Genomic DNA, 72,089 nt, shown 5'->3' with positions numbered 1-72,089 from the left:
TAGTTAATGCACTTTTCACATAGCTGTTCATTTCCATTTATATCTATATACGCTTCAGTACTGCTTGTGGTCTTAAACAATCTGTATGTAGAAAATCGATCACTGCTTTGCATATGGTCGTTCCAGTCTTGCCATCTGCAATCTATCAATCGCTGTCTGAAACATTTCAGAAAACCACCAATACTGTCCACCCCTTGGTTGTACCATACATCTGCAAACCCATGAGAGAACAAACACTTTCGAACATTCGTCGCCCATGTAATCTTGCCATTACAATCTAAATTATAGAGAACTTTGTATGCTTTACATGGGATCTTAGAATTTTCCATTCTTGTTCGTTTTAGCCAATATGTAATGCACTTTACATATGAGTTTAGATATATTGGGAATCTTCCCAATTCACCATACACAAGGTCGTTTGGTGTTCTCATGTCTACATGTAGGAATCGTTTCATGGCGAATAAGTGTAGTTTTTCTATTTCAGTACCTTTTTGGAAAGCCCAAATCTCAGCACCATATTGCACAATCGGTTGAACTTGAGAATCAAACAATTTTGTAAACAATTTGTAAGAACTACTCTCTAACTTGTGCAACACACGGAGTATACCAAACACTGCCCGTTTACCCCTACTCACCAAATCTTGACAGGAAACATTAAAACTGAGTCTCGTGGAAAAAAATATTCCTAAATACTTATAAGCGTTAACAACAACAACTCTATCTGCACCATAATTCCATTTTTCACAACTAGCTAAATATCCTCCTTTACGGAAAACAATAATATTAGTTTTGTTCATGTTAACTTTCAACTCCAATCGAGAAGCTGCATTGTACATATTATTCAGCTGTCTTTGCAGGCCAACAACAGAGTCCGAGAGAGAGAGAGAGAGAGAGAGAGAGAGAGAGAGAGAGAGAGAGTAATTCTGATGTATGTGTGTGTGTGTGTGTGTGTGTGTCTTGTCTGTCTGTCTGTCTGTGTGTCTGTGCGTGTGTATGTGTGTGTAGAGCAATTCAGAGTGAACTACTGGACCGATCTTTATGACATTTTTCATGAGAGTTCCTGGGTATGATATCCTCAGACGGTTTTTTTTCCATTTTTTTTTTGGATAAATGTTTTTGATGACGTCATATCCGGCTTTTTGTAAAACGGTTGAGGCGGCACTGTCACACCCGCATTTTTTCAATCAAATTGATTGACATTTTGGCCAAGCAATCTTCGACGAAGGTCGGACTTTGGTATTGCATTCAGCTTGGTGGCTTAAAAATGAATTAATGACTTTGGTCATTAAACATCTGAAAATTGTAATTAAATTTTTTTTTCCAAAAACATATAAATATGTTATATTCGGATTAAAAACAAGCTCTAAAAATATAAAATATAAAAATTATGATTAAAATTAAATTTCCGAAATCGATTTAAAAACAATTTCATCTTATTCCTTGTTGGTTCCTGATTCCAAAAACATATAGATATGATATGTTTGGATTAAAAACACGCTCCGAAAGTTAAAGCGAAGAGAGGTACAGTAAAGTGTGCTATGAAGCACAGCCCAACCGCTACCGCGCCAAACAGGCTCGTTAATTTCACTGCCTTTTGTACGAGCGGCGGACTACAATAACAACATTTAGTCAAGCTGTCGAACTCACAGAATGAAACTAAACGCACTGCATTTTTTTCACAATGACCGTATTTCGCCTTACGCGACTTCTTTGTTTTGCAGCCATTTTTGCTAGTGTACAAGGGGAAACTACTCGCATGAACAAGAGAAATTAAGTCGGGGAGATCTACGCACCACAAGACTACATGGTGTAGCTGTCAGAGGCCCGCGGCATTGTTAGACTGTAATGACTGTAATATTATTGTTATCAGAGACCTCCTGACTCGAAAGTTGATGCTGATCTGACCTCTCCCCTCCCTCAACTGATTGCGCTGACAGAGGCGTGTCATATCATTCGGCGCCCGCGCAGTCATTGTTCTTAAAAATAAAAAGTTAAACAAATCTTTGGAGCAAACATTTAATATAGCCAGGTAAAAACGTCCAGTGGGTTTAATTTTTGTTTCGATATAGCCGGGATTTCAATATAGCCGACTTCAATGTAGCCAACATTTTTTAACAAAGAAAAAGTAGAGCTTCAGCCCGGGACCTGAAACATTCTTCAATACAGCCGGGATTTCAATATAGCCTACTTCAATATAGCCGGGATTTCAATATAGCCTACTTCAATATAGCCGGGATTTCAATATAGCCTACTTCAATATAGCCGGGATTTCAATATAGCCTACTTCAATATAGCCGGGATTTCAATATAGCCTACTTCAATATAGCCGGGATTTCAATGTAGCCTACTTCAATATAGCCGGGATTTCAATATAGCCTACTTCAATATAGCCGGGATTTCAATATAGCCTACTTCAATATAGCCGGGATTTCAATATAGCCTACTTCAATATAGCCGGGATTTCAATATAGCCTACTTCAATATAGCCGGGATTTCAATATAGCCTACAACAATATAGCCGGGATTTCAATATAGCCGGGATTTCAATATAGCCGGGATTTCAATATAGCCGGGATTTCAATATAGCCTACTTCAATATAGTCGGGTTTCACTGTAGTAGCAACGCAGCTCTGCAAAACTGGAGTTCAATTGTACCTGCCTGTGAGCACTCATTCCAACTAACAACCGTCGATGCGATATACGATCCAATCTAAGAGCCTGTGTAGTTCCATGTTCTTGCATGTAGAGTACACAGTGACCCGTTTGGTGTGTGATCCTCAAAACAGACTTGACCTTTTAACCTCCTGGTGTACACCCCAATCGTTGTATCGTGTGCAAGATCCCGCGATTGACAAAGGGGCCTTTCCTAACAACCAAATATCCGTATGACTTGAAATAATAGGCCGTTAAAAAAAAGTAAATATTCGCCGTTATGACTGACTAGACAGATTTACTGGCCGGTGCGAATGCGTGATGTCTCGACTAATTTTTTCTTTATTTTTTTGTACAAATGCGTGTCTATATAAAAAAAAGGGATGGACGTATTTTGTGGGTTTTCTTATTTTGCTTAAGGTGTTACGAGTGTGTTCGGGTTGCGGTTCTTGCTCATGTTTATACTCACTGAGTTACTTCCCTTGGATCTGGATCTGGATCTGGATCTGGATAACCCGCCTGGGTTGGTGGTTTGCGGGTGCGAATGCGTATACGCACGGTTCAGTGTGCTTTCGCGAAAGGGTGTGTCATATGCACGGCTAGAACTAAGATACTTCTTGATTTCAGTAAATAGTTTCATTACATGTCAACTAGTTCGTTTTTAAATGATTTTTTAGAGATCGCCAAATGGTATTGTGTGAATAACATCATTCGATCGATTGTACGCACGGCGCCGTGCTTCTAGTAGCTCAGTCCATTCCTTCTTTCCGGTGTGGAAACAGACGTGTTTCTGGCGAAAGAATCGGCGTTTTCAACTCGCCATATCTTCATATTCATTCGGACTAGAACAACGAAATATAAATTTCTTGTAAAAAAAATCCCGAGCCTTGCGACTCTGGTAGTCATTTTCTTACGCGAAGCGGCCTTTGGTAGGTACGACAGTTTTAGTCACCCAAGTATATATCTTCTTCTTCTTCTTCTTCGTACGACGGTTGTGTCAGACTCGGAATCTGGAGGATGCCATGAACATGGACGTTCTTTCCAGGTCCTCCAGTGCTCCCCACATTCTAAAACGCACGTGGACGAGTTTTCAATGGCGTATTTGAAGTCTGTGAATGTTGTGATTACAAATCATTTCGGGGCACTCCTCAGTCTATACGTACAGACAAACAAATTGCATGGAACGAAAGTTGAGAGGCTGGAATGTAAGTTGTTGTTTTGACTTCTACAAATCTCGCAGGTCTTTTATGCAAAACAGACTCAAAATTGCATTGTTCACGCAAGTGTAGATGACGAGACTATCGAAGGAATGGAATACACTTGCCTACAGATATAATAGACAGACACTGTCTATTTATATCTATGACTTACCCTAGCCCATATGTTAGAATAAAGAACATACTTTGCTCTTTTGAATGATGTATGATTTGGCACTGTACACAGGATTTTAGACCTGCCCCCGAAGTGATTGGCTCACGAAGTGTAGCCTATGCGATCGTAACTTTGTCTGTCTGTGCGTTTGTGCGTTTGTGCGTGTGTGTGTGCGTGTGTGTGTGTGTTTGTGCGTGTGTATGTCTGTGGTAGAAACTTTAACATTTCCGAGTCTATGTGTGAGTGGTTATCCAAGACTATGGATAAAGCTCGCATAAGATTACGTCACGGTCAAAAGTGTTTGACGTCAATTAATGCATCATGACGGCATGCCTCCCTGTAGTCTTTCTCTCTCGCGTGGTGTGTGTGGTCTCGGTCATTGTTATTTTGAGCGGGCCGAGACTATTTGGCAGTCGTGTCCCTGTAAGTAGGCTACATGCAGACAGACAGATCTAGATCTAGTGTCTCTCTTTCTTGCACAGTGTCACCTAAGCTTACTGTGTGTGTGGGTGTGTATGTGTGACGGAGTGATTGAGTTTGTGTTACTGTTTGTTTATTTCTTACGTGAGCCTTGAAGGCTTCGCCTCTTGTTTTTCCATAAACCCGTCAAAAAGCTCACTCCGTTTTGGCCGTAAAAAGCGCCCAAATGAAGTCAATTTCTAACCTGTGTCGTGTGTTCGAAGGAGTACATCTCAGCGATGCCATTGCCTTGCAACCTCAAAGAAATATATTTTAATAACCCGCTAAATGAACGTTTTTTTAGTGTGAAATAAAAGCCGGAGATTTGCTTCGTTTCTTTGCTGCGACACAAAACCAAAACCAACTAGGCCTATAGATCTGCGGTGACATTATGAGTTCGTTTTCGACATTGCAGTGAAGTTGCGTGGATCTTCGACGATTCCCGTTCGGTTTAATGTAGATAGAGCTTTGATTGAATGTAACTGCTTTGAAAAGTTACAACATGAGTCCTTGGGATCGATGTTTTTCGGTAAACTTCTTCGTATCCTTGACTTTACTTTTGACTTGAAGAGATCCAGATCGGCGGGGGCTGTTGATCGCCTACACAGATCTATATGAAGTTGACTCGACACGGCGAACCGGCCGAATCCGTGCCCTCTCGTCGGTCCTACCCCCAAATCCCTTACCAGCCTCAGACCCCACCTCACCATTCTAACCTCACTGGCGTACTAAGTGTGATTATCCCTTCCTCATGAAAGAGAAAGTGGAGAAAGGGGAAAAATGAAGATTTTTTCTTACTACAATAAGTAACACAACAGTCAGGGATAGTCAGGGATTGTTGACATGTACATTGTCAAGAGGTCAAAACAAATTTTAAAAGCTGTTGGACACTGCACTAGTGTTGCTCTAATCAAGGCGAGTCTGGAACAATAGGTCCACCCCACCAAAAAGTCAACATGGAATTAGTTATGAGGGGGGGGGGGGGGGTGTATGCCCCTTGATCAGTCTCGGGCGCTCTGCGACCTCGATTTACACTCTTGAATTCTAAAAACACCCCCCTTACAAACTTATCTACCCTGGTTAATCTATATATATATATATACGACTTGTGTCTGTCTGTGTGTGTGTCTGTTCTTTGTGTTCGATGCGCGGCCAAAGTTCTCGATGGATCTGTTTCAAATTTGGTGGCCATATTCACGTTCACCCGGGACACAATCTGGTCGATGAGATATTTCAATACGTGCTCTCAGCGCGCAGCACAAACCGATTTTTTTTCTTTTTCGGGATCAACTACCAGTAACTTTTCCTTATCTTCTCCATGTTTTCAGCGTTTACCTCCCTTCCTTCGTATGATGCACTACGGTATGAGGGGCATCTTCGGATATTCCCGTTCTGTTACTATTTTTAGAAGGTCACCGCACTGTCCAGAACGCTTTCCTTGGACCCGTAAGTTGTCCTCACTGTAAAAGTGCAAAGGTCGAATCAATTTATAGACACGCGAAAAATACACTGTCATCTATCTCTATATATTTATACATATAGATATATATATATACGGCTTCTCTGTGTGTGTTGTGTGTTTGTGTGTGTCTGTAGAAAACACCTGTGGATTGTAGAGTTCTGTTTTTTTCTTTTTTTCATTTTTTTTTTCATTTTTCAATACTTAATTGTCCCATCGCTGGGAAATTCGGGTCGCTTCCTCCCAGTGGAAAGCTAGCAGCAACGGAGTCGCGCTACCCAGGTGTCTGCGTGTTTAGGTGTATTCAGCCACCTGCACTTATTATTATTATTATTGTGATCATTTTTATGCGCCTAATCTAGATATAGCCCTAGGCGCTTACATATTAATTTCTGCCGTTTGAAATGGAATTTTTTACAGACAGACAGACAAACAGACATTTTTTACACACAATATAATTATAACGCATTCACATCGGCCAGTAAAGCTCAGTAGCCTATTAGGCGAGCATTCACCTTTCACGGCCTTTATTCCAAGTCAAACGGGTATTTGGTGGACATTTTTATCTATGCCAATATAATTTTGCCAGGAAAGACCCTTTTGTCAATCGTGGGATCTTTAACGTGCACACCCCAATGTAGTGTACACGAAGGGACCTCGGTTTTTCGTCTCATCCGAAAGACTAGCACTTGAACCCACCACCTAGGTTAGGAAAGGGGGGGGAAAATTGCGGCCTGACCCAGGGTCGAACACACAACCTCTCGCTTCCGAGCGCAAGTGCGTTACCACTCGGCCACCCACTTATGGCAGGATGACCAAGGTCTTTTACGTGCCATTGTGATGACACGGGGGTGGGACATGGCTTCCGTCTCTGGGTCTGCACATAAAGTTGACCCGTGTCCGTCCCGGCCCGAATTCGAACCTGCGACCTTTCGATCACAAGTCCAGTGCTCTACCAACTGAGCTACCGTGATGTGGTATGGCTGCTTTTCTGAGTCTGTACGTTCTGGCCTTCCTCTGAGAAGCCATCACAGAATGAAAAGGGCTTAGAGATAAGCTCTAAATGTCTCAATCCTGTTTGAGTGGACTTCGTCTCCAAAGGTGATTGTGGTCTTTCGGTACTCGGTTACATTGGGCGGCGTCGACAAGTATGGGACTCGACATGATAATGGTCAGGAATGGCATTATGGCCACTGAATCATTTTCGTGCTGTTCCCATTCCACGAATCTGGGAGGGACCTAAGCTTGGCGTTCCCATTCCACGAATCTGGGAGGGACCTAAGCTTGGCGGGTCCATGGTTCGGACCCGGCGAAGCCGGCGTACGGTGCGCCACTCAAGCCGGGTATTCGGCTCTACTTGCTACCCGGCGAAGCGGGTATTCATCTAGTGTGTGTGTGGTGTGCGATTCATAGAAATTTACTGGACAGATCTTCATTTTTTTAAAATAAGTTTTTACTACTAAAGGGAGTGATAATTTTATGTGTACGCGCTCGAGAAACCTCTATCATTTTCTGAAAATGCACGTTGATAAGTACCGTTTTATGATAGTTATACTCTCCATTCATTTATATACAAAAACTAATGTTTCATTATATTTAGTCAAGTTTTGACTAAATATTTTAACATCGTTTATTATTTGTAGAGCTAAATATGTCAGTTGGGATCATGTTAAGAATCGCAGTGTTTTTCGCAAAATCGTACTTGACAACCCCCGGTAAAAAAATTCTAAAAAAAAAATTAATACGTCGACCACCTTTTTGTTTTGCACAGATGTGTCCATATTACTTAGAGGAACCTGTGCACAAAATGTGTAATGTTTCTGACGAGCGAATTTTTTTTAAATACGTTTTTACTACTAAAGGAGTGATAATTTTATGTGTACGCCCTCGAGAAACCTCGATCATTTTCTGAAAATGCACGTTGATAAGTACCGTTTTATGATAAAGTTATACTCTCCATTCATTTATATACACAAACTAATGTTTCATTTATTATTTGTAGAGCTAAATATGTCAGTTGGGATCATGTTAAGAATCGCAGTGTTTTTCGCAAAATCGTACTTGACAACCCCCAGTAAAAAAATTCTAAAAAAAAGTTAATACGTCAACCTCTTTTTTTCTTTGCACAGATGTGTCCATATTGCTTAGAGGAACCTGTGCACAAAATGTGTAATGTTTCTTTCACGCGATTTGAACACACAAGTAACCCCTTAAGAATCGCAAAGTTTTTCGCAAAATCGTACTTGACAACCCCCGGTAAAAAAATTCTAAAAAAAAAATTAATACGTCGACCCCCTTTTTTCTTTGCACAGATGTGTCCATATTGCTTAGAGGAACCTGTGCACAAAATGTGTAATGTTTCTCACACGCGAATTGTTTTTAAATACGTTTTTACTACTAAAGGAGTGATAATTTTATGTGTACGCCCTCGATAAACCTCCATCATTTTCTGAAAATGCACGTTGATAAGTACCGTTTTATGATAGTTATACTCTCCATTCATTTATATACACAAACTAATGTCTCATTTATTATTTGTAGAGCTAAATATGTCAGTTGGGATCATGTTAAAAATCGCAGTGTTTTTCGCAAAATCGTCCTTGACAACCCCCAGTAAAAAAATTCTAAAAAAAAAGTTAATACGTCGACCCCCTTTTTTCTTTGCACAGATGTGTCCATATTGCTTAGAGGAACCTGTGCACAAAATGTGTAATGTTTCTGACGAGCGATTTGAACACACAAGTAACCCCTTAAATGTGTGTGTGTGTGTGTGTGTGTGTGTGTATGTGTGGTGTGTAGTGTGTATGTGTGGTGTATGTGTGTGGTGTGTATGTGTAGTGTGTAGAGATTAGTGTGTAGTGTATGTGTGTGGTGTGTGGTATATGTGTGTGGTGTATATGTGTAGTGTATGTGTGGTGTATATGTGTGGTGTGTAGTGTGTAGTGCGTGTGTATGTGTGTGTACTGTCGATGCGGTACTATCCAAGTTTAACGTTTCTACATACAGTGACCTAACGTCTGTTAATGTCATCATCGCTCGCGATCTGATGTGGAAAGACAAACTCTCTGCCCGGAACCCCCCCCCCCCCCTCTCTCTCTCTCTCTCTCTCTTTCTCTCTCTCTCTCTCTCTCTCTCTCTCTCTCTCTCTCTCTCTCTCTCTCTCTCTCTCTCTCTCTCTCTCTCTCTCTCTCTCTCTCTCTCTCTCTCTCTCTCTCTCTCTCTCTCTCTCTCTCTCTCTCTCTCTCTCTCTCTCTCTCTCTCTCTCTCTCTCTCTCTCTCTCTCTCTGTCTCCCGTTCCCTGTACTGCGGCATTCCCCAAAATGAGAGACTGTTGTGACCAAGAAAAAAGCATACTTCACAAGACTTGTCCGATCTCTTTTTAAGGTGCATCACAAGTAAGTTTGACACCGATACAATCGACAATCTCAACTATGGCAAGCCATGAAGGGCCAGACTGTGACAACACTGACTTTGGGAGGTCACTACAGCTACCACAGGACTCCCCCGAGCTGTTTCTGACGCTTATATTGATCAGTTCTGTGGATACTACTGCGCCAAACGGCATGCTTTCCCTAATATCTGCAGCGTGAAATCCTTACAGCCCTAGCTCTCCCCGTATTTTCAAGGCTATACCGAGCGTACGCCGCCGTACCGCCAAGCGAGTGTTGGCTTGGGTGTGTTGATGCGGTGTGGTTTCCGACGCGTGGAGGCAATTTAATTCCGATCCAGACGCTGCGGCGGTGCGCTACCACACAGTTTGTACTGCTTCATTTTTTTCTGAATTGTTGCACAATACGACTGTTTTGAATGATGATATTTCACATATCAACGCAGGACATATCAATGAACATAATAGTTTGGCCTGTCAGTCCATTTATCGACAAAGAGGCGTGTAGGATGGGATGAAAGTGGGCGAATATACTTGAGTGAGCACATATCTACTGCAAATCGGTTCGTATGTTCGTTTACGTGTACATTTCTCGTTGAAAACCCCACATGTACTAAATACAAACCTTACTCATTCCCACAACCATACATTGAAGCTGTACGTGGTTTCAAAGAAACACATTTTGTTTCAATGGGGGACACTTGCCGTGAAGTTGGCGACAACGCATTGCAGTTTACACCTGGCGTCAGCGCGTTCTCGGTTTAGCCGAACATACGGCGTCTAGAAGCCGTGTGATTGGAGCTTCTAGTTTGAGTACAATGCCAAACATTCGTCATCAAAGGAAGCTAGTCAAAGCGAGAGTGTCACGTTTCAATATATCACTCAAGGTGATTATGAACCGGTTAATTACTACTAATTAACTAACCACACCACGATCCACTCTCGCAGGCATACAATTAAATAGAGTCAACAAAAGTATAAGTTTCAGACGCCTGTTTATGTATAAACTCTCCACCTCCCTCGAGCCTTCACTCAAAATATGTTCCTTTTACGTTCTCAACACGTAAAAAACCAGTGTTCACTGACAAAATGCCAGTACTATGTAGAAAATTATAGTAACACGCTGAACCCGTGTAAATACAGTCGAAATGAGAATGTTCTGTTCGAAAAGCTCTAGTTCGTGCAGGTGTCGCACACCCCACGTTGTCACTACTCCAATGAAATCATAGATACGAAAAGACAACGGTGGTCAACGGGGTGCGTACGACATGGTGCACTTAGCTTTATCTCTGCTGCTGCTGCTTAGCCGGTATGCTGGTTAGTCGGTTCGCTGGTTAGCCGGTCCGCTGGTTAGCCGGTTCGCTGGTTAGCCGGTCCGCTGGTTAGCCGGTCTCCTGGTTAGCCGGTCTCCTGGTTAGCGTAGCCTCAACAGTTCCCGCCAGAGTCAGCCGTGCCGATGTTACGGGAACGTAACGAACGAACGAAACGAACGAACGAAGGAAGGCTGCAAACAGAAAGCATCGGTGCACTAAACATGTCAGCTACCCCTCACCCACCACCTTAAAACATGTCATCTTTAAATATCTCATCGAGCACGTGGCCTGCACAAAACTGACTTTTTACAACAACAAAACAGCCATTTTCCGTCCTTCTCTCCCTATCTGCAAAAACCATATACAGATTAGTATTTTAGCGTCACAGAGAGTAAATTATGCGCTAACCTGGAAAGAACAACAGAGAGTATTTCATTCCACAACACAGACTCATCAACAGCGTTAAATAATGATTTATTACCTCAAAAGCCTATGATTGTAACTCTCAATGGAAGCAAAGTCCGCCTCCTCCCTGGAACAGTCTCTGTTCGTCAACAGTGACCCAAAACGTCCAGAACCCCTTGTCGAATCCTTATGCGAAAGCCATCGCCGACGAAGGAAATGTGACGACTTGTCCTCAGCAAAATACGTGGCAGAGGAAAGGAATAACTTGTGGAAGTTCCCCTAGAGTGCCGAATATGATACTCGGTGAAAAACCATCATACTCTAGTAACTGTGTGTTAGGTCCTTCCCCTTCTGCCGCTGGGTGTCAAGTGTGTCGTCCTTGAGTCTCTGACAGACCACCTAGCCAAATACACGTGACTGACCTTGTCACCAAACCAGTCCAGCTATACACAGTTTTGCCTCCCCAAGCAGGAAAAAGACACGAGAAACTCAATCCCTGAAAATCCCGTGCGCGCTGTCAGCGAAAAAAACCGTCAGCCCTATGACAGCAGAAACCTGCACTGTGAAGCTCGTGCGTTTCAAAACATCCGTGCTCGGGAGCACTGTCAGCAAAAACTCTGCTGTGTCCAATATCACGCACAGGCGCTTTCTATCATACATTGACCCAGAACAGGCACTCCACTGAGTGACGCTTTCTTGGTCTCTGTCACCCGATCGTGACACACCTCCCCTCTTCAAGACGAAACCTCGGTTTCGCTCACAGTCATGTTCTCCTCTACAGCCCGAGAGAGAAAGTCAGCTCCAACATTGTTGGCGCCCGGAATGACGCGTACCGTGAATTGGTACGGTTGGAGAATCAACGCCCAGCGCATAAGTCTGGCGTTTGCCAACCTTGCAACCTGAAGATATTGCAGAGGTTGATGGTCCGTCTCCAGACAGAAAGGTCGTCCGTACAGGTACGCTTCGAACTTCTGGATGCCCCAGACAATGGCGAGACACTCGCGTTCAACCGTTGCATACGCTGCCTCGGCCGAGGTCAGCTTACGGCTGGCGAAGCAAACAGGGTGCAAAAACCCCTCTGTCTCCTGAAGCAACACTGCCCCAAGTCCCTTCCCTGAAGCGTCTGTCCTCAGCACGAAGTCCTTGTTCAGGTCTGGTAGTCGGAGAATAGGCTGACTGGTGAGTCGCCTCTTCAGGGTGTTGAATGCGGAGCTACATTCCTCAGTCCACACTACAACGGTCGGTTGTAGTTTCTTGGTAAGGTTGGTCAGTGGTAGAGCGATTTCGGCAAAGTGCGGGATGAAGCGTCTATAGAAGCTGGCTAGGCCCAGGAAAGACCTGACTTCTTTCTTCGTGCGCGGTGGCTCCGCCTCCCGAATCTTCTGGATCTTGTCGTCCTCTGGAACGAGCAATCCCTCGCCGACAACATGACCCAGGAAAGACAATTCCCGGAATCCCAAGTAGCACTTGGACGGTTTAGCTCCCAGATTTCCGTCCTTCAACCTTCCGAACACGTCGCGCAGGGCGTCGAGATGTTCAGCCCATGTCTCTGTCGCGATCAGCACATCGTCGATGAAACTGCTGATGTCCTCGCGCTTCAATGGTTCCAAAAGTTTCCTCATCATGCGAGTGAAGACGGCACCTGCATTCTGTAGACCAAAAGGCATGACTGTCCACTGGAACTGGCCGAATGGAGTGGTAAATGCAGTCTTTGGGCGGTCTTCCTCGGCAACTGGGATTTGCCAGTATCCCTTGGTGAGGTCCAGTTTGGAAAAGTACTTGGCCTTGGCCAAGTGACTGAAGAGGTAGTCCACATCAGGCATGGGTTCCGCGTCAAACGCCGTAATCTTGTTCAGCTTCCGGTAGTCAACACAGAACCTGACGCGTCCATCCTTCTTCTTTACAAGCACAATTGGTGAACTGTAGGGAGAGTTCGCTGGCTCGATGACGCCCAACTTCGTCATGTCGGCGATTTCCTTCCTGACCACCTCCTTCTGGGCATGAGGCATGGGATACTGCTTCGTCCTCACTGGCTGTTTCTCCAGCAAGTCGAAGGTAAACTCCTCTAGATGCGTCTGAAGTGGTATGTCTGTAAGGACCCGTGCTGCATCCTTCAGGATCTCTTGCAGGTCCGCCTGCTGGTCGTCCCCAAGATCAGGTGAGATGTGCACGTCCGTGAGATCCTCACTAGCCTCCAGCGGACAAACTGGTACCCGTCCTCCTCCCTGTTCTTCCGTTGTCTCGTCCATCACGACAGCAACTGCTTCTGTCACTTTGTCCTTTTCCCCGTAGGCAGTCCTCTCTATGTAGGCGCGCAGCAGGTTGGCGTGGTACAGGCGTGCTTTCCCGTTCATGACGATCCTGTAGTCGTTTTGGCCCACTTTCGCTGTCACCTCAAAAGGTCCTTGCCACTGCAGTTGTAGCTTGTTGTGTTTGACAGGTAGAAGTAGCAACACCCGTTCTCCAATCTTGAAGCTGCGCGGCCGTGCCTTGCGGTCGAATCCTCGCGCGTAACGCTGTGCTGCTCTTCCCAGGTTCTCTTGAGCCAATTTGCAGGTCTCTTCAATCCTGTTCCTGAGTTCTACGATGTAGGTCGCTGTCGTCTGCACCTCCTCGTCAGCTTCTTCGTCTGTCCAAGCCTGACGCAGGATAGCCATGGGACCGCGTACCTGTCTGCCGTACAACAGCTCGAATGGGGAAAAACCCAAGCTCTCCTGAGGAACCTCGCGGTATGCAAAAAGCAATGCTGGGATGTACCTGTCCCACGTGCGTGGTTTCTCCTGAGCTAGTTTCCTCAGCATGGTCTTCAAGGTGCCATTGAACCTTTCCACCAGTCCGTTGCACTGAGCATGGTAAGGAGTGGTGAAGTGCTGCTCCAGTGATAGCAGTCGTGCTGCCTCCGCCATCACTCCTCCCGTGAACTGCGTGCCTCTGTCGGTGAGTACCTCTGATGGAATTCCCAGCCGGGACCACATAGTAACCAGAGCCTCAGCTACTCGCGTGGCTTCAATCGATTTCAGAGGGATCGCCTCTGGGTATCGAGTAGCGTAGTCCACCATGGTCAAAATGTATCTGTTTCCGTCCTCAGACGCAGGCAAGATGGGCCCGATGATGTCCACTGCCACCCGACGAAAGGGTTCGTCGATGAGCGGCATCTTCTCTAAGGGGACCTTCCTCACCCTTCCTTTGGCAACCACCTTCTGGCACTTATCGCAGGACGCACAGAAACGTCGGACATCCGTGCAGATGCCTGGCCAGTAAAAGTGGCGCCAGACACGATCCGTGGTCTTCTTGGTACCAAGATGACCTCCCAGAATCGAGTCGTGTGCCGTTGCCATGACACCCTCGCGAAACTCGCGAGGCACGACAACCTGTTTGAATGTACCTTCTTGGTTGCTGAACTCACGGTAGAGCAACTTCTTGTCCCTGAGGAACTTTGACCTCCCATGCTTCCCGCTCAGCTTCACCTTCCCCGACTTCGCGTGCTCCCGAGGAGTAGCTAAGGTCGGGTCAGAATCCTGAGCCTTCGCGAGAAGCGCGGGGGTCACGTTCCCCAGGGCAGCTCGTGCAGCAGGTAGGGGTTTGAGAGGTTTGTCCTCTCGCTCCGCCTGTGCCCGCGTGAGCACTGAAATGACGTCGGGAGACCGATAAACGGGAACCTCCCTGGTGACGCCGTCCACAAACTGAACCCGGTTTCCAATGAGCAGGTCGCATGGAGGATCGTCCATGACGACGGCCACAATGGTCCCCGTGAACAACGGGGTTACGACCTTGATCACTGCCGTGTTCAAGTCGTAAGCGTGAGATGCCTCGGCCATTCTCACCCTGATGCTGTCTCCTGTGTAGGCCATAGCTGGAACTAGACTCGCCCGAACCACTATCATGTCTGCCCCTGTGTCCCGCAGACCTTCGCCCTTCACTCCGTTAACGTAGACGTTGCAGTGGGGCTGGAAATGTTTCCTGGAGCACGGAACGCAGAGTTGTGGGATGGTGCATGAGCTCGTGACGTCCCTGAACTCCTCACTGCCAACGAAATGAACGCCCTTCTGGTCAGCCTGTCTCTTGTGGCAGTCCTTCTTCACGTGGCCCCGCTTGTTGCAGTAGTAACACTGGATGTCAGTTCTGGAACTCGATCCCTTGTGTCCCTGATCGTCCTTCCCGTCCTTGGGTCCTGAAGAACCCGAATTTCCCGTTTTTCCTGGCCGTGAGCCTGAAGATTTGCCGGAGATCGCCTGGGCGTCCTCGTGCACTCTGATCCAGTCGGCTGCCTCCTGAGTAGTCTTGGGCTGGTGCTCCTGCACGAAGGTCACCACCTCAGGTCGCAGGCTGGACATCAGTTGTTCCATGACTATGAGGTCGGCAAGGTCGTTGACGGTCCAGTCCTTTTCGGCCATCTCCACCCAGCGCCGCAGGTAGAGGTTAAGGCGTGCCACAAACTGATGACTCAGCTCGCCGCTCAGTCTCTTGCTGTTACGCAGACGTCGTCTGTAGGCTTCAGCAGTCAGGTTAAAGCGCTGGAGTAACGCCTTCTTAAGTGCCTGATAGTCTCTCGCCTCGTCGTCCTCCAAAGCGTTGTAGAGCTGCAATGCGCGTCCCTTTAAGCAGGTGCTAAGGCGGCTAGCCCACGTGGCCTCTTCCCACTTCTGGTCAGATGCAATGCGCTCAAACCGGCGTAAAAAGTCGTCGAGCTCGTCCTTGTCATCGTCGAACGTCGGCAGTCTCGTACGGTCGGCAACAAATGTCGGCGCGCTAGCCTGAGTAAGCGTACCCTTCTCTGCCTGTAGCTTAGCTAGTTCTAGCTGGAGTTCGCGATCCGCCTGTTTGTCCTGTCTGTCACGTTCGGCCTGTCGTTCGGCCTGTCGTTCCCTTTCTTGTCTGTCACGTTCATCTTTCTCTTTCTTTTCTTGTCTGTCTCGTTCATCTTTCTCTTTCTTTTCTTGTCTGTCTCGTTCATCTTTCTCTTTCCGTTCTTGTCTGTCACGTTCGTCTTGTCGTTCCTGTCTCTCACGTTCGTCTTTCTCTTTCTTGTCCTGTCTGTCCCGTTCGGCCTGTCGTTCTTGTCTGTCAAGCTCTTCTTTTCTCGTCTGTCGCTCTATGTCTTCCTTACGTTCTAACTCCTTGCGCTTAAGCAAACTACGCGCTCTAACGCGTGCGTCTCGCTCTGTCTGTTCCTCACTGCCAGGAGTCTCGAAAGTTATTCTCCTCGTCGGAGATCCCCCTGTAGCCATGGTTAGTTTAGCAAAGCTTTATCACAAAAGTAAGTCTAACGCAGCTATAGCTAGAACACGCGGTGATGAAAGCGGTAGATACAAAAATCCAGCAACCGGAAAATGCAGAAGAAAAATCCAAACGGTGTAGAACAAAACGCGTGGCCTACTTTATGGCTGCTTTTTGCGGTGAAACAAAGTGTTTCCCACAGCCGTGGCCTACTTTATCGGCTGCTTTTTGCGGTGAGACAGAGTGTCTCCCACAGCCTTGGTTAGGACAGAAGTCCTCGGACCCTTCCCCCCCAAAATTCCAACAAAGTCAAAATATGGAGAAAAATCCAAGTAAAACAAGACTATAGAAATGTAACCTGTTACAGAATGCAAACAACAATGTAGAGAAAACTGAGTAAAACGAATAACAAATCCGCTAACCCCGCTCAGCTCTCTGCAACGGAAAACTCTGAACGTACAACAACAAAGATTCACAAACAAAGGAAAGGGAGGTAATCACAGTTAGCGCATACAATAACTCACAAATTACAATTTACATTTCCTGCAAGATGTGAATCGCTTAAGGTGTGGTATATGATCAAAACTATACAAAAAAGGGTAGCACCAAGCAGAAAATAAGTCGAGCACTGACGAGATTATCTGCTCTTAGTTATCCTTAATTGGTGGGTCTTTATCAGTTGGAAATTAACTGAGTAAATCCCGGCTTGGCCCCCACGTGTCACGTTTCAATATATCACTCAAGGTGATTATGAACCGGTTAATTACTACTAATTAACTAACCACACCACGATCCACTCTCGCAGGCATACAATTAAATAGAGTCAACAAAAGTATAAGTTTCAGACGCCTGTTTATGTATAAACTCTCCACCTCCCTCGAGCCTTCACTCAAAATATGTTCCTTTTACGTTCTCAACACGTAAAAAAACCAGTGTTCACTGACAAAATGCCAGTACTATGTAGAAAATTATAGTAACACGCTGAACCCGTGTAAATACAGTCGAAATGAGAATGTTCTGTTCGAAAAGCTCTAGTTCGTGCAGGTGTCGCACACCCCACGTTGTCACTACTCCAATGAAATCATAGATACGAAAAGACAACGGTGGTCAACGGGGTGCGTACGACATGGTGCACTTAGCTTTATCTCTGCTGCTGCTGCTTAGCCGGTATGCTGGTTAGTCGGTTCGCTGGTTAGCCGGTCCGCTGGTTAGCCGGTTCGCTGGTTAGCCGGTCCGCTGGTTAGCCGGTCTCCTGGTTAGCCGGTCTCCTGGTTAGCGTAGCCTCAACAGTTCCCGCCAGAGTCAGCCGTGCCGATGTTACGGGAACGTAACGAACGAACGAAACGAACGAACGAAGGAAGGCTGCAAACAGAAAGCATCGGTGCACTAAACATGTCAGCTACCCCTCACCCACCACCTTAAAACATGTCATCTTTAAATATCTCATCGAGCACGTGGCCTGCACAAAACTGACTTTTTACAACAACAAAACAGCCATTTTCCGTCCTTCTCTCCCTATCTGCAAAAACCATATACAGATTAGTATTTTAGCGTCACAGAGAGTAAATTATGCGCTAACCTGGAAAGAACAACAGAGAGTATTTCATTCCACAACACAGACTCATCAACAGCGTTAAATAATGATTTATTACCTCAAAAGCCTATGATTGTAACTCTCAATGGAAGCAAAGTCCGCCTCCTCCCTGGAACAGTCTCTGTTCGTCAACAGTGACCCAAAACGTCCAGAACCCCTTGTCGAATCCTTATGCGAAAGCCATCGCCGACGAAGGAAATGTGACGACTTGTCCTCAGCAAAATACGTGGCAGAGGAAAGGAATAACTTGTGGAAGTTCCCCTAGAGTGCCGAATATGATACTCGGTGAAAAACCATCATACTCTAGTAACTGTGTGTTAGGTCCTTCCCCTTCTGCCGCTGGGTGTCAAGTGTGTCGTCCTTGAGTCTCTGACAGACCACCTAGCCAAATACACGTGACTGACCTTGTCACCAAACCAGTCCAGCTATACACAGTTTTGCCTCCCCAAGCAGGAAAAAGACACGAGAAACTCAATCCCTGAAAATCCCGTGCGCGCTGTCAGCGAAAAAAACCGTCAGCCCTATGACAGCAGAAACCTGCACTGTGAAGCTCGTGCGTTTCAAAACATCCGTGCTCGGGAGCACTGTCAGCAAAAACTCTGCTGTGTCCAATATCACGCACAGGCGCTTTCTATCATACATTGACCCAGAACAGGCACTCCACTGAGTGACGCTTTCTTGGTCTCTGTCACCCGATCGTGACAGAGAGATACGAGACGTCATCAAAGGAAGCTAGCCAAAGCGAGAGATACATGACGTCATCAAAGGAAGCTAGCCAAAGCGAGAGATACAAGACGTCATCAAAGGAAGCTAGCCAAAGCGAGAGATACATGACGTCATCAGAGGAAGCTAGTCAAAGCGAGAGATACGTGATGTCATCAAAGAAAGCTAGCCAAACCCTGAGATACGAGACGTCATCAAAGGAAGCTAGCCAAAGCGAGAGATACGTGACGTCATCAGAGGAAGCTAGTCAAAGCGAGAGATACGTGACGTCATCAGAGGAAGCTAGTCAAAGCGAGAGATACGAGACGTCATCAAAGGAAGCTAGCCAAACCCTGAGATACGAGACGTCATCAAAGGAAGTTAGCCAAACCCTGAGATACGAGACGTCATCAAAGGAAGCTAGCCAAAGCGAGAGATACGAGACGTCATCAAACACTGAGATACGAGATACAAGTCAATGCCCTCAAGAACTTACAGCTCAATTTTCGTTTTAAAATTCAAAATTTCAGCGTTGTTGATGATTTGATGATTTTGTTTTGTTCGTTTGTTGCATTGGTTTGTTTTATTGTTGTTGTTTTTTAGGCACATTTTCAATCAAACACTACAAAATGGTATATTTTTAGATTTAAAAAAATTAATAAGGAATACAACGATGTCCCCTTTGTTATTAAAATTCCACACACACACACACACACATAAACACACACACACACACACACACATAAACACACACACACACACACACATAAATACACACACACACAAACACACACACACACACACACACACACAGTCACACACACACACACACACACACACACACACACACACACACACACACATAAGACGGACGATGTTCCACGGTTTGTCGCCGAAAGCTGTACGACTCAGGGGAAGCAACCGTGTAAATTAGTTTCTATGGACAAAGCGTTGGGGTAGTGTCCCTTGTACTGCTTGGCGTCGACGCTCCGTGCTGTGTGTCACGTACTGTGCCCGTATGCTTATGGGGGAAGTTCGCGAAAACTCCCGAAGTTTTGAGTGACATCGGAAGAACTTGCCTCACTTTCGTATGCATGGGCCGGAAGAAGGGCTTACTTCGAAGCAAAGCGAGGAAGTAATCACTGGGCGAAAAGTCACGTTTTGGCACTATAACGTGGCATATAACATGAAACATGAAGTTAATCAACTGAATTTTGTGGCATTATACAGGGTGACACGAAAAAAACAGATCCCACCAAAAGTTTAATATTTTCTGAAATAATCAGCCGATTCTTTTATTTTTTCAGGTGAGCCAAGCTGAAATGATGTTCTAACAGCCCACCAAGTTTGAGCTTCAAGATGTCATGGACAACGGAGCATAAGACATTTATAGTCGAGGCCTATTTTCGGTCGAATTCTATCCACGCTGCTCAACTGGAATTCAAAAGACAGTTTGGACGTAGAGACTTTCCTGTTAAATCAGTTATCTATGGATGGAGGGATAAGTTCAGAGACCATGGGACTGTCAATAACCTCAATAGTAAAAACCCTAACAGGGGATCCCACTCTGGTCGACCTAAATCAGCAAGGACACCGAGGAATATTGATTCAGTCAGAGAGTCTGTTGTGCGCAGCCCGAGCAAATCTGTTCGCCGGCGAAAATAGGCCTCGACTATAAATGTCTTATGCTCCGTTGTCCATGACATCTTGAAGCTCAAACTTGGTGGGCTGTTAGAACATCATTTCAGCTTGGCTCACCTGAAAAAATAAAAGAATCGGCTGATTATTTCAGAAAATATTAAACTTTTGGTGGGATCTGTTTTTTTCGTGTCACCCTGTACCTGTGCGATTCACATCAAGTTAGAAAAACTGCCGTAACGCAATAAAATCCCTGAGATTTTAGCGGGTTGCAAAACACAGTAAAACATCGAGTTTGGGTGTCTGCGTTTTGGACGTTTTCGCTACATTAACGCACGGCGATTCACGTCGTGTTAAACGCGTTTCAGCAGTGCGCAAAACACCACGAAACCTATGGAGTTTCGATAAGTTTTTCTGGTTTCTAAAACTTGATGTTAGAGTGTTGTTTTGATGGATTATTCTGCGTTTTCATCAGCCTGGTGCCGAACCTGCAGAATCAGATGATTATCGGCTCCCTCTCTCTCTCTCTAGTTTCTCTCTCAGCACGGTCACACACTGACACACACACATACACACACTGCACATACATCATACACACACACACACCGTCACACACATTCACACTGTCACTGCACACGGCACACACACATGCACACACACCGTCACACACACACACACACACACACACACACACACTGTGGCTGACACTGACTGACCGTCACACACACACACACACACACACACACACGGGCACACACTGACTGACCGTCACACACACACACGGGCACACAGTGACACACACACACACCCCTTGAACTGACACACACACACGCACACACAACTGAACACACACATACACACACTGATCATCAGTTTATAAATGTGAAAAAAAGTGCAGTGCACAAACATTTTTGGGGGTATCTCTTATTTTCTCTATAATTATGAGCCTTGTCACAGTACAGTGTACAGGAGAGACTGCATTGCCCGTGCGTTGAGCAGAGAAAGTAGGTCATTCTAACCTGACTATTTAGCGCGGTCAGATTTTAGTTTTCTTCTATATTCCTTTGCACTTTTGCTGGGGTACTGGCCGAGTTAATCGTTTTCCCATGTGTGTGGGACCTGTAAGGAATTCGAAGCGGCGAAGGACCACAGATAGGCATTTGTTCTACTCCCCCCCCCCCCCCCCCCCCCCCCCTCCCCGAAACATCCGTCCGAGATGGTGGCTACTGACTGGACTTGCAACTTTCTCAACTTGTACAGTACGAACTGCAGTGACTCGAATTTGAGTTTTGGGATTTCTCTTGCTCTACCTTTTCTGATAATGTTTTACTTAGCTCGTGTTTAGATGCAATACATACTGTCTCTTTACATAGAGGGGGAATCGAGACGAGTGTCGTGGTGCATCTGTGTGTGTGTAGAGCGATTCAGACCAAACTACTGAACCGATCTTTATGAAATTTTACATGAGAGTTCCTGGGTATGATATCCCCGGACATATTTTTTATTTTTTTCGATAAATACCTTTGATGACGTCATATCCGGCTTTTTGTAAAAGTTGAGGCGGCACTGTCACACCCTCATTTTTCAATCAAATTAATTGAAATTTTAGTCAAGCAATCTTCGACAAAGGCCGGACCTCGGTATTGCATTTCAGCTTGGTGGCTTAAAAATTAATTAATGACTTTGGTCATTAAAAATCTAAAAATTGTAGAAAAAAAATGTATAAAACGATCCAAATGTACGTTCATCTTATTCTTCATCTGACATCATTTTCTGATTCCAAAAACATATAAATAAAAATATAATTTTTTTTATCAAAATTAAATTTTCGAAATCAATTTAAAAACACTTTCATCTTATTCCTTGTCGGTTCCTGATTCCAAAAAAATATAGATATGATATGTTTGGATTAAAAACACGCTCAGAAAGTTAAAACGAAGAGAGGTACAGAAAAGCGTGCCATCCTTCTCAGCGCAACTACTACCCCGCTCTTCTTGTCAATTCCACTGCCTTTGCCACGAGCGGTGGACTGATGAAAAATTGCATTGCGTTCAGTTTCATTCTGTGAGTTCGACAGCTTGACTAAATGTTGTATTTTCGCCTTACGCGACTTCTTTTGTTTTAGGATCGATTTTGATAATGATTGAGAAAGGAGAATAGCCGGTGTTAGTTTTACAGTCGGTTTTATGAAGTTTGAGTAAAGAAGTGCGTGGTTTTTACCCTCCCTTTCGTTTCCCTTCCCCTTCTTTAGTTTGCTATTATTGTGCCTAAGAGCCGAAATGGCTGCACTCTAACTCATCTTTGATCTCCCAAAAGACTCCATAAACAAACTAGTGTATCAAGAGGCTGGCTGGCTGCCCCTCGATGAAGAAAGAAGACTAAAGTCGGCCCAGTACGTATCAAGAGCAAGTACTTTTGACAATGCTGTGAACGAAGAGCTCACTGCTGAGTTCGACACAATAACCTCGGCCTCTTACCAAAACCTAAAAAGAAAAACACCCAAAATACACGAAGCAACGATCCCACTAGCAGACTATATGTTCAACCGATATTTCAAGAAAGTGGGGGTAAACCCAGGTAGGATGGCCCACATTCCCATTCACCCCTTCCCATTTTGGTTCATGGAATCCCCCATTATCATCCCTGATCATGATCTGGGTGTAACAAAAAAAAGATAACCATGTACTTGTCTCATCAATAGTAAAAGAAATAATCTCAAACAATAACAAAGATCACCTACAAATATTTACTGACGGCTCCAAAAAAAATGATGACCAAGCTGACTGTGCTTTTGTCATTCCTGACCTCAAAATAAGTTTAAAAAATTAAACTCAACAAGGATGTGTCCATTTTCACTGCAGAAATACTGGCTACGTTATCTTAAGAGCATGCCACTATATCAATGACCCCCCTCGACCTCCAACAAGAGTCGTGATTCTCTCCGACTCAAAACCAGCATAACTGCTCTTCAAAATGGTTCCAGAAACCGGGAAGAGCTTCAGACGGAAATATTGTTCCTCTGTCACCAGATCATTGCCTCTTGAACAGAACTGACCCTTAGGCTACGTACTTCCCCTCACACACATGGATCAGAGGCAAGGATATGGCTGACAGAGAAGCAAAAGAGGCTGTTACAGATCAAGCAGCATTTCATGACATAAAATTAACAAAGACGGGAGCAAAACACAAAATGGCCAAAGTTGCCTGGCGTCACTGGGACTGGGAAACAGAATTGAAAATAGAAGGCAATGCCCATGGTTGGCTTATTCTGCCCCGACAAACAAAACAAAACAGGCCTACACTCCCCACCTCCCTCCTTAAAATACTTCTCAGAATTCGCACGGATGGCCATGGATGCGCTCACAAGTGCTTTCCCCGTCTCTGTGAATGTGGACAGTTTATATCTTTGTTACACCTCTTTGACCGCTGCCAATCACTCCAGCAAGATTTCTGCAACCTACACACCCTTGTCAACGAACATAACCTGAAACCCCATGAGTTTTTTTTAAGATAAACATTGCACGCTTCAATGGAAGCTGGCATACACCCTGTGTCTCTCAATAGTAGAAGACTGAAATAGGATATCTGTTTTAAAAAACCCTGATCTCCGTTCCTCACACCGAGCTTTTTCTTCTTCATTGTATTATTTTTCCAGTTATCTATTTACTTACCTATTCCGCCAAAAATATAACAATATCCCACATAACAAAAATTAAAAAAATAAGCCTACAAAACCGCTCCAGTCCAACCATATTCCGCGTACACAATCTTCACTTCCATCCCCATTTTGAAATATCGCAACAGACTTCCAGATATAATTATAACACGATCATATATGTGTTCTCTGGTTGCATGTTTGTTCAGTGTCTTGTCCCCACATAAAGCATATTAACTCTACCTGTCCTAAAGCAAGTTGCAGTTCTAAGAGGACGTTAAAACTAGTTATCATCATCAACACACACACACACACACACACACATATGAAAGAACCCATGTATATTTTTATGATTGTTGTTTTGGTCTGAATACAATTTGGAATCTTACTACACTCTTGTTAATTGATTTTACATTTTGTTGTCAGAAGTATTTTGTTCGTCGGTTCGTGTCTGGTGCGTGTGGTTTGAATGCCGTCCTGTCAAATGTCTTTTAAAAACGCATTCACGGTAACATCTTCGACGCAGACACAGACAGTTAGGAAGGGCTCCTAATATGGACCACTTTTTGTTTCATGCTGATAACTTGCTTGTTTTCTTGCGAAGAAGTTTTATTTTGTGTTTGGTAGTCCTTTTCTCTTAGGTTAACCGTTAGGCCTAATTAGAGTGAAATAGCTTTGATAAACATTCCACAAAAATTAAATACAGACAAAATCACAAATGGTCCATAATAGGAGCCTGGGCGCCTAATATGGATCAGTGAAGCGGCCTTCACAAATCACTGTAAAAAGCCCCCTATACTTCAAAATAACATGATACAACTTAGTGTACAAGTCAGTCTAATTCAAATATGCTTTAGATTGATCTGTTTCGGGTTGATGAGAGCATTATTTGAAGCACACCAGGAAACTAAAGAAGCTTATCAAAAACAGAGTGAAAATAAGTGAAATTATCAACTTCCACGAAAAGAAGACTTTTTTTTTTTAAATCTCGAGGACTAGTTATAGGTTATTTCCAGCAAGCTTCTTAATGAATTATTGAAAATAGCTTTTAGCTTTTTTTTTCTCGATTTGTTGAAGGTGGTCCATATTAGGGGACTCGCACATACTTTGAGATCTTGCTAATATTTTTTGTTTGCACGGTAAAAACTCGGGGTCAACCCTGCTAAAATATAACAAATGCGGTCTTAGCTGTCATATATAGCAATTTTTGTGTGATAAAAGCTTTGACAGAAACGAGTCCGTTTTCGGCGGCAAAGCCGTTTAGAGTGAACGCTGCCAAACTGAGTGAAAAAAAGAGAAAAAGCCTAACGGTTTTGAGATTTGTGTTTCTGCAATACAGCGAACAAAACTTTTTTGAGCGCTCAAGCGCCGTTAGTTTTTCAGAACAGGAGGTGGTCCATATTAGGAGCCGGTCCATATTAGGAGCTACGTGAAGCTACCACCGCTCGGCTTTACACACACACACACACACACTTTTAATTAGTTGCTTTTGGCACACGGCCTCATCATCTGAACTTGAAACAAGTCGCGTACGGCGAAAATACAATATTTAGTCAAGTAGCTGTCGAACTCACAGAATGAAACTGAACGCAATGCCATTTTTCAGCAAGACCGTATACTCGTAGCATCGTCAGTCCACCGCTCATGGCAAAGGCAGTGAAATTGACAAGAAGAGCGGGGTAGCAGTTGCGCTAAGAAGGATAGCACGCTTTTCTGTACCTCTCTTTGTTTTAACTTTCTGAGCGTGTTTTTAATCCACACATATCATATCTATATGTTTTTGGAATCAGGAACCGACAAGGAATAAGATGAAAGTGTTTTTAAATTGATTTCGACAATTTAATTTTGATAATAATTTTTATATATTTAATTTTCAGAGCTTGTTTTTAATCCGAATATAACATATTTATATGTTTTTGGAATCAGCAAATGATGGAGAATAAGATAAACGTAAATTGGGATCGTTTTATAAATTTTTATTTTTTTTTTAAATTTTCAGATTTTTAATGACCAAAGTCATTAATTAATTTTTAAGCCACCAAGCTGAAATGCATTACCGAAGTCCGGGCTTCGTCGAAGATTACTTGACCAAAATTTCAACCAATTTGGTTGAAAAATGAGGGCGTGACAGTGCCGCCTCAACTTTCACGAAAAGCCGGATATGACGTCATCAAAGACATTTATCAAAAAAATGAAAAAAACGTTCGGGGATTTCATACCCAGGAACTCTCATGTCAAATTTCATAAAGATCGGTCCAGTAGTTTAGTCTGAATCGCTCTACACACACACAGAGACACACACACGCACACAGGCACATACACCACGACCCTCGTTTCGATTCCCCCTCGATGTTAAAATATTTAGTCAAAACTTGACTAAATATAACAACTACAAAACACAACAACGTACAACAACAGCATGGTTGTGCCTGTCGGGTTATCAGTCACCATAAGGTGCCTGTACTTGTCAGTCTCTCTTTTTAGATCAGTGCCAGTGGCCTGTGCCGGCGATAGTTTGGTAAAGTCGCGCAGACCGCGCATGCGCCATGTGCATTAAAATGTTATCAAAAATGGCGGATAAATCTAACTCGTGCTAAGAAACGTTTCAAAACCAAGCTTTATGGACGTTTTTATGACTACGTACTCCAGCAGACATCAACTTGTGGTCGACGTGTGTGGGTTTTGCTCAAAATACGTAAGTATTCGTCAGCCGTTTGGCTTCTCGAATTAAGTTTCAACTTTGTCTCTGTCTCGAACCACAGGCGGAAGGTATCCTTCACTGGACCACAACTTTCTATGAGTATGAAAGTAGTCTGGTGGTCCAGTGGACGATACCTTTCGCCTGTGCTCGAACCAAATACTAAGCTTACCAGTTACCACACTGTCATACTCATAGTCATAGTGATAGCACTGATACATTTGTACAGGTAAACATGGCTGTTTGCTGAAAATCAGTCTTTGTGAAAAATTGTAATGATGTCTCTGAAGTTTGATTCAGTCCCTAATTCATTCAGTGATTCATTTTGATGGGACGTCAACCCATGGTGAGACTAATAATGATATTTGATCGTATTCTGCCAGTGCCATTGCCAACTGCCATGGTTGTTCTTGTGTGCACTAATTAGTAATTTACTAGCAATAGGAGTTCGAGTTCTACTATAGTAGTATTTTACTAAATCATTACTACTAGTACTAAATACTACTGCTACTACTAGCTTTAAACAAGCTATGGTTTGAATGACCAGCTAAATGCTAATAGTTAATAAGTACATTATTTTTGCATCAGCGAGGTATACATAAATTTAACGAAGTGGATTCACAGCGCGCGTCGCGTTGTGCAGCGTTGCGATTTACAACGCGCTGCGCTACGAGGAACGCTGCGATTCACGACGCGCGATGTATTCTGCCGATACATTTCCTTCACAATCGCAAAGTTTACAACAGCTACTTATCCCATGACCTGCCTCTTTGTCTCTGTTAGCTGTAGAGGGGATTATTCTGGATTACCCATCACAACCATATGAATTATCCATCACAACCGAGTCTCGATCTCACCTGTCATTGGTCATTGTCTTTGATTTCAGAGTACATTTGAATAATTAAGAGGTCATCTGCATATTTATCGTTAACTCGGGGACTTTTTTTTTCTTCAGCAAAACCATAGATCTAATATAGGTCCCTGGCAAAACGATTGAGATATTCTGCGGTATAAAAGTCGAACTGACGTATGGCTAACGATCTACAAACATTATCATTGAAGAAATAAAGAAAACAACAAAGAATGTACATAATCTGTTTGGGTGAATAGAGCTGAGTGAAGATTATGAGTTGTCCGACGCGGTGAGACTGAGAGAGAGAGACAGAGAGCACGAGAGAGAGAGCGACAGAGACACACAGTGATTCAAGGCGCACAACTCTAATAAAGTTGTCGTAACGAGGTACGCTTCATGGGCAACCGCTTAGATCAATCCCGAGAACATCCTGATTCAAAATCTTGAGCGACAAAATAAAACTTACACTAAAACAGTATGCTTATAGTTTTGTTCATTTGTTATCGCTTTTAGAGCATTGATTGCTAAATATGGTTCAATAGAACAAGGCTGTCTCATCAGTCGTCTGCTACAGATCTGTCGTCTGCTGCAGGATCTGTCGTTTGCTATACATGTAGTATATTCGGCTCAAGTTGACCAGCATGGAAATTGCCATTTTTAAAGTTGGTGATACTGTTAGAATAAAAGGTGGCGAAGAAGGTCGGATCTTGGACATACAGAGACCACTAGGCTACATGTGTTTTCGCATACAAACAACTCGCCAGTGGTGCGCCGTTTTCCCCCAGACAGATACCTAATGGCCTAAAACAACGACAGACATCAAAGTTAGGCTCACCTAAATCAGTAAGTGACTATTGAAGAAGTAGGTAATCCAAATTTGAACACTGAAGCACAAAGGCTCGAATAAGCACAAACTCAGCAATCATCTTCATCGCTTGTAAAATCACACACGCGGTCTTTCGAATCCTGAACTCAGGTCAAAAATGAGTTACTTCCCTTCGGGTATCATTCTCTCCCGTCGCTAGCTGTGAAGCGAAGATTATCAGAATGCGGTCTTTCGCAGTTTTGACGAATGCCAGCTCGGGTAACCGACTGAAACAGGCCGGTAACTGCACAGTATCAAATGCATTCAACGGCACAATCCTGGAAACGAAAAGACAAAAGTGGACTCGTTTCGCACATGAATATCATGACACGATTTTCGGTGGCAGAAGGTTTGATGAGCAGTAAACAGGCACTCGCAGAGTTTGTGTCAAAAAATTCGGTTTTTTATGAAAACGTCGGAGTAATGGGATAAAAAGCTTACACACCTCGTCCTGAATATCGTGCATATTTTCCCTCGGGTCGATTTACAGGTATTACCTCGCCAGAGGCTCGGTAATACCTGAAAATCGACCCTAGGGAAAATATGCACGATATTCAGAACTCGGAGTGTGTAACCTATATATCTATCTGATCTATTTGAGAAATAAAACTGTCAATAAAACGAAAAACAGAGCTGAGCCATTCTCTCTCTCTCACTCTTTCAACTGAATTCACCAGTATATCGCCGCGTCGATGTAAAAACGTGCCTACCTCTGCTGAACAATCCTTCTCATTGCGGTCAATGCGCATGCGCCAATCTTGGACTTACAAAAATGCGACCCTTTGACCGATCGAACCATGGGTTAGGGTAAGGCTAAGGCTAAGGGTTAGGTTGTTCACGACCTGATTAATCTCCCCATGTTAGCGCATGCGCATTGACCGCAATGAGAAGGATTGTTCAGGCAGAGTTTTCAGTTTGTGACACCGGCCTTGAATACTTGGCAGTCATACTAATACTCATATCACTACATGTCATTGCAATGGCTTCTACTATATATGGAAAGGAGCTGAGTTTTTAAACTGGGATGACGTTTTTAAACAATTATCCGAGTACAGTGCCGCGGAACTGTTAATCGGTGTCACACCAGTTAACACTTCAGCAGCCATTTTGGAATTCGCGCATGCGCAGATCATTTTTTCAGCGTGGGTTTTTTTTCCAGTTGATTTGAACGCGTATATATATTCAGTCTGCATAAAGTGCAATTTTGTAGTCTTGCAGCCCTGAAGTTGCTTTTGCATGTCCAAAGAAAGAGTGTAAAATGTTGCTGATAATCATGCATACATGTACAAAAATAAAGCGCATCAACAATCTGCGCTGGTGAGAGCAATAGCCGCGCTCTGGGAATCGCTGCGCTGCACAACGTGCCGCGCTCTGTGAATTGCCGCGCTGCATAGCGCGCTGCGCTCTGTGAATCGCTTGCCTAAATTTAAATATTTTATTTAAAAAATACCGCATGGTTTTGCTTGACCAAATCATTTATCAGCTAACAATATGCTTTTATTTCAGTTGGACCTGACTTGAGCATGGTTCCGTTGTCTCCGCAACAACAGATTGGTTACTCAAGAATTGCAGGCATGTCCAGTTTGCAGCATGTGCAGGCTGACCCCGCTGAGTGTGAAGATCTGATGGCTGATCTAGACACAACATAAGCTGCTTGACACTATTCCAAGGTAAGCAAGAAGCTTTGAAAATAGTTACTTTAAGTGTTACTTAGTAAGTGTACATTTTTGTGGGTGAACCATCGGTAACCGTCCCACCCACCCCCCTCGACACCCCCACCCACACATACAAACACGCACACAAACTTGGGTTTGTATTAACTACTCTTCATAAATGAGTTATGTAATTCATCAGAGGTTTGAAGTCATTATGGTTTTGCAAATTAGTAAGAGACTATGTGGGTGCATGGATTCAGTAATGCGCAATTAATACATGCAATACTCCTGCTGGTGAGTTCACTACAAACAGGTACTACATTAGAACTGATCTATGTAATTTGTAAATGAGGATGATTAATCGTAATCTCACTGTCAAACTGTCATGATACTATTGCCATTGACAGTGCTAGATCACTTCATAAAGTTATTTTAGTAAGTAATCATATGATATTGATAATTTTGATATAGTGATTTACTGACGGTGACAATGACATGTTATCTTCATACTATTCCAGGTACAAGATGCTAAACGTGCAGATATCAAGGGCTTGGGATTTCGGCTCCTGGAGATGCTACTTGTAACTCTTTTGTGAGTACCGATGTATACTGGGTGTTTTCTCAGTTTTTGTCCGCTGTCAGTGTGAGATTTATATTGTGGTACAGTGGAACCCCCCTGTTAAGACCCCCCAATTTAAGACTCCCTCCTTTTAAAGACCTTGTTTTCTCAGACTTTCTGTTCATAACCTCTGTAAAATTACCCCCCTTTTAAGACTCCCTCCTTTTTAAGACTGAATTTTCTCAGATTATTGGAGGTCTTAAAAGGGGTGTTCCACTGTATAACCTGTTTTTCTAGTTTCATGGTTTAGCCACGACTCACTTTGAATGAGGGTCATCTGCCAGGCATTTAGCTGATTATCTGATAGTGATAAGTGATATTTATTAATTTGCTATTTATAAATTACAGTTGCAGTAAACTAACACTGTCGCACAAAGTATGTGACTTTAAAAAAAGATTTGTTTGAAATCATGTGAGCTCTGTCCACTAGATGATGGAGAAGGGAATTTTTCCAGTTGAGTCTGCAACATGGATTTTTCTCTCTCAGGATAACAAATACAGCAGGGTTCGTACAGGTCATGGAAAACCTGGAAAGTCATGGAATTTGATTTTTAATTTTCCAGGCCTGGAAAGTCATGGAATTTCAATTCAAGTCATGGAAAGTCATGGAATTTAAAAAAAAATAAGAAAGAAAGAAAAATTAACCTTTAGCACGCCAGCGGCGATTTTCGTTGCCCAGCCATTCCACACCCCCCCCCCCCCCCCCCCCCCCCTGCGATTTGCGTCTCCAGCACAAGGCTTGTTCGTATGACCAACTTCTCGTTCGTATTTGCATACGAGAATAACGGTATTTTTAACGGCACTTGAGCCAAAGCGAGGCTCACTTCCTTCCGTTATCTCGTCGTGTCGTCTGCGCTGCATTTGAGTCGGTTTCGTCAAAGTTTTTTGTTTTTGCATCGATAAAGTACTTTAGCGCTTCGACAAGCAAGATGGAGGATGATGAGTTTGAAACTTTCTTTCGAGTTGTTTCTTGACAACAAAAAGTATGCGGAATTGGAACGAATTACCGAGGAAGATCTTCGCAATGAACTGTGTATCGCGGTGAAAAAAATGACAGTTCGTCAAGTCACAGTGACGGTTACGAAACAGAATTTACGAAAGTGCAGATGGATACAAACAGTGGCTGGTCCAGTTTAGTGAAATGACAGGACCAGCAAACATTACCGATAATCTGACTGCGTAGCAAATGCTTGACTTGCTTGTCGAAGAGACACTGCGTAGAAACTGACTCAAATTCAGTGCAAAGCAAGCCAGTGTCAAAACTGGCAGTGACAAGACGTAAAAAGTTTGCGTGTTCGGAAATGGCGACCTGTGGATCTAGTCATGGAAAATGTTATTGAGGCTCATGGAAAGTCATGGAAAAGTCATGGAATTTTGTTTCTAAAAACCAGTGGGGACCCTGTACAGTATGGAAGGAAAAATTTAGGGTTGGTGTGGCGATAACAATAAAGATATGTCATAGTGACTTGACTAATTGATTTGAATTCTGCTGCAGGTCAGTCGTCCCCCACCTCCTGCTCCTGACCTGGTTGCCTACTACAACTTCCGAGGAAATACGACAGGACACCCTTCAGCTTGCTGCACCATGGTGTCTCTTGGAGAACAGCAAGGAACAGATACAGGTGGGGTCGGTTGGGATACCGTAAACAGACTATTTTGTTTTGTTGGCCTTAGCATAGAGTCTGGGGATGTGAGATGTGCATGATGTGTTGTTTGAATCTGACAGTGATTGTATGAATTTTTTTATACATGCATTGTTGTCACGCGCTTTGAACTTCTGATAAGGCGCTTTATAAATGCCCGTTATTATTATTATTATTATTATTATTATTATTATAAATAGATACACGAACTTATGTTAGTTTTCACACGTGAGCATGAAGGGATGTGCCTTTAATATGAGGAATGTATAGGGGCTTGCAATATTGAATTTGAGGGATGTTTGCAGTTATATAATATATTAGCACAGCTCAGTTTTCTTGAGGGTTCCGTGAGAACAGTGAAATTCTCCTTTGAGGACTGAAAAATATCTTGGATAATTGGTCTTAATTGGAGGGGGGGGGGGTTAAAACATAAGTACATTCACATGTGTTTTTCATTTTCACTGTGTTAAGGTGGGGAGGTCCTTCTCTACTTCTTTCTTTGTTTTCCCATTGACATATTTTTGTTCTTGTCTATATTTTTTACATAGGTTCACCATTAGTCCTCATCCCCAGCCGACTGTTTCCGCTGAAGCCGTGAAGGATACTTCTTCATGTAGGCGTGGACATCTTTTTCGTCGCCATGCAAGGCTTCCAGTACCATATAATTTTGTGAATACTCTGGGGACCTGTCATCGACTTTGGAAGGACGCTTTATTTTATAACACTTTGTACCCCATCTATGTTGACCAAGATTTTTTAAGCCGAGACCAGCTGTGCTGCAGCAGGTCACTCTGAATTGTAGAAACTGTGTATCAACAGGCTAGAATGCTGGCGTTAGATCAACGTTACAGGAAGCGACTGAAGCTAACCGTCTAAGCAGGATGCGGATATGTGCCGAATGAGAACAGATGCAATGTACATAGTGACTGTGTGTACGGATATATATCCATACCTGGTCAGATAGAGCCATATGAGTGGGTACGGATATATCCGTACCTGGGAGACAAGGAGTTAAGACCACATCTGAACTGAGGATTTAGTCTCTCCATAATCAAACGCTGAAGAAGATTTCAGAATGAACTTTGTTAGATAAATTATCAATCAATCAATCAATATGAGGCTTATAGTTATATCACGCGTATTCCGTGGGTACAGTTCTAAGCGCAGGGATTTTGTTTTGATTTTTTTTTTATGCAATTTATATCGCGCACATATTCAAGGCGCAGGGATTTATTTATGTCGTGTGAGATGGAATTTTTTTACACAATACATCACGCATTCACATCGGCCAGCAGATCGCAGCTATTTCGGCGCATATCCTACTTTTCACGGCCTATTATTCCAAGTCACACGGGTATTTGGTGGACATTTTTAGCTATGCCTATACAATTTTGCCCATCGCGATATAACCTTCGTGGTTGAAAACGACGTTAAACACCAAATAAAGAAAGATTACAATTTTGCCAGGAAAGACCGTTTTGTCAATCGTGGGATCTTTAACACGAAGGGACCTCAGTTTTTCGTCTCATCCGAAAGACTAGCACTTGAACCCACCACCTAGGTTAGGAAAGGGGGGAGAAAATAGCGGCCTGACCCAGGGTCGAACACGCAACCTCTCGATTCCGAGCGCAAGTGCGTTACCACTCGGCCACCCATGCCGGTTGTTATGATCGCCACATTTTAGGTCCCCCCCTCCCCCCCTTTTCAAACTTCCCCGCTTTTAAGACCTTACGTTTTTGGATTTTCTGTTCACAACCTGTTGTGCATTTACCTACATATTAAGCAGTGTTTCTTGTATAGAATATAGTCAATGTTTGTAAAGATTTTAGTCAAGCAGTATGTAAGAAATGTTAAGTCCTTTGTACTGGAAACTTGCATTCTCCCAGTAAGGTCATATATTGTACTACGTTGCAAGCCCCTGGAGCAGTTTTTTGATTAGTGCTTTTGTGAACAAGAAACAATTGACAAGTGGCACTATCCCATCTTCCCCCTTTCCCCTATCCCATCTCCCCCTTTTCCCGTCGCGATATAACCTTGAATGGTTGAAAACGACGTTAAACAACAAATAAAGAAAGAAAAGAATTCATCAACGAGTGATTACTGCCTCACCATAGCAGTTAGGCCAGTCTTACTAACTCTTACTTTTATTAATGTGCCGTGATGCAAAGACGTTGAGCAGTTTTCAGATGTTTATGAATCTAGGGCTTTCAAAATTTACTGACATGTTGGACTCCATGACATCCAAACATGAAGTTCAGTTACCCCTTTTCAACTTTGAAGGTCACATTGTGGGCGAATTTTTAGCAAAAAGTTGGAACATTGGTATGACTGTTCTTACTCACAAGGGAAGTGATTTAGTTATTTACTGATTTTTATTTTGTATGGCCTTCTTTCACCCATTTAATCATTCATAAATGTTCATACCCAAGGGAAGTAATTCACATATATATCTATGGCCAATGTTTTCACAGGGCATCTGCCCCCCCTCCCCCCCCCCCCCTCCCAACACACACTCACATGGGCTAAAACTTACATGGCTTTTATGGGTATGACGCTCTTAATCACAAGGGAAGTAATTTACTGATGGTGTGTTTTCATTTCATGTGGCCTTCACCGATTTGAATAATTTATTTTAGCTTATCCAATTATAGTGTGGATGAACACTGTCTCCACTCAAAATAGTCCTTTGCTATTGTACATTGTGAATCAGCATTTTTGTTTTTGTCCTGTTTGAATAAAGTGCAATAATTTTACAACCAAAGTGTTAATGTTAAAGATGTTTACATAATGTGTGAAGGATGATGCATTTGAAAACTAATATTGTTAAATGTCAATTGACCTGTGACAAGTCAGCAAAGTGCAATATCCAAGCATGAAACCCGCACACAATTCCCAAACAACATGCTTTCTTTTCCACAAAATTCCATCCAGGTGAAAACAATTATGTGAACGTCATAACATGGTGTTTTTTTACATTAATAATCAAGCCTAACACCAACTAACATGGTGTTAATAGGCATTTGAGCAAGCTTTAACACCAACATAACATGGAGTTAATAGGCATTTGAGCAATCTTTAACACCAACATAACATGGGGTTTTGCATGTTAAACCAGCAATAACATGATGTTAATCACATTACAAGCAAGCTGTAACACCACCAAAACAAGCAGTTTTGCAAGTTAAGTCTACGATAACATGATGTTACTTGGCGTTAAACCAAAGCTTTAATGCCATCAAAACTTGACATTTTTGCATGTTACAGACATGCTGTAACATGGTTTAACATGATGTTTTGACCGTCGCAAAACGCGCTGAAATTCCAGGCAATTTCGCAGCGATAACTTCAACAAAATCCAATCAAAATCTGGCGTTGTCGTGAACACCAAAATGTGATAAACCCATTGAAACTTGAAGTTTTGTTGGGATTTTGAGTAGTTTTGTAAGATACAAAACGCCACTTTTCGCCCAGTGAATTGATGGTAGTTTGCGACAACTTCCTACGTTTTGAGCGACATCGGAAGTACATCCTCAATTTCGCATGCATGGGACGGAAAAAGTGCTTACTTTTGAAGCAAGCGAGGAAGTAAGTGAGGTTAATTGCACTACAGCGAAACCCAGGAGTAAACACGCTGCTTCCAAAGTTTATCAGTGCAAAATAGCATGGCTTTTCTTAGGTTTTACATATAAAACCGATCTAACGCAAATGAAAGTCCCAAAGAGAGGATTCGGAATTTCAAACCGACGCTCTGGGTTCAAGTGCCGCTGGGAGCTACAAAAAAAAATATTTTTAATTAACCTTTTTCTTAATAGACCTCAATTGCATTCAGACTGCAACAACCGGTTTTTGCCTCTGTGTTAATTTTTTTTTAAACGCGTAAAGAAACTGTCCTATGCTTTAAAAAAAAAATCGAATCTTGACTTTTAACTGTACATAACCATGCATCACCATCGTAATCAAAAATTAACGAGGGAAAACAAATTAAAACACCGATGAACAGTATTGTCTTTTCTAAACTTCTTGACAGACATTTCCCCAATAAATAAGGAACAAGTCACTAAACTTAGTTATTTACAGCCTACTGAATAATGTTCTTCCTTTTAAACTTTACCAGTAACCCAAAGTTTCCCTATAACCAATCTATGTTTGTCCAACATATGTTTTACCGATATAAAATTCTTAAACACAAGTTCAACATACAGTAATTGTTGTACTTATTGTGAGAACGAAATTGATTATACTGATTTTTTTTTGTGTGCCCCAAAATTATGTTCACTTGGAAATGCATTGAGGATAAAGTGATTTGTAAATATAATATGATTATTAAAAATTACCGTAAAGGAAGTTTTGTGGGCGTGTTTAAAATACATTTAGAAATATTATTGTTAACGATATAGGTACATTTAAAGTAGAAAAATTAATATAAAAAGCAGAAAAAAAGAACAAGAAAAAAAATCAATGAAGAGGGATACTCCCCGCAACAACAAAAAAAGAAAAAAGGGTTGAAGCAAGCAGCTGAGATAAAAAACAAACAAACAACAACAAAAGTTCAACATAATCATTTACTCTTCTCCTAACATTCAAGCCAACAAAGTCATTTGTCATAGACAGTCTTTCGATTCCAAAACAATGTCATGAAGTGGATTGTAGTGCAAATAAAGGAGTTACTTTTATGTATACGTGTTCTGCCCTATCTAATTACACTGACTCTTCACTCTTCACACTACACACTTCAAACACAGAATTTGGGAGGATACAGACTTATTAATTCCTCACCAAAATATAACACAATTCTTCACCTCAAAACATCAATACCAATCAACTTCTCGACCACACCGTTCACACAATCTCATCACAATCACTCCATACATGTGATTAATGATATAAAGAAACTATTTCAATAATAAATTACTGCACAAGGTAAGGTGTTGACAGACACTCACGAGTTCGTATCACGGCTCACTGCATGTCGTCATTTACACATCCTTGTGCCGCTGAATCCACGTAGACGATGAATTCCCAGAAACTCTCCTCATAGATGCCAACATGCACCTTTCACGTTTCTCCCCGAGAAACACTTTCGCCATTAGCGAAAAGAACCGTCGTCTCTACGACCGGTGACGATGGAGACTCCTCCGTCCAGCCATCTGCGCCGATGTGGTCTCTTTCGCCACCATCCTTCTGCGCTCTCCCGTGTGAGGTCCGCCTCTCGAACACTCCATGGAAACTCCTCATGGAAACTCCTAAATAATTAACCCAAGTCTTAATACAACATTCTCTTAAACCATCTCCTCTTCCTAAACAGTCATGTATCATCTCTCTCGTTCATTCTACATTCACATTCCGTCCACAGTCAATATCCAAACTATACTTAATCCATAAATCACTTAATTCACTAATGACACTACCATACATAGCATCACTGTCTTAAACATAACATAAAAGCGTAACAACATTTATGTTCAAGAATTTCCCAACAAAAACCATAATACAATCACAACAAGAATTCTCTTAAAACTTCACACTAGAATTTAGTGCACTTTGTATACACTAACATTTACATTTCAGCTTTGTATTCAAGCTTCAATAATATGCAACATAGTAAATCATTGTCTCTTGAAAGAGTGTTTGTCCCCGACAAACCTGACACACGCAAGACACCTTGCTCGGTCGAGCCTCTACAACGTTGTGACGTTATTAAACCCAGACCAGCTACATTTCTCATACTCGTAAACACAACTCATGTCGAACTAGGGTTTTCTCGTGCAACACACGAAACCCGTGATATCGCTTCAAACGTGTCCTAGCATATCCCAATTCAATCTTTAGGGAGGTTAAAATCACGACGTGTTTCACATCACAAATATCCTACTCACATCTTTGTGACAGACAATCATCACAGGTTTGAACCGACCCTAACCCTTACCCTAACCCTAACCCTAACCCTAACCCTAACCGACCCTTTCGTTTAACTATTCAAAAAAAACCACAGCAATAACGCTTATAGTACTACAGCGCGCTCAACGTTCGCCTTTTTGAACTCGCGATGAGATTTGTTTCTTCTGGTGGCAAGCTTACCGTTAACAAACGCATGCGTACTAGTTAGGATTCCCCCAATTTTCGCGACCTTGACCGAATACTCTCGAAGTCACCACTCCGGCATTCATACATAGTGAACAGTTGGAAAGTTAAACTTCGGGAGTTCCCACTTCCAAAAGAGGCCTTTACTTCCAGTGTTGCTGACTTCCTCCTCATGCATACGGGCCCTGGTCTGTTGCCACCCATGTGTTTGCTCTCAACCGCCCCCAACAAATTGTATTTTCAGGAAGTTACGCCAGGTGTCTGTGTTGTCTGGTGAAAATTGCTCGCTCTTTACGGAGGGCACCTAGGATGTTCTCAAGCGGTGAGTGTTTAAATGAAAGGGTGTTTGTACTGTGTGTAAAAGCCTGACAGTGTCTGTGATGGTTTACGGGAGGCTTACTGTGCCTTTAAGCACAAAGATTTGCAATTATTGTAAACGCGTCTGTCTAGGGTTCCAACAAAAATTATGATGGGTAGTATTATACAGTGAAAGCAAATAACTTAGGACTTACTGTAGTGTGCGAATGCTGTCGTTAACAAAATGTGAAACCAAACGGCTGTGCATTATGTGCGTCGTCTTGCGTGGAGGGAAATGCCCGTGACTTGCGTGGAGGGAAATGCCCGTGACGTGCGTGGAGGGAAATGCCCGTGACTTGCGTGGAGGGAAATGCCCGTGACGTGCGTGGAGGGAAATGCCCGTGACGTGCGTGGAGGGAAATGCCCGTGACGTGCGTGGAGGGAAATGCCTGTGACGTGCGTGGAGGGAAATGCCCGTGACGTGCGTGGAGGGAAATGCCCGTGACTTGCGTGGAGGGAAATGCCCGTGACTTGCGTGGAGGGAAATGCCCGTGACGTGCGTGGAGGGAAATGCCCGTGACGTGCGTGGAGGGAAATGCCCGTGACGTGCGTGGAGGGAAATGCCCGTGACGTGCGTGGAGGGAAATGCCCGTAACGTGCAAAGTGTGGTTGTCAGTTTCGCTTCTCAAGACCTCTGTCAACTACTGGTTGAACTCTTTGTGTTATCACGTCATGTTCTTCTCAAGATCTCTGTCAACTACTGGTTGAACTCTTTGTGTTATCACGTCATGTTCTTCTCAAGACCTCTGTCAACTACTGGTTGAACTCTTTGTGTTATCACGTCATGTTCTTCTCAAGACCTCTGTCAACTACTGGTTGAACTCTTTGTGTTATCACGTCATGTTCTTCTCAAGATCTCTGTCAACTACTGGTTGAACTCTTTGTGTTATCACGTCATGTTCTTCTCAAGACCTCTGTCAACTACTGGTTGAACTCTTTGTGTTATCACGTCATGTTCTTCTCAAGATCTCTGTCAACTACTGGTTGAACTCTTTGTGTTATCACGTCATGTTCTTCTCAAAACCTCTGTCAACTACTGGTTGAACTCTTTGTGTTATCACGTCATGTTCTTCTCAAGATCTCTGTCAACTACTGGTTGAACTCTTTGTGTTATCACATCATGTTCTTCTCAAGACCTCTGTCAACTACTGGTTGAACTATTTGTGTTATCACGTCATATTCTTCTCAAGATCTCTGTCAACTACTGGTTGAACTCTTTGTGTTATCACGTCATGTTCTTCTCAAGACCTCTGTCAACTACTGGTTGAACTCTTTGTGTTATCACGTCATGTTCTTCTCAAGACCTCTGTCAACTACTGGTTGAACTCTTTGTGTTATCACGTCATGTTCTTCTCAAGACCTCTCTCAACTACTGGTTGAACTATTTGTGTTATCACATCATGTTCTTCTCAAGATCTATGTCAACTACTGGTTGAACTCTTTGTGTTATCACGTCATGTTCTTCTCAAGATCTCTGTCAACTACTGGTTGAACTATTTGTGTTATCACGTCATGTTCTTCTCAAGATCTCTGTCAACTACTGGTTGAACTATTTGTGTTATCACGTCATGTTCTTCTCGAGATCTCTGTCAACTACTGGTTGAACTCTTTGTGTTATCACATCATGTTCTTCTCAAGATCTCTGTCAACTACTGGTTGAACTATTTGTGTTATCACATCATGTTCTTCTCAAGACCTCTGTCAACTACTGGTTGAACTATTTCGTGTGTTATCACATCATGTTCTTCTCAAGATCTCTGTCAACTACTGGTTGAACTCTTTGTGTTATCACGTCATGTTCTTCTCAAGATCTCTGTCAACTACTGGTTGAACTCTTTGTGTTATCACATCATGTTCTTCTCAAGACCTCTGTCAACTACTGGTTGAACTATTTCGTGTGTTATCACGTCATGTTCTTCTCAAGACCTCTGTCAACTACTGGTTGAACTCTTTGTGTTATCACGTCATGTTCTTCTCAAGATCTCTGTCAACTACTGGTTGAACTCTTTGTGTTATCACGTCATGTTTTTCTCAAGACCTCTGTCAACTGCTGGTTGAACTCTTTGTGTTATCACGTCATGTTCTTCTCAAAATCTCTGTCAACTACTGGTTGAACTCTTTGTGTTATCACGTCATGTTCTTCTAAAGATCTATGTCAACTACTGGTTTAACTCTTTGTGTTAGCACGTCATGTTCTTCTCAAGATCTCTGTCAACTACTGGTTGAACTCTTTGTGTTATCACGTCATGTTCTTCTCAAGATCTCTGTCAACTACTGGTTGAACTATTTGTGTTATCACGTCATGTTCTTCTAAAGATCTATGTCAACTACTGGTTTAACTCTTTGTGTTAGCACGTCATGTTCTTCTCAAGATCTCTGTCAACTACTGGTTGAACTCTTTGTGTTATCACGTCATGTTCTTCTCAAGATCTCTGTCAACTACTGGTTGAACTATTTGTGTTATCACGTCATGTTCTTCTCAAGACCTCTGTCAACTACTGGTTGAACTCTTTGTGTTATCACGTCATGTTCTTCTCAAGATCTCTGTCAACTACTGGTTGAACTCTTTGTGTTATCACGTCATGTTCTTCTCAAGATCTCTGTCAACTACTGGTTGAACTCTTTGTGTTATCACGTAATGTTCTTCTCAAGATCTCTGTCAACTACTGGTTGAACTCTTTGTGTTATCACGTCATGTTCTTCTCAAGATCTATGTCAACTACTGGTTTAACTCTTTGTGTTATCACGTCATGTTCTTCTCAAGATCTCTGTCAACTACTGGTTGAACTATTTGTGTTATCACGTCATGTTCTTCTCAAGATCTCTGTCAACTACTGGTTGAACTCTTTGTGTTATCACGTCATGTTCTTCTCAAGACCTCTGTCAACTACTGGTTGAACTATTTGTGTTATCACATCATGTTCTTCTCAAGATCTATGTCAACTACTGGTTGAACTCTTTGTGTTATCACATCATGTTCTTCTCAAGATCTCTGTCAACTACTGGTTGAACTATTTGTGTTATCACGTCATGTTCTTCTCAAGATCTCTGTCAACTACTGGTTGAACTCTTTGTGTTATCACGTCATGTTCTTCTCAAGATCTCTGTCAACTACTGGTTGAACTATTTGTGTTATCACGTCATGTTCTTCTCAAGATCTCTGTCAACTACTGGTTGAACTCTTTGTGTTATCACGTCATGTTCTTCTCAAGATCTCTGTCAACTACTGGTTGAACTCTTTGTGTTATCACGTCATGTTCTTCTCAAGACCTCTGTCAACTACTGGTTGAACTATTTCGTGTGTTATCACATCATGTTCTTCTCAAGATCTCTGTCAACTACTGGTTGAACTCTTTGTGTTATCACATCATGTTCTTCTCAAGATCTCTGTCAACTACTGGTTGAACTATTTGTGTTATCACATCATGTTCTTCTCAAGATCTATGTCAACTACTGGTTGAACTCTTTGTGTTATCACGTCATGTTCTTCTCAAGATCTCTGTCAACTACTGGTTGAACTCTTTGTGTTATCACGTCATATGTTCTTCTCAAGATCTCTGTCAACTACTGGTTGAACTCTTTGTGTTATCACGTCATGTTCTTCTCAAGACCTCTGTCAACTACTGGTTGAACTCTTTGTGTTATCACGTCATGTTCTTCTCAAAATCTCTGTCAACTACTGGTTGAACTCTTTGTGTTATCACGTCATGTTCTTCTCAAGATCTATGTCAACTACTGGTTTAACTCTTTGTGTTATCACGTCATGTTCTTCTCAAGATCTCTGTCAACTACTGGTTGAACTCTTTGTGTTATCACGTCATGTTCTTCTCAAGATCTCTGTCAACTACTGGTTGAACTATTTGTGTTATCACGTCATGTTCTTCTCAAGACCTCTGTCAACTACTGGTTGAACTATTTGTGTTATTACATCATGTTCTTCTCAAGATCTATGTCAACTACTGGTTGAACTCTTTGTGTTATCACATCATGTTCTTCTCAAGATCTCTGTCAACTACTGGTTGAACTCTTTGTGTTATCACATCATGTTCTTCTCAAGACCTCTGTCAACTACTGGTTGAACTATTTCGTGTGTTATCACATCATGTTCTTCTCAAGATCTCTGTCAACTACTGGTTGAACTCTTTGTGTTATCACGTCATGTTCTTCTCAAGATCTATGTCAACTACTGGTTGAACTCTTTGTGTTATCACATCATGTTCTTCTCAAGACCTCTGTCAACTACTGGTTGAACTCTTTGTGTTATCACGTCATGTTCTTCTCAAGACCTCTGTCAACTACTGGTTGAACTCTTTGTGTTATCACGTCATGTTCTTCTCAAGATCTCTGTCAACTACTGGTTGAACTCTTTGTGTTATCACATCATGTTCTTCTCAAGACCTCTGTCAACTACTGGTTGAACTCTTTGTGTTATCACGCCATGTTCTTCTCAAGACCTCTGTCAACTACTGGTTGAACTCTTTGTGTTATCACGTCATGTTCTTCTCAAGACCTCTGTCAACTACTGGTTGAACTATTTCGTGTGTTATCACATCATGTTCTTCTCAAGATCTATATACTGTTCAAAAAAAGAAACGCATAGCTTGTAATATTTGGTTAATTTAGTTATATGGCTACAAGGATATCCACCAAACTGCAGAAAATGTTTATCTGGTCGTCGACCTTTCGTCCATTGCCACAAGTGAGCTCTGCACGTGACGCATGCGTTATCAGTGGCTACAATGTCAAAATTGCTCATTTGGCATGACCACTCGTCATGCTTCAGTGTAATCTCGTGAAACTCGGGGAATATTGAGCTCTCACCATGTCTTCCAAAACCCATAAAAGTGGATTGTTCGCCACAAAGAAATCAGACGACAATTCAGCGACGAAAGATGGCCCGATTGAGCAGAGAAGACCGCCAAATTGCATTGGGTCGTTTACAAGCAGGCCAAAGTCAAAGTGCAATCGCCAGGCACTTCCACGTGTCCCAGAGCACCATCAGTAGACTGTGGGTCAGGTTTCAAGCCACTGGCTCCGTTGCTGACTTGCCACGAGCGGGAAGACCAAGGGCGACAACTGCTGCTCACGACCGCTTCATACGGCTCCGCCACCTCCGGAATCGTTTCCTGTCGGCCTCATCTTCTGTCCAGGCTCTCCCCGGGCCACACCGATTATCGGACCAGACCGTGCGGAACCGCCTGCATGAAGCTGGTTTGAGAGCTCGCAGACCTCACAGAGGAGCTGTCCTCACCCGCCGCCATCGCCAGAACCGAGTGCAGTGGGGCAACCAGCACCTTCGCTGGACCGTCCGGAATCACTGGAGACACGTGTGGTTCAGCGACGAGTCCTACTTCCTGCTCCAGCGACATGATGGTCGGAGGAGGGTCTACCGGAGAGTAAACGAACGTTACGCGCCCAACTGTGTGGATGAGGCACCCGTTCATGGTGGTGGAGGCGTCATGGTGTGGGGGGCGATCAATACCGCTGGAAGGAGCACCCTGGTGCACGTCCAAGGGCGCATAACTGCCCAGCGATACGTGGAGGAAATTCTGCGCCCACACGCCCTTCCTCTTCTGGCTGACCAGGATGCCATATGTGACCCTCCACCACGGAATGAGTCGCATGTCACCAATGCATGATTTTCATATTTTTACTTTTTCATAACGAGATTTTTATGCTCTATCCAGTGGTGAAAACCGTTTTAGAAAAGAGCGAAAACTGTTTGAGTTATAAGCCTGTGACTAAGGTGACCCACACACTGATACCAGACACTCCCCGGACTTATATCAAGCCTAGCGCAGAACCGCGCGAGGTGACATGCGACTCATTTCGTGGTGGAGGGTCACATATTCCAGCAGGACAACGCTCGCCCGCACACAGCACGACTCACCACCCAGTTCCTCACCGACCACCATGTCCAGGTGCTTCCCTGGCCATCCATGTCGCCAGACATGAACCCGATAGAACACCTCTGGGCAGGATGAATTGGACAGACGTGTGCGCAGGCGAGAAGAAGCGCCGGCAAATCACCGCGATCTGTTGCAGGCACTTCAGGAGGAGTGGGACACCATCCCACAGCAAGATATCCGGCATCTGATCCAGTCCATGCCCAGAAGGTGCCGGGCAGTTGTTGCTGCTCAAGGCAGTCACACCCCCTACTGACTTGACAGCCTCGGCACCCAATCGTATTGATTGACTGATTGATTTGAAGATGCAAATGAACTGTGTGTGCATTCAACTGTGTCCATACCAAATTTCAAACAAATAATCTAAATATTGGATTTTCTGTTAATTTTTTCGAAAAATAAAACAAATTTGGCAAGTAGCAACTATGCGTTTCTTTTTTTGAACAGTATATGTCAACTACTGGTTGAACTCTTTGTGTTATCACGTCATGTTCTTCTCAAGATCTATGTCAACTACTGGTTGAACTCTTTGTGTTATCACGTCATGTTCTTCTCAAGATCTATGTCAACTACTGGTTGAACTCTTTGTGTTATCACATCATGTTCTTCTCTTCTTCTTCTTCTTCTTGGCGTTCGCAGAGGTTACACAATCAGTCCAGCACTGGTGATAAATGTTGTCGTTTTCTCCAACTCCTGTCGACTGCCGTATAGTTTGGTCTGCAAGGGAGTTGGTGACGGCCACACTTCTTTTCGTTCCTCATCTAGTAAGGGACATCGCTGTAAGATGTGTTCCGCTGTTTGGTCCTCTTGACCGCAGGCACAGGTTGGTGATGGCGCCAGCTTGAACTTTCGGTTCATGTGAGCATTGAGCCTGTTGTGGCCAGTACGCAGCCTGATGAGGTTGACTTGCTGCTCTCTGGACATTGTGTGGTAGTCATCTCTGTTTGTCCTTGGCCTCATCAATGCCTTGATGATTGTCTTCTGCTCACTAAAGCTGACACTGTTTTCAGGTTGGTCTTCCACGGCTCCTTCTTTTGCCAGCTCATCTGCCCTTTCATTTCCTGGTATCCCACAGTGTGCTGGTATCCACTGGAGGACAACTCTTCTGGTTTGTCTGACCATCTGTAATGCTTTGGCCAGCTGTGGGAGTTTGTCGTTCTCTAGGGCCTGAAGGACTGAAAGGGCGTCCGAGAGGAAGACAACTTGGTAGCAAGGGTCTGCGGAGTCCTGAACAAAGGAGGCGGCCTGCATGAGAGCTTCTGCTTCTGCTTTATAGTTTGTGCAGTGTTTGCCAGTGGCAACGCTGGATGTAGCTGTATGTCCCCCAGGGAACTGGATGAGAATGCCTGCACCTCCATTGAGCACGGCGTTAGTTGCTGATCCATCGGTGTATACATGGATCCACGCCTCTTTTGGGTACTGTTCGTCGATCAGGGCTAAGGTGAGTGCCTGTCGAGCTGTATCATTCTGATCTTCTCCTGAGGTAACATGTGGAACACTGGTGCAGATCTGGATGCCTGGTTTCTCTGTTGCCTTGGGGGTTTCCTCTTCTTCTTGAGTCAGAGGTAGAGTGTTCTGTGGAAGGACTTCCCTGTACTGTCGAGAAAGTCTCTTGCTCTCGTGTACAAAACTGCTCCGTTTAAGCCGGTTCTTGGTGAGGTTGCTCAGTCTGTGCTTCATGGGGTGGTCGGGTAGGCACTTGAGCTTCTCGGCCTGTACCATAGTCTTGGCTTCTCTTCTCTGACAGAGGGGTTGGATGGTGGTAAGCTTCTCCATTTCCTTGATGGGCGTGGATTTCATTGCACCGGTGATGAGTCGAAGGGCCTGGTTTTGCACACGGTCAAGGCTCTGCAGGTTTGTCTTTGCTGAGGTTGACCACGCTGTGGAGCCGTACTCGAGGTGGGGTCTGATTGTTCCCTGGTATACTGTCTTCAGTATCTTCTCGTTCGCTCCCCAGGTGGTACCTGCCAGCTTCCTGAGTATGGCTAGCTTGCGCCGGGCCTTCGTCTCTGCCTGTGCAATGTGTGGTTTCCAGGTCTGCCGTCTATGTGTTATCACATCATGTTCTTCTCAAGATCTATGTCAACTACTGGTTGAACTCTTTGTGTTATCACGTCATGTTCTTCTCAAGATCTCTGTCAACTACTGGTTGAACTCTTTGTGTTATCACGTCATGTTCTTCTCAAGACCTCTGTCAACTACTGGTTGAACTCTTTGTGTTATCACGTCATGTTCACTCTTTGTGTTATCACGTCATGTTCACTCTTTGTGTTATCACGTCATGTTCACTCTTTGTGTTATCACGTCATGTTCACTCTTTGTGTTATCACGTCATGTTAACTCTTTGTGTTATGACGTCATGTTCACTCTTTGTGTTATCACGTCATGTTCACTCTTTGTGTTATCACGTCATGTTCACTCTTTGTGTTATCACGTCATGTTAACTCTTTGTGTTATCACGTCATGTTAACTCTTTGTGTTATCACGTCATGTTAACTCTTTGTGTTATGACGTCATGTTCACTCTGTTGATATGTGTATGACGTGTGCGAGGACTTTACTGAAAAAGGGGAAGCAGCTGACGATGCAGAAAAAGGGGAAGCAGCTGACGATGCAGAAAAAGGGGAAGCAGCTGACGATGCAGAAAAAGGGGAAGCAGCTGACGATGCAGAAAAAGGGGAAGCAGCTGACGATGCAGAAAAAGGGGAAGCAGCTGACGATGCAGAACAAGGGGAAGCAGCTGACGATGCAGAAAAAGGGGAAGCAGCTGACGATGCAGAAAAAGGGGAAGCAGCTGACGATGCAGAAAAAGAGGAAGCAGCTGACGATGCAGAAAAAGGGGAAGCAGCTGACGATGGAGAAAAAGGGGAAGCAGCTGACGATGCAGAACAAGGGGAAGCAGCTGACGATGCAGAAAAAGGGGAAGCAGCTGACGATGCAGAAAAAGGGGAAGCAGCTGACGATGCAGAAAAAGGGGAAGCAGCTGACGATGCAGAAGAGACATAAATACACGTTGTGTTGATGTTTAATGAATAACGTGTTCATGCGGCCTCGTAATGAATGACGTCACACCTCAGGTACCACTGTGGGAATTAAACATTTTATTCATTATTCATCACCACATCATTTATTCATCTGTTCATCTGTTCAATAATTCATTTGTGAATTTCTTCAGTTTGTTCAAGTTCTCATCTCATGCACTGTCTGAAGACAGACGAAGCACTCGGCAGGCAAGGAACAGAACTGCAGCAGTAACTCGCGTTGTGCTTATACGTGGTAGCCTCCCTTGGTCCGCAGTTTGACTGCGGTGTTACTTGACTCGTCTGACTGCGGTGTTACTTGACTCGTCTGACTGCGGTGTTACTTGACTCGTCTGACTGCGGTGTTACTTGACTCGTTTCCGTTTCTGCAAACATTGCTCACACTTCAGAATTTACTTCTTTCTCCTCTGGTATGACTGATTACGTGTGTGTGTGTGTGTGTGTGTGTGTGTGTGTGTGTGTGTGTGTGTGTGTGTGTGTGTGTGTGTGTGTGTGTGTGTGTGTAGTGTGGCGTCTAAGTATGATAATGGCGTCTTGGTGTGAATACTGGCGTCTTGGTGTGAATAATGGCGTCTTGGTGTGAATAATGGCGTTTTAGTGTGAATAATGGCGTCTTAGTGTAAATAATGGCGTTTTAGTGTGAATAATGGCGTCTTAGTGTGAATACTGGCGTCTTAGTGTGAATAATGGCGTTTTAGTGTGAATAATGGCGCCTTAGTGTGAATACTGGCGTCTTAGTGTGAATAATGGCGTTTTAGTGTGAATAATGGCATCTTAGTGTGAATAATGGCGTCACGTAAACAGTCAGTCACTTCTGACTTGTCACAGTGTATGGCGCACTATGTCATAGACAACGTTCCGTATTTGTTATGTCATTCGGATTGTAAAATATGTTTTGTGCCATATAAAGATCGTCCATGATTGTCCGCAATTAGGCTACGCACGCGAACACACACACACTCACTGGCACACACACACACACGTGCACACACACACGCACGCACGCACGGCACACGCATGCAGGCACACTCACTGGCACGCACGCACGCACGCACGCACGCACGCACGCACGCACACACACACACGCACACACACACACACACACACACACACACACACACACACAACATCAGTAAGACTGTGACAAGAGTCGGCTTTCATTGGGCAAGAATTCTTCGTTCACATCACGTGATCATTGTACAAAAACAGTTTTAATTGACTACACAGACAGAGCAACACAAAGTTCAAACGTAAAGTTCTAGCTACAATCTCTGCCAACAGTCAGCAACGTGACACTGAGTTGATCCTCCAGCCACAATCAATCAATCAATATGAAGCTTATATAGCGCGTATTCCGTGGGTACAGTTCTAAGCGCAACAAGTTGATGCTCCAGCCACAATCTCTACCGACAATCAGCAACAAGTTGATGCCCAGCCTAACACAAAGCAGGTCATCGACTCGCTCTAAAGCCAGGGGAAAAGTACTCACAGCGCTTTTCGTGTCATGACGTCACACGAGTGTCCTTCTTAGACTTACGTTACGTTACGTTGCGTTACGTTGCGGGCGAGTGTGTTCGTTTGTTTGTTTTCATGTGACGGTCATAAACAAAATAAACGGCGATGTGAACAAACCAACACCGTATAGAGACTAACAATACCTAGTAACAACGAAATATATGATTGACAAAGAAACAAAGATAAAACCAAATGTAAATAATGGATATATAAGAGTGGTGATGTAACTGTGCTATGGAGGCCACGGCCAAAGAAGTGACTATGCTAGTTCAGGCTCGATATTTCCCTGTGCACACGCTCGTCACAAGTTGCTCGTCGGACGTCATGACACGAAAAGCGCCTCAAGTTATCTTTCCACTACACTACACGCCAGAGGGAGTCGCTTTATCGGGCCATCACACGGAATCAATTCCACACTGGCTTCGTGCAATGGTAAGGTCCTTGCTTTGGGGTCTCACTCAAGTCTCAATTGTATGAGCCGCCGAGCTTCATGACTGATTTTGACCACAGGTATACAGTAGTCCCTTCCATTTCCGGCCCTTTCGTGGGCGTGAACCTACCCGGAGCGGCCAGCTTTCCCATGACTAATGAGTTTTCCTTCTATAATTGACTCTTAATGGCCGTTAACCTGTCTGACGCGGTCAACGGTCACTGATTTTTGCCCTAAGGTGCCCCTCTTACTCGACAGGAGCGGCCACTTAACGGCCACTTGTCACTTTCGCGGGCGAGCGCCTGTGGTGTGTGTGTGTGTGTGTGTGTGTGTGTGTGTGTGTTGTGTGCACAGACGGCACAGCACGAGCAGACGACATGAATACTTACGCATGCGCAAACTGTAAATACAGACATGCGCATACATGTACATTTACGGCAGTCACTTCCGGATCGATCACAGCTGATGTGAGTTTGAAACACTTGTTTATCTGACACTCAAATACATATATAATAATCCAAACAACACACATAGAAACATACGAAACAATAGCTTAGCCAGGACGATCGAGTTAAACACGCAAATAATTAAGATGTATAAACGAAAGCAAAACTAACAGAGACAATGAATCGGCGGCTCGTGGATGATCGCTTTCTTTTCTTCATGAAAACTTGATCGTGTTTTTTTGGGTTTTTTGGAGGAGGAGGGGGCCTGTAATGAACGGCCACCTGATATTTGCGGTCACCTTTGCAATGACTAATGGGTGACCGGATATGGCAGGTACTACTGTAGTTGTCATTGAAAGAATACAATAATAGCCTGCGTTATATCACGTGCTGTGTCATGTGACAGACAGTGATCCGTGTTGGCTTGTATCTTGTCATAGACCTGCACGTCCAGTGGGGTTGATTTTACCCGAACTGTACCACCGTGTACATGTGTGTGTGTGTCTGTGTGCGTGTGTGCGTGTGTGTGTGTGTGTGTGTGTGTGTGTATGTACGTGCGTGTGTGCGTGCGTGTGTTTGCGTGCGTGTGTACGTATGTGCATGAGAGCCTGCATGCATGCGAGCGTTCGTGTGTGTGCATGTGCCCTTGACCTTGTGCGGAAACTCTCTTTGTGAAGTGAACGAACAACTGCTTTATGTAACTTCGGTGTCAGGTGTCAGGTATAGAGGGGGAATCGAGACGAGGGTCGTGGTGTATGTGTGTGTGTGTGTGTGTGTGTGTGTGAGTGTGTGTGTGTGTGTGTCTGTGTCTGTGTGTCTGTGTGTCTGTGTGTGTAGAGCGATTCAGACTAAACTGCTGGACCGATCTTTATGACATTTGACATGAGAGTTTCTGGGAATGATTCTTTCTTTCTTTATTTGGTGTTTAACGTCGTTTTCAACCGTTCAAGGTTATATCGCGACGGGGAAGGGGGGGGGGGGGGGATGGGATAGAGCCACTTGTTAATTGTTTCTTGTTCCCAAAATCACTAATCAAAACATTGCTCCAGGGGCTTGCAACGTAGTACAATATATGACCTTACTGGGAGAATGCAAGTTTCCAGTACAAAGGACTTAACATTTCTTACATACTGCTTGACTAAAATCTTTACAAACATTGACTATATTCTATACAAGAATGATATCCCCGGACTTTTTTTTTTCCTTTTTTCGATAAATACCTTTGATGACGTCATATCCGGCTTTTTGTAAAAGTTGAGGCGGCACTGTCACACCCTCATTTTTCAATCAAATGGATTGAAATTTTGGCCAAGCAATCTTCGACGAAGGCCGGACTTTGGTATTGCATTTCAGCTTGGTGGCTTAAAAACTAATAAATGAGTTTGGCCATTAAAAATCGTAAACTTGTAATTAAAATTATTTCTTTATTAAACGATCCAAATATAATTTCATCTTATTCTTCGTCATTTTCTGATTCCAAAAACATATACATATGTTATATTTGGATTACAAACAAGCTCTGAAAATTAAAAATATGAAAATTATGATTAAAATTAATTTTCCGAAATCGATTTAAAAACAATTTAATCTTATTCCTTGTCGGTCCCTGATTTCAAAAACATATAGATATGATATGTTTGGATTAAAAACAAACTCAGTAAGCTAAAAAGAATAGACATACAGAAAAGCGTGTTATCCTGCTCAGCGCGACCACTACCGCACTATTCCCGCATGGCTTGTCGATTTCACTGCCTTTGCCACGAGTGGTAGACTGACGAAACTACGAATATGTGGTCTTGGTGAAAAAAGCAGTGCGTTTAGTTTCATTCTGTGAGTTCGACAGCTTGACTAAATGGTGTTATTTCGCCTTACGCGACTTGGTTTTTTTATGGAATGGGGATTATTTTGGAAAGAATAAAGGAACGTGAAACATTTGGGCCGAAAGATAACAATACCTAACACACACAGCACGATGTAATGCCGGTACCTAAACTCAAGAAAACTTTCCATTCTAGAGACAATTTCAAGAGGGCTTGGCGTGTGTAAATATATAATAACAAAACTTAGGCAGAAGTAAAGCAGTCTTGTAGCTAACGGCATCGCCAGCATGAGGTTTGGAGCATGTGTCAAACACAGTCTTGTAGCTATAACGGAATCGGCAGAATGAGGTTTGGATCATATGTTAAACACAGTCTTGTAGCTATAACGCCATCGGCAGCATGAGGTTTGGGGCATGTATCAAACACAGTCTTGAAGCTATAACGGCATCGGCAGCATGAGGTTTGGGGCATATGCCAAACACAGTCTTGTAGCTAACGGCATCGGCAGCATGAGGTTTGGGGCATATGTCAAACACAGTCTTGTAGCTAACGGCATCGGCAGCATGAGGTTTGGGGCATATGTTAAACACAGTCTTGTAGCTATAACGCCATCGGCAGCATGAGGTTTGGGGCATAGGTCAAACACAGTCTTGTAGCTAACGGCATCGGCAGCATGAGGTTTGGGGCATATGTCAAACACAGTCTTGTAGCGAACGGCATCGGCAGCATGAGGTTTGGGGCATATGTCAAACACAGTCTTGTAGCTAACGGCATCGGCAGCATGAGGTTTGGGGCATATGTCAAACACTGTCGTGTAGCTAACGGCATCGGTAGCAAGAGGTTTGGGGCATATGTCAAACACAGTCGTGTAGCTAACGGCATCGGCAGAATAAGTTTTGGGGCATATGTCAAACACTGTCGTGTAACTAACGGCATCGGCAGCATGAGGTTTGGGGCATATGCCAAACACAGTCTTGTAGCTCACGACATCGGCAGCATGAGGTTTGGGGCATATGTCAAACACAGTCGTGTAGCTAACGGCATCGGTAGCATGATGTTTGGTGCATATGCCAAACACAGTCTTGTAGCTATAACGGCATCGACAGAATGAGGTTTGGGGCATATGTCAAACACAGTCGTGTAGCTAACGGCATCGGCAGCATGAGGTTTGGGGCAAATGCCAAACACAGTCTTGTAGCTAACGGCAACGGCAGAATGAGGTTTGGGGCATATGTCAAACACAGTCGTGTAGCTAACCGCATCGGCAGCATGAGGTTTGCGGCATATACATATATATATGTGTCAAACCCATACTGGCTAAAGTTCATGGCAAACATGCATGTCTTTTCTAACGAGAAATGATATTGATCATCCAACTGTATAATCACCATAGCAACCAGACATGTGTGACTGGGCGGTATTTCTAGCATGACTTAGTCCCTGACGTCTGGATGTCTTGCACGCATCACTTCACGTCATACACTTATACCCGTATGTAGCAACTAGCATTCAACTCTCAACATAGAAAACAACTACCAAATTATTATATTAAAAATGAAATACATGAAAGTAATTGAAAATAAATTCCATAAAATAGGATACATAAATTAAAATTAAACTAAACTAAAATGAATGTGATTTGATTGAATTAAAGAAACGAAGAGTTTAACAAAATCAGTGAAGTTATTTCCTATAGTCACAACTACCCTTTGACTAAGACCTGCCATGCTGTTGTGTTATGTGCCATACTTAATTAAGTACACACTTGGCTTTAAACATCGTCTGACCTTGTTCTCACTAACAGTACCACAGGTATCGGTACTAAAACGACAATTTTTTTAACAGGTATTTTATTGTATAACAATTTAAAATCAACTGAAAATATATTATATAATATCATTGGTTTCCTGTGCATCTGAATCACACTCGCACCTTCAAAACAACACACACACACACACACACACACACACACACACACACACACACACACACACACACACACACACACACACACGCACACACACAAGCCCACACTATCTCGTCGTGTGTTTTCAATGCTGCTGTAACACCAAGTTATCCAGTCGGTTGCTGCGTATCTCGTCAAGGTAAGGAAGACATATATTATATTAACACGCGTACATAAATATTACACACTATTCTGTATCCACGCCAGTGTCTTCACGTGACGTCACAATACCACCCTGATGCGTGTGAACGTGCTTCTGTCAAACCAGCGTTCACTGTACGGTGAGTGTGTGTATTACAATGTATCCACTGGGTCAGATCAACTCTAGGACACACACGTCATCACATCAAGCCAGCGTTCACTGTGTGTGTACTACAATGTATCCACTGGGTCAGATCAACTCTAGGACTCAGACGTCATCACATCAAGCCAGCGTTCACTGTGTGTGTACTACAATGTATCCACTGGGTCCAGTCAATTCCAGGACACACACGTCATCACATCAAGCCAGCGTTCACTGTGTGTGTACTACAATGTATCCACTGGGTCAGATCAACTCTAGGACACACACGTCATCACATCAAGCCAGCGTTCACTGTGTGTGTACTACAATGTATCCACTGGGTCAGATCAACTCTAGGACTCAGACGTCATCACATCAAGCCAGCGTTCACTGTGTGTGTACTACAATGTATCCACTGGGTCAGATCAACTCTAGGACTCAGACGTCATCACATCAAGCCAGCGTTCACTGTGTGTGTACTACAATGTATCCACTGGGTCCAGTCAATTCCAGGACTCAGACGTATAGATTAGCTGAACAAGTCAGTACCAGTTTTCATTGTGTATATATATAATTTTATAGAAGGATATATAGATAGATATTCAAGGAGTGTGTTCGCTACACGACTAAGACTGTATTCACACCGAATCTAATGCATAATTATACTTGGGCATATTGACACCATTGTACATTATATGTGGATGTATTGACACCACCGTGTGTTTCTTGTGTGAATGCTTCTCTTGACACCATTGTACATTATATGTGGATGTATTGACACCACCGTGTGTTTCTTGTGTGAATGCTTCTCTTGACACCATTGTACATTATATGTGGATGTATTGACACCACCGTGTGTTTCTTGAGTGAATGCTTCTCTTGACACCATTGTACATTATATGTGGATGTATTGACACCACTGTATATCCCCCGGCTGTGTATACATGTGTTGACATCCTAGACGAGTTATTGCCGGTGATAGAGTGTGTGTGTACTTCGGAACAACCCGCGTCTTCACTCCCTTCAGTTCATATTCCGGATAGACAAGTTCCTAGCACTTGTCATTGTTTGTGAAAGTGTTAAATCGCTGTGTATCCCGGAAGTGTGTTCACAACGTGGTTAACACTGTATAGACAGTTGTGTACGATGCATATATCATTATGTGTGTCATCAATGAACACCGCCTTGTTTTCATTGGGTCGATGCGTGTGTTGATACAACTGTATACAATCCCTGTGGCAGTCTTCAGACGAGAGTGGATAGCTTCTCCCCCTCGTCGTCCTCGATGAGGTCCGTGGCGAACTGTTGACCTTGACCCAGCACCTGTCGCAGTCTCTGCGCCTCGGCTTGCCCTGACAACTGCGTGACGTCACCTGGCCCAGACACATTGCTGACGTCACGCTCACTACAGTACATGTTGTCGCTGTCCCTGCTGGGGGTGGGGGTGGGGGAGGGGGAGGGTGCGGCGTGGAGGTGGGGGGAGAACCCTACACAGTCCGACGAAACCACGATGTTGTGGTCGCCGCGCATCGGGCCTTGCGCAGGTAGCCTGGATGTGACGCCTGACGTGGGCGACTGCGGTTGGTTGGACCCTGGTCGACCCCCATTGGACGAGCCAGAGCTGGCGCGCACACGTGACCTGACATCAGCAAAGTTGTGGAGAGATTGGGGGGATGAGAAGTTGTGGAAGCTGTGTCGGTGAGGGGGTTGTCTCCCCTGAACGAAGCCCGAGCTGTGCTGATTGTGCTGGCCCTGGAACAGGCGGTAGATGTCTGACGATGACGCGAACTGGTGACGCTTCCCTGACGACAGCAGCATCTCCGACGTGGCCCGAAGCTGCTCGTGAATCCTCGGCAGGTCCCCTAGGTTGAGCGAAGACCGGTCGGCGACCACGCCCTGAGCGGGGGGGAAAGTCTGAGAGAAGTCTGACAGGTGATACAGACTGCCCACGTCACACGAGTTGCGATCCCCCTGCCCCGCCCTCCGCCCCCCGGAGCTGTGAGAGCTGTAGCCGCTGCCCGGGGCGAGGTTTCGTCGTGTGACAAGGTCAGGCTGACCCGCGCTGGGCTGGGGGCGGGGCGTGTAGCGCTCATGGTCATGGTCAAGGTCACGGTCCAGGTCGGTGTCGGCGCTGTGTCTGCGGGGTGGGGGGCGGTGGAGGGAGAGGTCTGGCATGGAGCACATCACCCCCCCGTGACGCAAGCCGTACCCCCCACCCCGCGGTGACGTAGGCGTCGTCCTGCCCGAGTAGCGACCTTGACCTTGCTGGGTGTAGGCGGGGGGAGGGTGGGGGCTGGGCTGGTCTGACTCTGCCACGCCCTCGTCCTCAAAAACCTCGCCACACTCCCCTGGGGGAGGGAGGTCGGGGTGGGAGCGGGGGAAGGTGGGGGAGAAGGTGTTGACGTAGTCGTTGGTTTCGCTGGGCGAGGCCTTGAGGTAGTAGCTGTAGTCTATCTCGAACTGACCACGTCCGTTCAGCTTGACGCCCCCGCCCCCCGCCTTGAAGCGAACCCCCTCCGTCCCCTCGCCCCGCCCCCCGGCACTGTCTGATCCCTCGCCTCGTGGCCTGTGGCTGACAGCTGTTTGTCGCCCTGAGTTCCCGCCACGTGCACAGTCCCCGTGGCTCCCCCTGGCGGGCAGATAGGCCGCGCCCTCTGGCTCCACCCTGACCGGCACGGCTCTGTGCAGACTGGACGTGGCGTAGTCTCGGTCAGCCCCCCTGTCTCGCTCACTGATCGCTGAGCGCGAGGTGGGTGTCGGACGGGATGAATCCGTGTTGCTGCCTTGTCTGTCTGCTCTGTCGTGTCGCTTGCTGATCACTGAATACACTCCTTCACTGCTCAGCCCTGACCCCGACCCTGAGCATGTCCTTGGGTCAAGGTGAGTGTGACCGTGACCTTGCTGAGTGACGGCGTCCTCCTCCTCTATCGTGGTCAGCGCTCTCAGACGCTCCTCCAGCGACATGGTCTGGGACGTCATCTCCACGGGAGGTAGGTCGCGGCGTTTGACCAGCATGCCTCGCTTGGCCAGCACAAGCCGCCCACTGCCCGCCACCGGCTGAGCTCTCGTAGACCCAGGCTGACCTTGACCCGCTCTGAGGTGCGAGCCGTTAGCACTGGACGTGGAGCTTTCGGTGGTGAGTGAGGACAGGCTGCTGGACAGGGGGGAGGAGAGGGAGGTGGTGACTGACCCGTACCCCTCGTCACCCCCACCCCCACCACCCTCACCCCGGTACACGTCCTGGTACGTCACGTGATCCGCAGTGTCAGTCACGTGACCCACGTGACGTGAGGGGTCCGCCATCTTGCGCACCATGCGTGACGGGACGTAGTCGTTGGGGATGACGTCACGAGGATGAGTGTTGTCATGGTGACCGAGCCTCCCCTCCTCCCCCTGGCCGCTGTACACATTGGCGGCGTAGAGTTTGTCGTTGTGTGGTTGTTGTTGTTGGTGGTGTTGGTGTTGGTGTGTGTGTTGTTGGTGTTGTTGTTGTTGCAGTCGTTGCTGTCGCTCGTACTCTAGCAGCGTGTTCCTGACGTAGTCCTGTTTCCGCTGCCTCTCCGCCTCGTCCTCAGGGGACGTCACTCGTGCCCCTACCTTCCCGCCACCACTTACCGCCCTTGGCTTCACGGCGGAGTCAGCGCGGAGGGCGGGGGGAGGGGGAGGGGGAGGGCGGGACCATGACGGCTGGTCAGCACAGATGCCGGAGTCCGGAGTAGTCTTGGAGGGCGGGGAGTGCGAGTCCACTGTGATGCCGGAGTCGCTGTCTGAACTCCACGTCTCTCCCTCGCCCTGACCTCGTGTCACGTGACTGAGGGTCAGAGGTTGCAGCCCCAGTGATTTGTGCATCGTTACACTGCCTGGGTCAAGCTGGCTGCATTGTGTCTTCTTCTCATTCACCACTGTCACGTGCTGCACTGACGATGACCTTAGACATGCACACGTTTCCACGGGGTCAAATGGCTTCACTCGGTGGATTCATGTTGTCCAAACGAATGTATCTGTGGACCGGGCGTGTTGTTGATGTGTACACAATGTTATCCAATAAAACCCGCATCAGTTGGAATAGTTGAACTTGTGTCCGTTGTGTCAAATCACGAGTGGCTTCAAGACACTTTCACTGTGGAATACTGCAGGCCTGGCTTCAAGACACTTTCACTGTGGAATACTGCAGGCCTGGCTTCAAGACACTTTCACTGTGGAATACTGCAGGCCATCCGTTGTGTCAAATCACGAGTGGCTTCAAGACACTTTCACTGTGGACTGCAGGCCTGGCTTCAAGACACTTTCACTGTGGAATACTGCAGGCCTGGCTTCAAGACACTGTCACTGTGGACTGCAGGCCTGGCTTCAAGACACTTTCACTGTGGACTGCAGGCCTGGCTTCAAGACACTTTCACTGTGGACTGCAGGCCTGGCTTCAAGACACTTTCACTGTGGACTGCAGGCCTGGCTTCAAGACACTTTCACTGTGGACTGCAGGCCTGGCTTCAAGACACTGTCACTGTGGAATACTGCAGGCCTGGCTTCAAGACACTGTCACTGTGGACTGCAGGCCATCCGTGTCACACTGGAGCCACTCAAAGGTGATTCGTTTTCCGTGATTCGAAATTCCACAACAGTCGGTGTCGCACTTTTAAGAACAGTTCCTTTGGTGAACAGCACTTGATAAACTGGGGCCGATAATCTCCAACCAGCCACTTAATAAACTGTCCGATAGTCTCCAACCAGCCACTTGATAAACTGTCCGATAATCTCCAACCAGCCACTTGATAAACTGTCCGATAATCTCCAACCAGCCACTTGATAAACTGTCCGATAATCTCCAACAACCTACTTGACACAGCAGTCTTATTAAATTTTGTGTTCCAGTGAACCAAACACAGTAGTGGCCCCTTGAAGCGCGTAAAGTGAGTCAAACCTGGCTTTATCTTGTCCGACAGGCAAATATGGCCATCAACCCCTAACCTGTTCTCGCCGTCCACAAAGGTTATTCGTGGCCACACGTACTGACAGCCAAACAGCCAGAACTAGAGCGTGGCTTTGAAGGTCTAACTGGTCACACAAAAGGAGGGGGGTTTGACTAAAAGCTGGCTTTGAAGGTCTGACTGGCCACACAAAAGGAGGGGGGTAAGGCTGGCTTTGTTGGCCGAGGAAGAGAGTTTGTAACACAGTGCGAAGATGAGACTCTCTCTTTCTCTCTCTTTCTCCACTCTCTCTCTCTGTTGCTTGTGGACACGGGCGTGTTATTCGGAGCAAGTCGTCACCAGATAGATCAAAGTTCACAAACCTGTCGTGTGGATTCTAAAAACACTCGGGAGAGCGTAGTACACTTGTAGTACACTTGTACTTACACTTTTCAGGACATCAGCGTTCAGTGTGTCAATGTTATGTCTAGTGATTTATTTCCTTCAGAAGATGAGAAACTTGTAGCTGTTGTTGGAAGAAGAAGAGTCCTGCAGATTGATGTTCTGGCACTGGACTGAGTGTCTTGTGCTGCTACAGGGAAAAGGTTAGAGCCGCACACTGTCACTTCATGACCTTGAACGGAGTGTCTCGGAATACCAAACTATCTCTCCGAACATTGCAGCAGAAACTGCATGGAACGAGCCAGGACTTGGAGAATGCCTCCCAGCAATCAGAATGTGGGGGAGGGGGGGGAGGGAGGCACTGTGACCAACGACTGTGTCCTTGTGACGGTCAGCCTGTCTCCACTGTCGGGTCAATATCTCACTGACACCAACACTGACCCTCCGGACACACCACGCAGTGTGCAGCGCGACACTTGCTCTGGTCACCTCTCAACGACTGACCGACAACTCACAACTCTGGGCACGCTGGTCAAGTAACGACTAGTTGTCCAGTGGCACTTTCCACTTAATTACGCTGCAGTCACGGTCAGTCTTCTTCTCGCTCGCTAATCACGGCCAGCAGGACCAGTCTCTTCACACTCTACTTACTTCTTCACACTTCATTCAATTAAGTCACACCTTTCCCCAAGGGGCACGTAACTTGGGCCCAGTTCAGACACTCATTCACGCGCTAGATCTGCCAGCCCCTGAGTCACAATTCGCCGCTCACTTCCAGCACACAATTATCACACTAGCTATAGTATAAGGCAAGGCAGTGGGCAGCCTCGTAGGGTCACGGACAGTCAGGGTTTGAAAGGGAAGTTATTACTGATGAAGAATACGTGAACGTCTTTCACGCCGACATAACACTGCGAAGACACTGCTCTGCTTGGTGCTTGGCCCAGAACAAGATTCAGAGATTGCAACGTTAGTCTACCAGAACAAGATTCAGAGATTCCAACGTTAGTCTACCAGAACAAGATTCAGAGATTCCAACGTTAGTCTACCAGAACAAGATTTAGAGATTCCAACGTTAGTCTACCAGAACAAGATTCAGAGATTCCAACTTTAGTCTACCAGAACAAGATTCAGAGATTCCAACGTTAGTCTACCACAATCTTTAGTCAACTCTCACCACCGTTCTGCTCAGTTGTAAGTCGGTCAATCACTTCTTGCTTATTTGTAAACTAGTCCATCACTTTTCTGCTCATTTCCGAGTCCAAATAATCAGTCGTTTTGTGTGGACGTGGGTGTCAATACTTGAATTTTTCAGCGACTGTGGTGACAGTGACCACGATGTCGGTCAATCAGCAATCTCTGTCCTCCCTGCTGGTAAGGCTCTGGTCCTGCCCCAGGTTGGCTGATGGGCCGCTGTCACTTATCCTACCACACTGGTCACAGACACACCGAGTGAAGTTTAACGCCCGCACAGAGCGAGAGAAGGGGCGTCGTGTTATTAGCACTTCTAACAGCACCTCCTTCACACGTCCTCGTGAAAGTGTGTGTGAAAGTCTCGGCCAAGCAGACTCTCATCATGTTCTGGGTTTCTCTACACACGACGCGGCTAGCCGGCATACAGCGGTCAGTCTCCCTTCCTCTCCCCCTCACTCCCCCGTCTTCCCTGTCCCCTGCTTTCATCCGCCGGCCAAACAACTGTTGGTGTCTCTGCAAACAACACTCATCCTCTCTCCGACCCAGCTAAGGAGAGAAAGAGCCGTCTTGATGAATGTTCTCCGCTCAGTCCCCCCCCCCCCCCCCGCACTTCCTGCCTCCCCTCCCTCCCTCCCTGGCTTCCTGTACAGGTAGAGGCGGTCTGGCAGCGTGCGGCGTTACCTGGCGGCAGGTAAAAGTGTGACGGCACAGGTGTTGTGCTAGTTGAGTCTGCAGCGTCAAGGGAGCTGCTGGCTTTCCCTATCGATGAATCATCGGGCTTAGGGTTGGGAACCCCTGCTTCCCTTTTTTACCTCTACACTTTTTTCTTCGCTCGTTTCTTAGTCTTTCCCTACTTCCCTCTTTACGTGTACACTTGTTCAGAGCGCAGATAAGTGTGTAGCATAGTTTGACTACGGCACGGGTAACTGTCTGACACCCACACACAGGTCAGAGTTTGACTACCACGGGCAACTGTCTGACACCCACACACAGGTCAGAGTTTGACTACCACGGGCAACTGTCTGACACCCACACACAGGTCAGAGTTTGACTACCACGGGCAACTGTCTGACACCGACCCCAGCCAGACACTGTGGTGATGGTAACAGAGCTCATGGCTCTGTGACGGTATTTCCATAGTTTTTGTCATCAAGGGTTGTTGTTGTTGTTGTTGTTGTTGTTGTTGTTGTTGTTGTTGTTGTTGTTGTTGTTGTTGTTGAGGGCTGGCGGTGTAGTGAGGGGTGCAGAAGATGCCCGGTGTAACGATGCGGACACTCACACTATCCCTTCAGAGAGAACCGCCCCGCTGCTCAGTGTCTGGTACCGCACGCCGCCATGTCTGAAACACACACGTAGTCATGTTATTGTTAGGCACGGTCATATGTTGAACATTTTTCAAGTGGCTCTAAATCTCGTGTTAGTCACGGTCATATCGTGTTCTTCGAGTGCCGGAGTGGTTCTAAATCTTCCCTTGTCTAAAGTCATAAACCTGCACCGTGTGACCTCCCTCCGTGTGACCTCCCTCAGCCCCCTCTCTCTTCTGCATGAGTAAATCACCTTGACTCTTGACTGAATAAAACACACACACACAGACACACACTCACACTCCGTACACACACACACACACACACACACACACGCGCCAGAGATCAAACAGAGGGACCGGGAAACAGAGCGCAATACTGAACAGAGAGAGGTATGTGTACCTGGGGGCCGGGCGGGGGGGGGGGGGGGGGGTAGGGGGGGACGGTTGCGGATGAAAGGGTGGAGGGTGGAGGGGGGATGTGCTTTTCAAGGCCACGGCATTCCAGGGGACGTAGGGGGGAAGGAATCGCAGCGAGAACAAACTACCCCTCTCTCTCTCTCTCTCTCTCTCTCTCTCTCTCTCTCTCTCTCTCTCTCTCTCTCTCTCTCTCTCTCTCTCTCTCTCTCTCTCTCTCTCTCTCTCTCTCTCTCTCTCTCTCTCTCTCTCTCTCTCTCTCTCTCTCCAGTCTCTCCACACACACACTGCCAGTTTCAACTCATTAGCTTATGACAATCTGATTAACACAGACATAAACCGTGGCAAAACAGTCATCATGTCTGCCGTCATAGGCTGGGGAGAAAGCTGAAGTAAAATCTAAAGATGAATTATAACCGTGTTAAGGTTAAAATGCATCAATATCGATGGAATGTACTTGATCGTGAGAGAGAGAGAGAGAGAGAGAGAGAGAGAGAGAGAGAGAGAGAGAGAGAGAGAGACACACACACACAAGACAAGACAAAATCTTTATTATCGAGGGTAATAGATAAGCAAGAATATTGCTTTTTTACATCCAGCCCTCGCCCTAAAATAGGGTCAACAAGAACAGAAAACAATATAATCAAAGAACTATCACATCAAACTTAATACATTATAACTGTATATACAGATACAAATTTAAAAATAAATTGTCATGCTGCATTTTAAGTACAATTTCCAATGATAAAAAGTGTCAATTTTTAACATAACTTAATTTAGATCTGCATATTATTATAATTTTGTTTAACATGCACATACATTTTAAATGAATTGATGAACCATTCAGCACATGTTTAATTTTTTTTTGAAGCTGTCTGTGTTTGTTTTATGCTTAAGAAAAATAGGCTGTGAGTTCCATAGGACCGCACCTGAATAAAGAAGGCTTTAGTCTGTTATAGTTCAAAATAAAATTATCACGTAATGTCTCCGGTGCATGTCCTGACATCACTTTATGCATTATAACACCTTTATTACACCCCCGGTATAGGGGTGTGTATAGGATTCGGTCGATGTGTTTGTTTGTTTGTTTGTGTGTTTGTGTTCGCATATAGATCTCAAGAATGAACGGACCGATCGTCACCAAACTTGGTGAACAGGTTCTATACATTCCTGAGACGGTCCTTACAAAAATTGGGACCAGTCAAACACACGGTTAGGGAGTTATTGGTGGATTAAGATTCTACAAGGACTTATAGAGGGACATATTAATGGTCAAAGGGAAATAACCTTCTCAGTTGGTGGCAGTGAGAATGGTAAGGACGGGGGTGTTTTTCCTACCTCGGAGGAATTTCTTATTATACACTAGCAGTCAGGCCCGGCTTCGCCCGGGTGTTTCTGCTCTCCCCTCTCTCAGAAACCTCTCGAATCTTATTCCAATGTGGATAAGAAAAATGACAGTGTGAGCTCATACATTTGGATGTATAGGCAAGGCAAGTTTCTATTTGGTTCAACGTGTTCTTCGTGATTTGTTTACCCCTTCTCACACCCACTGTAGTTACCGTCTGATCAAAGCACGCATAGATTATAGTACGATGTTTGATGTTGTAATGTTTGTGCGTGTGTTATAATGCAATATGTTATGATGTAATGTGTGATGATGTATTCGGTGTTTGATAGTGGATGTATGCTTGTTAGTTGTAGATCTAGTACGATGTTTGAGGCTGTAATGTTTGTGCGGGTGTCATATGTAGCCGTACGAGGGTTCCAGTGTGTGAGTTGTGCATGGCCGGGCGCTAGAGTGCTGCATGAATGAGTAAGTGCATGTGGAGTTGTATGGCTGGGTGAATTGTGGGTTGCGTACGTCCGAGGGGCACATGTAGCCTGTGTGTCTGAAGTAGTGGGTATGTGTGCGTAAGGGTGTGTTGATATTGAACTTCAGTTGTTGCTTTGTAAATGTCTATGTATCAGTGTATTATGTCTTGCCACACACATGCCAAATTTCCTTGTATTGATGAGGACAATAAAATTTCTTGTATCTTGTATCTTGTACCTCATGAGTGAGCGCGTCATACCTTTTTGAACAGGGGAGAGAAATCTGTAAATTCTCGTGATCTTCCACTGAGGCGATCGTTTCGTAAACATTATTCGCGATGATCTGGAAGGCAGGGGGGGGGAGCAGGGGGCAGGGTTAGTGTGTGTGTGGGGGGGGGGGGGGGGGGGGCGGCGGGATGATAGCGGGCGGGGGGTAACCCTTGAGAATGACACGGTATACTGGTTTGATGAGAGTTACCTCCCTTCCGTGGGTGACAAAGCATGACTTACCTCCCTTGCACTATATAGACTGTATTGATAGATGGGGAGGGTAATTATCCGAGGAAGGAAACAATGTCTGGAGAAACTAAAACCCAGGTGCACATTTGTGGGTCCAGGGCAGTGTGCATGCAAAATATCTTGTGCTTATCTTTTGCCATCTCTGAGGTATGGCGATCACAGACAGACAGACACACACACACACAGACAGACAGACAGACACTCTCTTTTATTTATATGTATAGATTAATCTTTGTTGAAATGGTAATACTTGCAATATTTTATAATCAGATTCTGAAGGAGTGTGATTTTTTAGCATAATAAGCTTAACTGCTCTTCTGTGAAGACTGGCTAAAGGTTTCAAAACATTAGCACTTGCACAATCCCATACAGTGGATGCATAATCAATATTTGACAAGATGTGATTGTAAAAAAAATCTTTCGCGAGTGGAGATTCAAGAAATGTTTTATTTTTGATAACTGATATATTTTTTGGGAAGCAATCTTACAGATGTAATCAATGTGATCATGTCATAATACATTATTATCAATCTTTACACCAAGGACTTTATGGTGAGACACTTCTTCCAATAGGCCTACTTGATTTTTAATATAAAGAGGTGGAATGCTCGATAATAGATTTTGTTGTTTCTGTCTTGTGGTTATGAGCATACATTTTGTTTTTGTATGGTTAAGAGACATATGGTTTAACTCTGACCAATTCAGAAGTGCATCAATGCTTTCTTGGAGAGTTTTTGATAAATAATTTATGGAATGGTGACTAGAGTGAATAGTAGTGTCATCTGCAAACAACTCACAGTTATTACGTATGCAAAGTGGTAAATCATTGACATAAATGGAGAACAATAATGGGCCTAAAACAGATCCCTGTGGGACCCCATATATACTTTCATTTGAATATGATGCATTAGTAAATGTAATTTGTTTTCTATTTAAAAGAAAAGATTTAAGAATATTAATGGTGGTGCATTGCATGCCATATGTGACCCTCCACCACAAAATGAGTCGCATGTCACATTTGCATGATTTTCATATTTTTACATTTTCCTACAGAGTTTTGTATGCTCTATCTAGTGGTGAAACCCGTTTTAGAAAAAAGCGAAAACGGTTTGAGTTATAAGCCTGTGACTAAGGTGACCCTCACACTGTTACCAGACACTCCCCGGACATATATGAAGCCTAGCACAGAACCGCGCGAGGTGTCATGCGACTCATTTCGTGGTGGAGGGTGACATATATTGACAATTTCCTGATGAGAAGAGAATGATCAATAACATCGAACGCCTTTGCAAAATCCACAAACAGTGCTGCAGAAAATGTGTTGGAATTTATGTTTGTTAGCCATTGATCAATTAGATTTATAAGAGCTGTATGACATGAGTGCTTTTTGCGAAAACCAGATTGTTTTGGATGGAATAAATTGTTTTTATTAAAATGTGCTAGGGCATGTTTATATATATGTTTTTCCAAGGGTTTTGAAAGTGGTGACAGGATTGAAATAGGCCTGTAATTAGAAGGATCAGAAGGATCACCTGATTTAAACAGAGGGATTACCTTAGCTTGCTTAAATGATGTTGGAAAATAAGAGGTGGTAATGCATAAGTTGTACATGTATGTCAAGGTGTCTGTGATTACAGGAGCAGCTATTTTCAATATGTTACTGTCAATTCTATCTACACCCCGGGTTCCTGTTTGTTTGAGATGAACAAGTGCAAAGTAAACTTCAGACACAGTCATGTGTTTTAGCAGCATTTCTGCCTCTATTCTCTTGGATTTGCAATGATCTATTAAGGTATTTAAATCATTTTCTTGTGTTCTATCAATAGGAATAACTTTTTGCCCCACTGTAGAAAAATGTAAATTAAGTTTATCAGCGGAAATATTTTTCATGGCAGTAGGGTGTGAACTAGAACGCTTTCTTTCTTTCTTTATTTGGTGTTTAACGTCGTTTTCAACCACGAAGGTTATATCGCGACGAGGGAAAGGGGGGAGATGGGATAGGGGAAAGGGGGGAGATGGGATAGAGCCACTTGTTAAGTGTTTCTTGTTCACAAAAGCACTAATCAAAAAATTGCTCCAGGGGCCTGCAACGTAGTACAATACATGACCCTACTGGGAGAATGCAAGCTTCCAGTACAAAGGACCAAACATTTCTTACATACTGCCTGACCAAAATCTTTACAAACATTGACCATACTCCATACAAGAACCACCAAACAAGGGTAAAAGGAGAAACATAATCCGTTAGTCGCCTCTTACGACATGCGGGGTGCAGAGAAATAAGGATGTGGAAAAGAAGACTTTTGGTAAGTGAAATAAAGGTGATGGATCCAGTCAGATAGAAATAAGACAACAAGAAAAGAATTGGAAATCTGCAGGGAATAGTAGGGAGAGTTTTCTTGGAAGGAAATATAGGTGAAAGGACTGGTAAGGCAGAAATAAGACAAAAGAAGAGAAGTAAAGGGGTGGGGTAGCTCTGTGGAAACACTCCCGCCGCGTGAAGGCGACCCCATGGGAGCAACTAGAACGCTTGTTTGTTAATAAATTAATGGCTTTCCAAATTGATTTTGAATCTTGTTTAGATGACACTTGTTCAGTGAAATAGTTGGGTTTTTTAGTTCTTTTTAGGGAACTTACATTATTTCTTTGCCGTTTATATCCTTCAAAATCACCCTTTGCTTTCAAATAATCCCTGTGGTTTGCAGCATCTTCTGTTTCTTGATCAAGCCACTTTGGTTTCTCAATATGTCTAACTCTGTGCGTAATTAATGGTGCATGTTTATCATAAATAGAAATAAAAATATTATACCAATGCTCCAACGCTTTATCAGGATTCTGAAAGCTATAGACTTCAGAAAGAGGACTGTGAATTAAATCAGAGAGAAAATCATTTTTATTAAAACGCGAGAAACGACGATAAGTTACAGTTTTATGTCCAGCTTTAGGGATTTTAATACCTTTCCTTGACCAGGTAAGACACACTGGATAATGATCACTGCAGGATAAAATAGGAACGCATGTTTCAATAATATTTTGTTTTTCTGACACATAAATATGATCAATAAGAGTTTTAGAAACAGCCATGACCCTAGTGGGTAACTGAACCATTTGTTGCAAATCAAAGCTATTAATTTTATCATTCCAATTTTTATGTGGCTTCAGTAAATCAATATTAAAATCTCCTAAGAGCAAGATTTCTTTTGAATCCAGTGTTGCAGAGTCCATCATAATAGTAAAGTTATCTGCCCAATTTACTCTTTCAGAAGGGTTTCTATAAATAAATCCTAACAGTAAGGGCGGAGATCTTTTTAATTCAACTTCAATCCATATTGATTCAACTCCATGAACCTCAAGATGAGGTAGTCGTTTATATGTAACTTCTTCTTCTTCTTCTTGGCATTCGCAGAGGTTACACGATCAGTCCATCACTGGTGATAAATGGTGTCGTTTTCTCCAACTCCTGTCGACTGCCATATAGTTTGGTCTGCAAGGGAGTTGGTGACGGCCACATTTCTTTTCGTTCCTCATCTAGTAAGGGACATCGCTGTAAGATGTGTTCCGCTGTTTGGTCTTCTTGACCGCAGGCACAGGTTGGTGATGGCGCCAGCTTGAACTTTCGGTTCATGTGAGCATTGAGCCTGTTGTGGCCAGTACGCAGCCTGATGAGGTTGACTTGCTGCTCTCTGGACATTGTGTGGTAGTCATCTCTGTTTGTCCTTGGCCTCATCAATGCCTTGATGATTGTCTTCTGCTCACTAAAGCTGACACTGTTTTCAGGTTGGTCTTCCACGGCTCCTTCTTTCGCCAGCTCATCTGCCCTTTCATTTCCTGGTATCCCACAGTGTGCTGGTATCCACTGGAGGACAACTCTTCTGGTTTGTCTGACCATCTGTAATGCTTTGGCCAGCTGTGTGAGTTTGTCGTTCTCCAGGGCCTGAAGGACTGAAAGGGCGTCCGAGAGGAAGACAACTTGGTAGGAAGGGTCTGCGGAGTCCTGAACCAAGGAGGCGGTCTGCATGAGAGCTTTTGCCTCTGCTTTATAGTTTGTGCAGTGTTTGCCAGTGGCAACGCTGGATGTAGCTGTATGTCCCCCAGGGAACCGGATCAGAATGCCAGCACCTCCATTGAGCACGGCGTTAGTTGCTGACCCATCGGTGTATACATGGATCCACGCCTCTTTTGGGTACTGTTCGTCGATCAGGGCTAAGGTGAACACTGGTGCAGATCTGGATGCCTGGTTTCTCTGTTGCCTTGGGGGTTTCCTCTTCTTCTTGAGTCAGAGGTAGAGTGTTCTGTGGGAGGACTTCCCTGTACTGTCGAGAAAGTCTCTTGCTCTCGTGTACAAAACTGCTCCGTTTGAGCCGGTTCTTGGTGAGGTTGCTCAGTCTGTGCTTCATGGGGTGGTCGGGTAGGCACTTGAGCTTCTCGGCCTGTACCATAGTCTTGGCTTCTCTTCTCTGACAGAGGGGTTGGATGGTGGTAAGCTTCTCCATTTCCTTGATGGGCGTGGATTTCATTGCACCAGTGATGAGTCGGAGGGCCTGGTTTTGCGCACGGTCGAGGGTCTGCAGGTTTGTCTTGGCTGAGGTTGACCACGCTGTGGAGCCGTACTCGAGGTGGGGTCTGATTGTTCCCTGGTATACTGTCTTCAGTATCTTCTCGTTCGCTCCCCAGGTGGTACCTGCCAGCTTCCTGAGTATGGCTAGCTTGCGCCGGGCCTTCGTCTCTGCCTGTGCAATGTGTGGTTTCCAGGTCTGCCGTCTATCAAAGGTGACACCAAGGTACGTCGCTTCTTCATCCTCTCTCAGAGGAGTTCCACCAAGCCTAATGGTTCCGGCTTTCTGCTTTGGCGACAGAGTGAATAGGGTGGTAGAGGATTTCTCCTTGTTGATGTCTTTCTGTATTTGGTGTTTAACGTCGTTTTCAACCACGAAGGTTATATCGCGACGGTCCTTGTTGATGGAGACGCACCAATCTTCTGCCCATGCGTTCAGCCTATCTGCCACTTGCTGCATTCTGTAGGTGGCAGTACTTGCGTGCTCCTCCTTGCACCAGATCACAAGGTCGTCTGCGTAGAGAGCAGCTTTGATCCCCTTGGGCATCTCAGACACCAGATCGTCGATGAAGAGAAGGAAGAGTGTGGGGGAGAGGACTCCGCCCTGAGGGACGCCATGACGAAGGTTTATATGTAACTGATTCACTTATGTAAACAGTAATGCCTGTTTCATTCGTCTTAACAGGATCATTACGAATAAGAGTATATCCTGGAACAATGATGTCAGAGTCTAACACATCATCTGATAGTCTGGATTCAGAAAAAACAAACATATGAAAACTTTTTCCAGAATTAAAAACTACATTTGAAACATCAGTCATTTTGTTATATAAATGATTAATATTCAGGAGTCCTATTCTTTCTTTCTTTATTTGGTGTTTAACGTCGTTTTCAACCACGAAGGTTATATCGCGACGGCAGGAGTCCTATGCGAAGCCCTTCCTTATTCGGCCAAGATGTTTTAGTTGAAGTCATGGTAATGTTTATAATTCCACAGCTTTTTTCTTTTCCTTTTTTTAAAATAATGACGAAAAGCAAGTAATGAAAAGTGACTACTTTTTCACAGACTATGCAAGCCTGTTGAAAAGTTGCTTGCAATTTGAAAAAAAGAATACAGGTGTATAATAACAATAATTGTCAGTAAGTACTGGTGTCACATGACTGATGTGAACCAGTTGATTGGCTAATGGCGATGCGCTAAAACTGTCAGCGCACTCTTGGAGTGCGCTAACTTTTCCACAGAGCGTATTCTTCCGCCCTTTGCCTAAGCGAGACTGTGCTCTCATCCTCAGAATTAATTAATGACATGTAGCTTATATTCTCCACAATACCAAATGACCATAAATTCCCTGCTTCTCAATTAAAGCAGAAGTGGGTTTTTTTCTGACAGATTGCATGTGCCTGTGCCAGTGCCAGTGATCTAAAAATAGAAGCCGCTGTGTTTCATCTAATGTTCGCCGACTTGCATAGATTCTTCTCATATGCCGTGTTAGTGGCATGTAGCTTATCATCCACATTACCAAATGATGAGTTACAGTACTCCCCGGTTAACGTCACTACCGTTTAAGGTCACACCTCTGATAACATCAATCAGGGTGTTGGTCCCGACCTGAAGCCTTCTTTGTATGACTAAGAAAACCTCGCTTACCGTGACCTCGGATATGGTCAAGAGTACAACAGAGCGTCGAGTGCCTGTATCACGAGTTGGTCACAAAACTAGCCTTGTAAAGGCAACCATTCTACATGCACCTCAATCAAACCTGTTCTAATCTGTTCAAAATAAGTTGATTTCAATATGCATGTCTTCTTGTGTTCAAATCTGTGTCTGTTGAGTTATATATATATCTGTGGATTAGTTCGAAAAAGTCGGTTGTCGGCGAAACGCGAAACGTGACACAATTCACACACTACACTTTGAAGCTGCATGTTCGCTTTACCAGAGACAATTTGAAACTGAATCAATCATATCATGTTATGAAAGACAAAACAGTTCAATGCAGGTTTACTGTCAGGACGAACGAATGACCGGCGATGTGTATAATTGCGTTCAAAGGACGGCTGCTTGCGCGTAACCGTCGCGTTAGTTTTTCGTACCGAGTTCGTCTTCATTTTAACAACGAGTTGGAAGTCTCGCGTATGTGGGAAACAGCATGATTTTAAAGCTTCTGTCGCTGCCTTCATTTCGGCATAGGACTTTAAGCGGTTTCTTGATTCCACTCTACATAGCAGTCCAAGGGAAAAATAATTGAAAACCGCGTAAATGTTATGTTACGCGCATGCAACAAAAAACGATCCCTCACTAGGACGTGAACGAGATTTTGCGTAAGCGGCGGCCATTTTGAATATTGTTTACAAAAGAGCTGGTCACATGCTGTTTTGGTCGAAGCATTGATGGATCATTGTGGCGAAAAAGCATGAGGTAAGTTTTGCTGTTTATGGTTACGTTCATGCAGTTTTGTCAGTGAAAGACATGAAATGCAAGTAAAGTGACCAAAATACATTATCATTTTTATGAACAACGGCATGAACGTGAAAACAGTGTTAGCAGGGGTTATCTTAGTCGCATTTGGAATTGTGGAAAATGTTTGTTGATTTGTTATGAGCACATGTTTGTGAGTGACCATGCTTACTTTTGGTGTTACTGTTTTTAATGTTACATGCGTGAATATGTTTGCTTTAGGAGAATGATTTTTACATGTTTTTTAGCGAGAAGACCAATTTTGGACGTAGTGTTGTGAGATCTCGAAGGATTAAAAAAAATTGTTACGACTTACCATTTTTTTACCATCTTGACGCGTGATTGTAACTTAACACGAAAGTACATATCGTTAACGTTACGTACAAGCAAGTGCTGCATTCATTTTAGATCGGGGAAATTTTAAAGGAAAACAAATATGCAATAATCTGAACATTTGCATTCTCGATGAATGTGGATGGCCCTGGTACGATC

General features: G+C 44.3%; 2 protein-coding genes and 1 long non-coding RNA gene across 3 annotated transcripts; 2 read left to right on the top strand and 1 right to left on the bottom strand.

Moving 5' to 3' along the window:
- The first annotated feature begins 26,361 nt into the window (after positions 1 to 26,361).
- LOC138977920 (uncharacterized) lies at positions 26,362 to 34,947 on the top strand. The gene is made up of 5 exons (XR_011459516.1): positions 26,362 to 26,548; positions 29,776 to 29,939; positions 30,443 to 30,516; positions 32,039 to 32,165; positions 32,735 to 34,947. It is a non-coding gene; the product is annotated as an uncharacterized lncRNA (long non-coding RNA).
- An 11,564-nt stretch (positions 34,948 to 46,511) lies between these two features.
- Positions 46,512 to 47,535, top strand: LOC138979092 (tol-Pal system protein TolA-like). Its single transcript, XM_070351903.1, has 2 exons — positions 46,512 to 46,565; positions 47,083 to 47,535. The coding sequence occupies exons 1-2, from the start codon at positions 46,512 to 46,514 to the stop codon at positions 47,533 to 47,535; spliced, it is 507 nt and encodes a 168-aa protein (XP_070208004.1).
- A 1,171-nt stretch (positions 47,536 to 48,706) lies between these two features.
- Positions 48,707 to 61,125, bottom strand: LOC138977918 (uncharacterized). Its single transcript, XM_070350522.1, has one exon. The coding sequence runs from the start codon at positions 57,877 to 57,879 to the stop codon at positions 55,276 to 55,278; it is 2,604 nt and encodes an 867-aa protein (XP_070206623.1). The 5' UTR covers positions 57,880 to 61,125; the 3' UTR covers positions 48,707 to 55,275.
- Between the last annotated feature and the right edge of the window lie 10,964 nt (positions 61,126 to 72,089).

This window comes from Littorina saxatilis, linkage group LG10, assembly GCF_037325665.1.
Source record: "Littorina saxatilis isolate snail1 linkage group LG10, US_GU_Lsax_2.0, whole genome shotgun sequence".
Classification (NCBI taxonomy): domain Eukaryota; kingdom Metazoa; phylum Mollusca; class Gastropoda; order Littorinimorpha; family Littorinidae; genus Littorina; species Littorina saxatilis.
This window is presented reverse-complemented; position numbering and strand designations above follow the sequence as displayed.

Bases quoted from the DNA above. Each gene is read 5' to 3' on its own strand.
- LOC138979092 (XM_070351903.1), top strand. From the start codon at position 46,512: ATGGCTAGCTTGCGCCGGGCCTTCGTCTCTGCCTGTGCAATGTGTGGT. The intron at 46,566-47,082 runs GTCTGCCGTCTA...GACGTGTGCGAG, and splicing joins GTGCAATGTGTGGTTTCCAG to GACTTTACTGAAAAAGGGGA.
- LOC138977918 (XM_070350522.1), bottom strand. From the start codon at position 57,879: ATGCACAAATCACTGGGGCTGCAACCTCTGACCCTCAGTCACGTGACA.